Source organism: Setaria viridis, chromosome 4 (assembly GCF_005286985.2).
Source record: "Setaria viridis chromosome 4, Setaria_viridis_v4.0, whole genome shotgun sequence".
Classification (NCBI taxonomy): domain Eukaryota; kingdom Viridiplantae; phylum Streptophyta; class Magnoliopsida; order Poales; family Poaceae; genus Setaria; species Setaria viridis.
This window is the reverse complement of record NC_048266.2, coordinates 35,502,515-35,572,722: the sequence shown is the minus strand read 5'-3', so window position 1 is coordinate 35,572,722 and position 70,208 is coordinate 35,502,515. Positions and strand designations below refer to the sequence as shown.

Sequence of the window (70,208 nt, the reverse complement as noted above, 5' to 3'; positions counted from 1 at the left end):
TTGTCACACTAAGCATTGCAATGACACACAATTCAAAAATAAAATAGCAACAACACATTTCACTACCATATCAGAGGCAACATTTCATACAAGAGAAATGGAAACCATGCATATCAGAGAGAGTGTTTCAGAGAGGGGAAGCAATTTACCTGAGAGAGAGTTTCAGAAGGCATGCCCTGTTCTTCTTCGCCGGCATCAACATTCACTGGATTTTGATAGCCGTGGCTTGCAGAGAAAGCTTCACCATGTCCTCCTTTCAAACTTCGACCACCACAGCTACCACCTTTCCCTCCAACTGAAAGTTTGCCTCAGCCTCGTCCAAAACCAACTTTACCCCCGAGCAAACCTTTGCCGTGACCACGCCCTCTGCTGGTGGCTGCTTGCACACTCACTCCAGGGGCCCGACGAGGGTCTGCCTGCTCAAAACCAGCCTCATCACCCTGAAGGAACTCTTGGTGGGACTGAATATCGGAGTAGAAGTCCACTTGTGAGTTGAGATCCAAATGCTCCATGTGCTGCCGGGGAGCGGACAGAGAGGGGGCCGCCGGTGGAAATAACGAGGCGAGGTCATCTTCGTCCGCATCAGGCGGGGATCTGCGGAAGGTGGTGGCACCGGAGGAGGAGCCTTGAGATAGAAAGTCCCTGTAATTGTACCTGTCCATCAGGCGCGGCCGAATCGGGGGAGGGGACGGCGCAATCCACCTGCGCACGAAATTAAATCAACAATAGGAAGGAAGAATCGTAGATCGAGAATAGGAGAGGGAAGAAACTCACTCCGCAGTCCCAGGAGTTCGTCACAGACTGGATGACGGCGGACGCTGCGAGTAGGAGGACGAGGACGAGCCGACGAGGATCCGGCGGGTGGCGGCGGAGATCCGTCGGGGGAGCGCCCGGACGGTGATTTGTGGGGGCGTAAGGCAGTGTCGATGGCGGACCTAGCGGCAGGCGAGTTGGGGGAGCGCAGGGAACGGTGACAAGGATTGCGGGGTCTGCAGCCTGGGGAGGTTGGACTAGGGGCGGCGGACCGGAGGGGGAGGTCGCGGATGGAGTTTCTTGACCACGGGCGCCGGCGAGGTAGGCGGATCTAGCGACGGGGGGACGGGGGAGGTAGGTTTGGGAGGCGGCGGGGACGAGGGAGGCAGGTTTGGGAGGCGGCGGGGTTGAGGGAAGGCGGGTCTGGCGTGCGGGGGGAGGCGAGGTCTGGCGTGCGGTAGGGGTAGGTGCGGGGTAGGAGCGGTCCAGAACCGATTTTAGTCGGTTTTAGGAAGGGGGTGAGGGTCTAAAAGATTTGGACCTCCTAAAAGATTTTAGTCACTTTTTAGGAGAAGCGTTTGGCACTTTAGGCAGTTTTTAGTCACTTTTTAAGAGCTAAGGTTTTAGAAGAGTGGAAACAAACAAGCCCTAATTCCTATCACATCAAATATTTACTAGGAGTACTAATTATAAAGGCTAATTTACAAATCTATTAAGCCTAATTAGTTCATGATTTGACAATGTGATGCTACAGTAAACATATGCTAAGGATGGATTAATTAGACTTAATAGATAGCTTCATATGTGTAATTAGTTTTATAATTAGCTCATGTTTAGTTTTTCTAATTAGCATCCGAATATTTGATGTGATTTGAATTTTAGTCTGGAATAAAGATAAAAACATGCATAAGGCTTCAGCCTTCTTTTTTCATCATCCTGACAAGTGGGTCCCTCTTGTGAGAGGGATGGGTCCCTCAAGGACACACCGGAGAACGACGCATGGATGCGCCGCGACCCGCAAAATTGCAGCACGGCCGCGCCGCCCTTCATGGCATCGATGGTTGCCTGCAGGTCGCCGAGGCGTCGATGCAGGGTTGAGGGGCCGCCGCCGCCGCAACGCCCGTGGTAGTCGTGGTACCGTCATGCCTCTGGCTGTGCAGGAATCAGCATATCAACACAGCGGCTTGAATCTCAACGGATAGAGTACATCCAGCAGCACCTGTGCCTGAATCCCTCCCGGCAAGGAAATCCAATACCATCCGCATAAACATCAACACAAAAATTGACTCTTTACACTCGATTCGGGAAGGGGCCACACAGATCGGACTAATCTGGACCTCGGTGAGGAAGGGGGCCATTGCCGCCCATGGCTGCAGTCCTGTATGTCGGGAGCGGAGTGCGGGGGGGGGCGCCAATGAGTCGTCGCTTGCTGCCGCACCGCCGCTTGGGGCGTCGATGAGGGGAAGACGACGAGGGGTGACGCCGTGCTGTGGTCGACGCCCGAGATCTGCTCCGCGTAGGGGCTGCGCGGTGCGGGAGGGATCCATTCGGGCGCCGGAGTGCTAGGGGCCAGGCCCGTCCGCGCCGCCATGGAGAGAACGGGAGGAGAGGTTCCAAAAAATTCTCCCCCGAAATAATGTATCGGGGCTGTGTTAAAAAAAATTCCCTTAAAAATATAATGTATCGGTCGGAGGTTGAGTTGCTTCCCCAGCGCCGTCTTCTGTTTCTGCACGCCGCTGCCAGCGAGCGACAAAGTTCATCAACGCCATGAATGAATCGAATGAGGTGGCAATACTAGTTTACCGTGATCAGAAACGTTAAGAGGATTCTTACGGGGTTGAGCGTGCTGTGCTTCTTGAAGCTCTCCTCCAGAAACACGGACTGCTCCTTGGAGAGCCGTAGCTTCTTGCGCGCAGACACCCCCTCATCCTCGTCGCTAGCACAGGATGACGACCGCTCCCCGCCCGCCCGCGCCACGGCGCCGTCGGCGCCACGACGGCCTAGGTCTAGCGGGGAGGATCCCCCGCTGTCGTTTAGCGATGACGACAGGGCCCCATGGTCAGGTCCTCATCGTCATCCTCCGACGCCGCGAGCGCGCTCGCTGCCACCACCGCCACCATCGAAAGCCCCCACCGCTACCGTTGCCAAAAGGCCCCACCGCCCATCGCGGAAAGCCGCCGCCACTGCCGCTGAAAGCCGAAGATTTGCGCGTCGCGAAGTGGAGGGAATCTGGAAGGAATGGTGAACCGCGCGCGGGAACGGTGAATCGTGCACGGGAAAGCAGGCTCGAGGGCGGATTGGGGGCGGAGGAAAGCCCCGCATATTTGCGCGGCGCGGGGAAAGATTTTTGCATCGTGAAAAGATTAGAGGAGGTTTGGGGGAACGGTTGGAGTTCCTTTTTTCATTTCCCCCCTAAAGAATGTATTAGGGGTGAGACAGAGGTGCTCTTGAAGTTGCTCTAAGTGGACGGTCAACATCGAGTACACACTAACAACGGATGGTTTTTATTGAACGACTTTTTACGGTTTCGATCCCAGCATTTGCAGCTGCACGATTTTCTGATCGACTCGCTGGACGTGGGCGGCGCTCTGCTGGGACGTTGAATAATATTCAACACCTTGGGAGCTGAATATACACTACCCCTCTCTCTCTCTATATATATATATATAGACACACACACACACACATACACACACACCTCATATTAAAGCAAGTAAGGCTTTTTTCTCCATTTTTCCGTCTGTCCTGACAAGTGGTGGGCCAGTTTGGGCTGCATTAGGCGGTTAGGCTGGTACACGTGAATGTCATTTTGTATGTCCGTATATTGCCCGAGAGTTACTTACCAGTTATGACGACCTTCGTTGTGCAATGCTCGGTGATTTAACATTTTCACATTATAGCTTTATTTAGTTACCTTTGTATTTATATCTAAACTTCAAACATCATGAGGTCTTTTATTTTAATATCTCTCTTGGGTGCTCTAAATCTTCCTAGGAAAATAGAAACTCTAAGAAAATCATGAAATTCTAGTAGTTGGTGGATGGCATCCAGTAGCGGAACTCCACCTTCTCATGCGGCTCCTCACCATCATACATACCGCTATCCATATAAGCTTTGGCTAAAGTATGAGTGGTTGCGTGGGGGTGACAACATCAATATAGAAGCTAAGCGAGCATACAAGAGAATAATAATCTGAGAGCGTGTAAAGATCCGTAGCAGTGCATGGGTATTTTTGCTTAGTTATAAAAAAGGGGCAGGGGGTACGACGCGGTGCGGGCGAGCAAGAGACGTAGCCGCGGGCACCGCTAATTTACCGTCGCCCGCGAGTTTGGTTCCATCCAGTCCATGTCCCACCGACCGACGGTTACTTTCCTCTTCGGCGAACGTTCCCTTTCCCCTTCAGGTTCCATGCGTGACCCCGCTACTGGTGCCCCACTCCTGCCATGCACAGTGCTGATGACCCATTGATCCTTGCGTGCGCACGCCCTTGAAAATTTACCAGTACTAAAGGTAACAAATATTTTGATAAAATTTAGTACAGAAATAAAAAGTAGCAAAAAATAGAAGTAAACTTTTTCAAAAAAAATATGTGAAAAAATTTTTGGAAAGAAAACTTTTGCCAACTTTTGAAGCAAAATTTAGTATGAATTATTAAAAAAATGAAGCAAAAGTTTTAAAAACAAAACGTTTTGAGAGAGAAAATGAAAACAAAAGTTAAAAAAAAACTTTGAGAAAAGAAAAAATTGAAAGCAAAATTTGGATGAAAAAATAGAAAACAAAAGTTTGAGGAAAAACTGTGGAAAAGAAAAAAAATGGAGAACAAAAGTTATAGAAAAAACTACAAGGAAAAAAAGAAAAAAAATGCCACACCCAGCGGTGGCTCGGCTGGGTCGCCTGCCAATGCTCCCGCTGGGGAGCTCACTATCGTTGGCGCTTGTGCAGGGCATGTGCTGCGCCCGCTGCCACTATCGGCCATACATCTATTGGCCCATCAGGAGGTTTGGACAGTCCTACAATACGGGGATGTACACCTAGACGTGACAGACATGGAGACTACGGTGCAGGATGGCGTGGTCTATGTGGTGGACAAGGACTAGTCGAGGATTAGGAAACTACTCGTAGCAATTATAGTAGGACTCTCTGGTCGAATTCGGCTAGTACTCTTGTGCAACAACTGACCTGTAACCCTGCCTCCGGCAATATAAGGCGAGGCAGGGACCCTCTCCAAACAATGATCAATCAATACAATCTAACCATCACACAAGACGTAGGGTATTACGTGACATAAGCGGCCCAAACATGTCTAAATCATGTGCTCGAGCTCACCTTCGAGTTCTTGGTCTTCGGCGAGCCCCACGCACAAAACACTACCTCGGGTACCCCCTCGGTAGGTTGCAGGGCATAAACACTGACAGCCACCACCGCGGGAGAGTCCGCCACCCCTCCTGTGAGGTCGCGGTCCCGTCGGCGCCCCCTGCGAGGGAGCGTGCCGCTGCTCCACCAGGCCGCGCTCCCACCACCGTACCCTGCGGGGGAGCTTGCCGCCGCCACCGTCCCCTGCGTCCGCGGTGGAGCTCACCTCGCGGTCCCTGCTCGGTCGCCAACGTAAGCTGTCTCTTATCCCAAATGACGACAACAACGAAGGCACGAGCTGGCGAGTGAGCAACCCTGTCGGAGAGGCGCGCAGGCTTCCCTACGGGAGCAGAGCTAGGGAAGGAGAGAGAAGGAAAGAAAATGGATGGAGCCCTGAGCCGTTGAGTTAGGGGTGTTTGGCAACACTCCACTTCATAAAAAACAACTCCACTACACCAACTACATCTTTTGCAGCTCCACTCCACCAACTCCAGGAAAATATGGAGTTGTTGTACGTGTTTGGCTAATTGTAAGGCTCCAGCTGCAGAAACATGAGAATATATTGTGAATGGTCTCTTTTACCCTTTGTGAATGGATCCACATGTCAGTCTCTTTTCTTTTCTCTCCCCCTCCTCTTCCTCTCTCTCCTCTTTTCTCCCCATTCCTTCCTCTGTTCTTGTTCTTTCCACCTGATCCCAAGCCATGGCCGGCGCCTTGGTAACGCCGCACCACGTCGGGGCCGTCCCAAGCGTAGGACGCGTACCTTACTGCTATCTTGTCTGAGCATCGGAGGATGCGGATCGAGGCATTACCATAGCGGTAGCCACGTTGAACTGCGTTGATTCTGTTCTTGGCATGGCTCTTATCCTCATCCATGGCAAGGAGCAATTTTTGGTATTGACAGTGCAATCCCCTCCCCAGTTCCTGTAATTTTTGGTATTGACGGTGCTCATGGATATGAAGACGTGAGCGGCGGCAAAGGGGCCGGCGTAGCCATTCTTGCCATTGCGGTGGGAGAGCATGGGGACCAGTGGTGGTATGCGACGCCCATCGACTGGGCGGCAGCCGGCGGCCACTACGACCTCATCCGCGAGCTCCTCCGCCTCGATGCCAACCTCCTCGTCAAGCTCACCTCCCTCCGCTGCATCCGCCGCCTCGAGTCCATCTAGGATGACGACGCGCGCCTCGTGGATGCCACTAGGAACCGCGCCGCCGTCGCCTGCCGTCTCCTCCTCCTCCTCCTCGACTACGACCCTAGCAGCGAGGGTGGCCCCACCATTCACCTTGTCCGGGGCGGCGGCTGGCTCCTTTACACGGCCGCCGCGGCCGGGGATGCTGGGTTCGTCTGGGAGCTGCCGTCCCCTACGTCACCGTCCACGGCGCAGCGCAGCCTGGACTCCATCACTAGCAGGGCCCCACGGAGACCAAGAACATGTGCTTGAGTTGCTACAGGGACTTCCTCAAGAACCAGGCGCTCGAGCACCCCCGCCTCCGCCTGCAGGTGACGCAGTTGTTAGGTTACGAGGTAGGCTACACTAGCGCAAATCAAAATTTCTACCACGTAAAACCAGGAAGAACTGTCGTATAAGGATCACGGGATTACCACTCGACGCACTACTGGTGCGGAAGATGTAGATTTGCGTCGATGCAGCGAAGACGATCAACGTAGTCGTACGTAGTCGATCACGTCAACGTCCAGCAGCTCCTCAGCAGCTCGTCCACGTGCAGCAAGATCGCCCTCGTGCCGCGGCTCGTTGTCGGCTCGTCGTGGCTCGTCGTGGCTCGTCGGCGGCTCGTCCGAGTGCTGCAGGCGCAACACCTCCAAGGTATCCACACGTGCAGGGAGGAAGCGTCGCAAGCCGGACTGCTAGATCCGCGAGTTGCAACAGGCGAGGGCGTGGGAGGTGCGGCAGATGTGTTTCGCCAAAAGGTGTAAACCCTAGGGCGCCCCCACCCCTCTATTTATAGAGGTTCCTGACGGGCCTCTGGGTCCGAGGCCTATTAGTACTTCTAAACCTAATCCAACTCGGATCAGATCCGAATTGGGCTTCCAGCCCCTTAAGTGTGTGACCCTATGGGTTCGGATACATATAGACATGGCCCGAGTACTCCTACTCGGCCCAATAGTCGGTAGCGGCCTCTAGCAAGACGTGCCAACTCCTATACGCACACGAAGATCATATCAGACGAACTATCACAACATAATATACATGTTAATCCCTTTGCCTCACGATATTTGGTCTAGCTTCAAGCCGACCGCTCTTTCTCGATCCTGTGATTCGGAATCAGTTTGTAGGTTAACTCTTAACTGTACGTAGCATGGCCATGCATTTTCGGATCCGATCACTCGAGGGGCCCAGAGATATCACTCTCAATCAGAGAGGGGCAAATCCCATCTTGATTGACCATGTCTCATAGCATGATTCTAGACAAACCCGAAAGCTACCTTTATAACTACCTTGTTACGGCGTAGCGTTTGATAGCCCCTAAGTAGGTCGATCCACATCTTGAATACATGCGACAATCTCAGGTCTAAGGACAAAGCGTATATGTTGTTTAAAGAGAGAACTACTTCTCGTGTTGGGTCAGTCCTAGCACATGTCTCCACATGTGTCCACATTATTAGTTCAACATCTCCATGTCCATGACTTGTGAAACATAGTCATCAACTAATACATGTGCTAGTCTAATATTCATGTGTGTCCTCACATGAACTCCGACTAGGGACAACTTTAGAATAACCATACAAGTAAAGAGTTTCACATACAATTCACATAATTGCAAATCAATTCAAGTAGCCTTTAATGGATATTCAATGAACACAATATACAAATCATGGATACAAATGGAATATCATCATCTCTATGATTGCCTCTAGGGCATACCTCCAACAGTCTCCCACTTGCACTAGAGTCAATCTAGAAGGTACCTAATACCCATAGCTCTTACATGCGCATCATGCTTAGCCTGCGGGAGTGGTTTTGTCAACGGATCAGAAATGTTCAGATCCGTGTGTATTTTGCATATCTTGATCTCACCCCGGTTAACGAAGCCTCGAATGAGATGAAATCGCTGCATTACGTGTTTGATCTTCTGGAGGTTCCTTGGCTCCTTTGCTTGCGCAATTGCCCCATTATTATCACAGTAGAGATTCAATGGGCTGGACGCATTCGGGAACACACCAAGCTCAATGAGGAAATTCCTTATCCAAACACCTTCCTTCGCGGCTTCCGAAGCCGCGATGTACTCGGCTTCTGTCGTAGAATCGGCCACCGTCTCCTATTTGGAACTCTTCCAACTAACAGCACCACCATTTAGCGTGAACACAAATCATGATTGTGACTTTGAATCATGTCTGTCGGTTTGGAAACTAGCATCGGTGTAACCTGTTACAACAAGCTCCCCCTCACCTCCATAGACGAGGAACATATCTTTAGTCCTTCTCAAGTTCTTAAGAATGTTTTTCACCGCTGTCCAGTGACTCTCACCTGGATCAGATTGGTGTCTGCTTGTCATACTTAGCGCATATGAAACATCTGGGCGAGTACTTATCATTGCATACATGATAGATCCAATAGCCGAGGCATATGGCACTCTACTCATGCGATCCCGCTCATCAGCAGTCGAAGGACACTGAGTCTTGCTGAGATGTATGCCATGTGACATAGGCAAGAACCCTTTCTTTGCCTCTTCCATGCTGAACCACTTCAACACTTTGTCAATGTAAGTATCTTGGCTTAAACCTATAAGCCTTCTCGATCTATCTCTATAGATCTTAATGCCCAGAATATATGCCGCTTCCCCTAAGTCCTTCATCGAAAAACTATTTTTCAGTGAAGTCTTTACGGACTCAAGCATAGGAATGTTATTTCCAATCAGTAATATGTCATCCACATATAAGATTAGAAATACTACAGAGCTCCCACTAACCTTCTTGTAAACACAAGACTCTTCTTCGTTCTTGGTGAAGTCAAACCCTTTGACCACTTCATCAAAACGAATGTTCCAACTCCTAGATGCTTGCTTTAATCCATAAATGGATCTCTGAAGCTTGCATACCTTTCCAGTATTTTTCGGATCGACAAAACCCTTGGGCTGTATCATATACACGTCCTCAGCTAGGTTTCCATTCAGGAAAGCTGTCTTGACATCCATCTGCTATATCTCATAATCGAAATATGCAGCTATAGCTAGAATAATCCGAATGGACTTAAGCATCACTACGGGCGAGAAGGTCTTGTCGTAGTCAACTCCTTGAACTTGTCGAAAACCTTTTGCGACAAGTCGTGCTTTATAGATGTGAACATTTCCATCCATGTCCTTTTTCTTCTTATAGATCCACTTGCACTCTATGGCTTTAACACCATCAGGCGGGTCAACCAAGTTCCAAACTTGATTGTCTCCCATGGACTCTATTTCGGATTGCATGGCACTCCGCCATTTTTTGGAGTCTGGGTCCATCATTGCTTCTGCATGTGTCGCAGACTCATCATTGTCCAACAATAATATTTCCTGCATTTCGCGGGGCCTTGCCGACCTTCGTGGTTGTGGCGGTGCTTCTCTTGCCATGGGTATCTCAACTTGTTCTGCTACGTTAGCATCACTCATTGATTCTTGCCCGATCGGCTCATCTTCAACTTCTTCAAGATGCACTATCTTTCCACTCTTTTCTCCTTTGAGAAACTCTTTCTTTAGGAAAACCCCGTTCCGAGCGACAAACACTTTGCCTTCTGATCGGTTGTAGAAATAATATCCCAAAGTTTCCTTTGGATATCCCACGAAAATGCACTTATCCGACTTGGGTGTGATCTTGTCCGACTGAAGTCGCTTGACAAACACTTCACATCCCCAAATATTTAGAAAAGACAAACTAGGAACCTTTCCAGTCCATATCTCATATGGTGTCTTAACTACGGATTTAGATGGTACCCTATTAAGTGTGAAAGTTGCTGTTTCTAGAGCGTATCCCCAAAATGACAACGGTAGGTCCGACTGGCTCATCATTGATCGAACCATGTCTAACAAAGTTCGATTACGTCGCTTGGATACACCGTTTCTCTGAGGTGTTCCAAGCGGCGTAAGTTGTGGAACAATTCCGCAACTCTTTAGATGATTGCTAAACTCGTGGCTCAAATACTCGCCTCCACGATCAGATCATAAGGCCTAAATTTTCTTGCCACGCTGATTTTCAACTTCATTCTGAAATTCCTTGAACTTTTCAAAGGTTTCAGACTTGTGCCTCATCAAGTAGACATAGCCATATCTACTAAAATCATCGGTGAAAGTTATGAAGTATTGGAATTCTCCTCTAGCCGTCGTGCTCATTGGTCCGCATACATCACTATGTACGAGTTCCAACAAGTCTACTGCTCTCTCAGGAAATCCTGTGAAAGGCGTCTTGGTCATCTTGCCTAGCAAGCAAGCCTCACATGTCTCGTATGATTCAAAATCAAACGAAGTTAGAAGTCCATCAGAATGGAGCTTCTTCATGCGCTTTTCACTTATATGACCCAAATGACAATGCCATAAGTAGGTAGGACTCAAATCATTAGGCCGAGGCCTTTTAGCACTTACGTTAGAGACAGGTGAACCATCAAGATTTAAAACAAATAATCCATTCACAATGGGTGCAAAAGCCATAAACATATCATTCTTAGAGGTCACACAACCATTATTTTCACTCGCAAATGAATAACCATCCTTCATCAAGCATGAAGGAGACAAAATGTTTCGACTTAAACTAGGAACGAAATAACAATTATTCAACTCCATAATAAATCCTGACGGGAGGTGGAGTTGCATCCTCCCGACGGTCAACGCAGCAACTCTTGCATTATTGCCCACGCGAAAATCAACTTCTCCTCTTTCCACGCTTCTACTTCTTATCATAACCTGCATCGAATTGCAAATATGAGCAACTGATTCGGTATCAAATACCCAAGAATTAATAATTGTATCAGCGAGAAAAATGTTGTCTATAACATTAACAACAAGCGTACCTGAGGTAGAAGTACTCTTACTTCCGCCATTCTTCAACGAAGCTAGGTACTGCTTGTAGTTTCTCTTCCAGTGACCAAGTTCATGACAGTAAAAGCACTCTTTGTCTGGAGCAGGTCCAGGTCCAGCTTTAACCTTGGGCGCTGGGTTTGGCTTGGACGTTCCAGCCTTGCCCTTCTTCTTCCAAGAATTGCCCTTCTTCTTAAAGCTAGTCTTGTTCTGTATAGCCATCACATGGCTGGTACTAGCGCTTTTCTTGATGTTAGCCTGTGCTGTTTTAAGCATGCCACACAGCTCATTCATACCCTTCTCCGTCCCATGCATATGGTAGTTCGAGATGAAGTTCCTATAGCTAAGCGGAAGAGACGAAAGAATAAAATCAGTGGCCAACTCTAGGCCCAGTGGGAAGCCTAGCTTCTCCAACCGTTGAGTGTAACCAACCATCTTGATTACGTGTGGTCCTACTGCTGCGCCTTCTGCTAGCTTGCTCTCCACAAAGGCCTTAGACACATTAAACCTTTCAGTCCTGACCTGTGTTTGGAACATGTCTCTAAGCGCCACGATCATATCGTGCGCCTCATGGTTTGTTTCGAACTGCATCTGTAGCTCGGGTTCCATGCAAGCAAGCATAAGGCAGCTTACTTCGAGGTTAGCATCACATGCTTTCTTGTAAGCATTCTTAGCAGCAGCGGGTGCATCATTAGCAGGTTCTTCTGGTAGTGGGCTGTCTAGAACATCTTCCTTTTTCTCAGCCCTGAGAACAATTCTCAGGTTACGGATCCAATCCGAGTAATTTGTTCCATTCAACTTGTCCTTCTCAAGGACCGAACGCAAAGCAAACGGTGTAGTGCTGCTAGGTGCCATTTAATCTACAACAAAAGTAATGCAAAATACACTAAGACAAACGTATCCATGATAGAGCAAATCACATTAAACTATTTTAACAGAATCTACTCCCACTAAAATCAATATCCCTCTATTGAAACTTAGTGATTCAGGATCCACAACTAACAAGTCTACTAGTGAGCTTTAGCATCACCGCTAGCAAACAAGGTAGATCAGTAAGCAACTCTTGCTAATCATATCACATATGACTCCTGTTGTTGGGTGACATCTCTATGTCTCGGCGCCCAACCTTTATGCCCCAAGGTCCTTAACCGTTAAGATAACCTTGTTAAGCAAACCAACCCTTATGCGTGTAAGTGTCCGACACAAACCCGTCTAGTCAAGGAAAACTAGTGGCACCCTAATTTCATAGACCCACCACTAATTGTACAAGACATGGGACGGTGCAAGTTTTAGTTGGGAGGGCATACTAACTTAAACTTTGTGAGGGATTGTTCTACTTCTAACATCACAGCATGCAGAAAGTAAAACATAAACAGAATAGCATTCACACAGTTGTGACACAGTATGGCCCGTTTTCATATGGTGATCTCCATCTCCATAGAACCTATTCACCGTGGTGATCTCCATCTCCATGTTCCATGTGTGCCATCCTCCTGGTGATGAGTCCTCCAAGAACTAGAACATGCTATTACGCCTAACAGCTAGTAAAGAAGCTAGTAATGAAGATTACATAGTTGTTTGGATCATCACAGATTGGTACGCAGACCATTAAATACAATAAAGTGACAACACATATGGCTCCTGTCGTGTTGCCGTACGCGCGACACGCAAGTCACGAATGAGTTACACATATGCATCATATACACAAAGGGCCATACTGATCACAAGATACATACATCCTGCAAAACAGAGTTAAGCGTCCTAACGTTCCAAACTTCGGATGCCCGAAACTCTATCTTCTAAGCCGAATTTGGGAAATCTAATTTCGTCGAAAACGACAAAGCGTTGAATTTCATGTGTAACTTTTTCTGTAGATCAATTTTCATATAAAATTCGCCCCGATCCGAGATCGTACCGAAAAGTTACGGCTGATTTACCGAAGCATACGCATACGGCAAAAATCCCGACCCCGGCAGTAGATCTCATCTACTATTGCACATCTAATGCGCCTGGCGTATGACCCTAGATTTCGATTCGACCAATCATATTGATCTTCGCTCACTGCAACTGGAATTACGTGTATCACTTAACTCCGATGGCGGAAACCGACCGGTAGGAGTATGTCATTACACTACCATTGCAGCAAGAACACGAAACCAGGACATAGATCAAACTGAAAACTCGCATATCTCCATATGCACACATCCCGAATCCAAAACTAAACAGCTACGGCTCTGATACCACTGTTAGGTTACGAGGTAGGCTACACTAGCGCAAATCAAAATTTCTACCGCGTAAAACCAGGAAGAACTGCCGTATAAGGATCACGGGATTACCACTCGACGCACTACTGGTGTGGAAGATGTAGATTTGCGTCGATGCAACAAAGACGATCAACGTAGTCGTACGTAGTCGATCACGTCAACGTCCAGCAGCTCCTCAGCAGCTCGTCCACGTGCAGCAAGATCGCCCTCGTGCCGCGGCTCGTCGTTGGCTTGTCGTGGCTCGTCGGTGGCTCGTCGTGGCTTGTCGGCGGCTCGTCCGAGTGCTACAGGCGCAACACCTCCAAGGTATCCACACGTGCAGGGAGGAAGTGTCGCAAGCCGGACTGCTAGATCCGCGAGTTGCAACAGGCGAGGGCGTGGGAGGCGCGGCAGATGTGTTTCGCCAAAAGGTGTAAACCCTAGGGCGCCCCCACCCCTCTATTTATAGAGGTTCCTGACGGGCCTCTGGGTCCGAGGCCCATTAGTACTTCTAAACCTAATCCAACTCGGATCAGATCCGAATTGGGCTTCCAGCCCCTTAAGTGTGTGACCCTATGGGTTCGGATACGTATAGACATGGCCCGAGTACTCCTACTCGGTCCAATAGTCGGTAGCGGCCTCTAGCAAAGCGTGCCAACTCCTATACGTACACGAAGATCATATCAGACGAACCATCACAACATAATATACATGCTATTCCCTTTGCCTCACGATATTTGGTCTAGCTTCAAGCTGACCGATTCTCGATCCTGTGATTCGGAATCCCTTTGTAGGTTAACTCTTAATCGTACGTAGCATGGCCATGCATTTTCGAATCCGATCACTCGAGAGGCCCAGAGATATCACTCTCAATTAGAGAGGGGCAAATCCCATCTTGATTGACCATGTCTCATAGCATGATTCTTGACAAACCCGAAAGCTACCTTTATAACTACCTTGTTACGGCGTAGAGTTTGATAGCCCCTAAGTAGGTCGATCCACATCTTGAATACATGCGACAATCTCAGGTCTAAGGACAAAGCGTATATGTTGTTTAAAGAGAGAACTACTTCTCGTGTTGGGTCAGTCCTAGCACATGTCTCCACATGTGTCCACATTATTAGTTCAACATCTCCATGTCCATGACTTGTGAAACATAGTCATCAACTAATACATGTGCTAGTCTAATATTCATGTGTGTCCTCACATGAACTCCGACTAGGGACAACTTTAGAATAACCATACAAGTAAAGAGTTTCACATACAATTCACATAATTGCAAATCAATTCAAGTAGCCTTTAATGGATATTCAATGAACACAATATACAAATCATGGATACAAATGGAATATCATCATCTCTATGATTGCCTCTAGGGCATACCTCCAACAGCAGTGCTACCCGTAGCCGCTGCTCCTCGTTGTCACCGCCGCTAGATCCGGCGGCGGCGTCTATAGGTGGTAGATGGCGTGGTGGCCTGGCTCGCGGGAGAGAGCTGAGAGCAGCTTGCTGCTTGGTGCAGGTCCCCCAGCGGCGACGGCAGGAATGACTGCGGCCGGGCAGTGGACGGGCGATGGGGAAGAATGCGGGAGGGACGGCGGACGGGGTGGGTTGCGCGAGTGAACATGAAAGAAATAAACAAACTATTTTTTCGTGTAATCAATGGCATGGTGGGTAATTACCCCACAACTTCACGAGGAGGTATGAAATTAGTGTTTTTGAGCACCCCTTGAGGTGCTCCACAAAAAATGTGGATCTGACCCCTAACTCCACCTTTTTTCTGGAGCCGGAGTCGGTGGAGCTAGACGTGTTTGGCTGGGAATTTTGTGAAGTTGGTGGAGTGGAGCTATTTTTTCTAGAGTGAAGTGCTGCCAAACACCCACTTACTGCGGTGATATTTTATTGCAGTGGGGCCTGCCATGTGGACAAGGTAGTGGGATTGATCGGTAGGGAGGAAAGTTCCGAGCGACGGTAGAATTAGGTTTGCGTGTGGCCGCACGTGGGAAGGAAGGGAAAAATGTTTAGCGAGGAGACGCGATCGTTGCGACAACCGGATCGGACTTGTGATTGCAGGGCCGGGACCTCCAAGAACTGGCTACATGGCTGGCTCACTACATCACTCCTTGCCGTTTCACCATAAAAACATAACCATGCAGCAAACGGTAATGTCTTTTGGCATATGTGGTAGTATGTTGCATAAAGATAAAGCTACAATTTTTAATGTATTATTAGGAGACTACAACTATTTTAATGAACAAAACTATATTCGACGGACACATAGCCTGATTCGTGGACCTACAGTGTCGGTGATAGCTTTGACGAGAAAGTTTCTTATCATTCTCGTTCTACTTTTGCGCAAAAATAGCAGTAGGGTGGTCTAGGACTCCTAAATCTTCGACTACAGAATGTAGCATCTGCACAAGTTTTACACTAAAGTGGACAACCCTATGGTAAATTAAAATTTATTTGGAATAATTACTACGTGAACAAGGTACCACGGGATCATTTTGGTGGAAAGATATTGTGACATCCGGTCAAAATTTGAATGGCCCAGTAGTGGTCCATAAGTGCATGCTAGTTGAGTAAGGGTGGAGCTAACTTATAAGCTTTTGTCCACCAGCCATAGCACCTTCGGGTTAACCCTTTTACACGAAGCGAGGATGAAAGTGTAAGCAGGGTGCTATGTGTATGCGTGCCCGCCCCTTGGAAGGGCTGGGCGATGCGGCTTTGGAGGACGGGGTGTGACAGAAATGATATTAGAGCCGATTCTCGCGGTTCCGCCTACGGGTCAGTGTGCGGGCATATGGCGCATGACGCGTGTGGGCCTGGAGGGGACACATGGCATGGCATATGGCGCCGGCACTGGACGTACTAGACGTACAGTTGTGCGTTAAAAGGAAATGTTCCTGGACATTTGCCTAAGTGTGGGTGAGTTGGACCGACGAGGATGTCGGGTCCTTTGAGGGGGGTGTATGTGACATCCGGCCCAAATTTGGATGGCCTAGTAGTAGCCTATGAGCGCAGGTGCGCATGTTTAGTACCACCTTTTTAGTTGAGTAAGGGTGGAGCCCACTTATAAGCCTTTGTCCACCAGTCATAGCACATTTGCGTTAACCCTTTTACACAAAGTGAGGATGAAAGTGTAAGTAGGGTGCTGTGACATCTCAAATAATTAAGAGCCAAATCAAGAGAAATTGAGAATAAATCAAAGAAAAATGAAAATGGTTAAGTGTTAAACACCCTTATACTGATGCACTTGGGAAGCAAATAAAAACAAATTTTACATAACAACTCAATTTTTGGCCAATGTAAAAGTGATAGATCTTTTCAAATAGAACTTTCATAATTTGCACTTTTCTTGATTTTGAGTGGAGGCTATTCAAAAATTGAGTAGAATTTTGGCCAAAAATCAAATCATTTTCAAAACCAATTTTGGCCGGCATTCCACCAAACTTCTCCCAAATTTATCTCCAAATTCATAGAGTTTTTCATATGTTGGCTTTTACAAAAGTTGTAACCTATATTTTGAACTCTAACTTTTATATTTGGAGATTCAAACACGCAGTTCAAAATTTGTGAGAAAACTCGTGTTGAAGAAAGCCCCTTCGCACACCACTCGCACACGCGATGCACTCTGGGCGCAGTCACCGCGCTCGCGACGCGCTCGCTGTCACCACGCGGCGCGAGATTCCTACCGCCACGCCGTGCCAAGCCAATGGCCGGTGGCGAGGTGACTGCCCATGCGCGTGTAGCCGCCCGCCCACTACCCCCGCGTGCAATCTCACTCCCCGTCTGTGTCGGCCAACCGCCGTTAGCGCCACGCCGCGAGCCCTGGCACATGCCACAGCCTCCCGGCCACCGCCCCGCCGCGCTAGTGAGCTACAAGCTTCACCCCGACATCTCGCCCCTCCTCTTCCTCTTTGCCGCCTATTTAAAGACCCTGTGCCCATATCTCGTCGGCCACATGCACCCCCGCCGCTTCGCCATTGCCTCCGCACAAAAAGCACCCCCTTCCAGTCATCCCCGTCGCCACCCAAGCGCATGCGCGCCTTCCCCTACCACCACTCCACCTCCATAGCCCCACAAACCTCCACCGCCGCCGCCACCAACACCGGAGGCAAAGCCGAAGCGGTCGCACCGCCACTGCTCCGCCACGAGCCGTCACCAGCCCTCCTCCGACCCCGAGGCCTACACCAAACTGGTCGCCGGTGAGTCCCTCGTCACCCTCATGCCCCTAGCCCATGACCTAGCGGCCCTATATCACCGGAATCACGCTCCTCGAGCCGCCGGCCGGTCAAGGACCCAATTGCAATCTAGGTTTTGGTTTCATGGTCCTTAGTGCAAAACTCAGGGGCATAGTTGTAAACCTTGAAAGGTTCTAAGGGTCGTTCTGTAAAAGAAAAAGTTCAAGTTTGAATAAAATGCATAGAAATGGCTGAAACATTGGAAATCCATAGAAAATCATAGAATAAAATGATAAAAATGCGAAATAAATTTTGTTGGCTTCTTGATGCTCATATCTAACTAGTAAAAATACTTGTTCTTGTGAAATATGTGTTTTTGTTGCTGTTGTTTAATCTCCCTAACTAGTAAAAATACTTGTTCTTGTGAAATATGTGTTTTTGTTGCTTAACAAAATACATGTTGTTTAATCTCCTTATTTTGGAATAAATAGTTTTTATACTCATAAAATCTTGATAAATTCATAGTAGTATATGATAGTGTTGAAAACCATTCTGTGAAATTTGTAGAACAAAACTGATAACAGAACTCTAGTTATAAATCATTCTTCGTATCTACAATATAACCTTGTTTGATTTTTAGTAAATTTTGTAGTTATCAAATCCATCTTAAATTTTTACAGTAGATTTGTTGTGTAGGGGGAAAGGTCCTGTAAATCATTCATGTTCATATACTAGCAGATGCTACCTGAACATTTATTCATGTTGAAAGCTAGTTTATTTAGTAAAGATAATTGCTACTAGGATTTGTAGGCTCACAAATGATTGTTGATGCTCTTCATCAGTAGCATGATCGTCCCTAGAAAGTTTGCTAAATAGTACCAAAATAGCACAACATGTTGCCTTTTGAATAATAAATTTCTAAAAATTTTATATGTGTACACAATCACCATCAAAATAAAACTTATGTTTTCTTTGCAACCAAGCGTGTTTTGTGAAGAAAAGAAATGTTTATAAACTTGTCTAGGTGAATGTGGCCAAAATACACCCCATGTTTTTGTAATCGTTAATGAAATAAAACCTACATCACGAAAGATTATAAAAGAAATCTTATGCATATGCATCTCGTGTAGAAGCTAACCTCGCCAACGGAATGTACGAGCTCATCCCAAAACGCGAAGAAGGACAGCAGGAGGGTGAGCTGAACGTGATTAAGACAAACCAAGCCTTGAAGTAAAGTTCGGAAGAGCCCAAGGCTGATCAGGGCAAGAAGGCAAGCCCCGGAGCATAACCCTGGTTTCCAAATTTATACAATATTCTTGTTACTTATGTGTGTGCATTAAGTCCATAGGAGTTGTATTGAAACTCTAGTTGCATGCTCCTAGTACCCTTGTTTTGAATAACTAGCATGTTAGGTCGCTTAGTTGCTATGCTAAACAGGGACACGATAAAAGTCGAGTGATATCCTGTCACTTGCGAGATATAGGAGTTGCCTATTTACTTATGTTTATGGTAAAGGTCGACAGGCGGGGCTCTGTGCGATGTTCCTGAATTTGTTGATGCCCCATCTGTACAGTGGAAATTGCTAAGGTCAAAATGTGTCGGTGTTCGTGGTCAAGTTTTTGAACGTACTAAACAAATGATGAGAATATGGTAATCGGTAAGCCTAGTACCTGATTGAACCGGGGTGTGGACTTTTTCCCCGCTCTCTCTGGAAACGTTTTCCTTGGTGCATCATGTGGATACATGTGCGGCCATGGCACGGTGTCATTTCAGGGACCGGTGGGACCTTTTATCCAAGGGAAGTGAGCCCTGGACACGCACCGGGGATCGATGGAAATCGTTGATAATGTGCGGACCCGTCATGGTACGCGCATTTTGTGTATTTAGGTCCACCTTGCAAGGTTTAGAAATTCGATTCAAATCGTCTGTTCCTCACAGTAATTGAGACTGCTTGATTACTATACTGCATTGAGTAAAAAGATGAACAAGGATGATGCTTAATATTGAGGTTTGATTACATTGCTTGTTCTAATTTGATGCTAAAACTTGAGAGCAAGGACCCATTTTAGAAGTTTTTGACAAAAACAACCCCTCAGCCAAAAAGCCTTGCTTGTCTAGGAGTCGGTGGACTAGATACCACCTGTCGGGTAAGGGTAAGCCTTGCGGAGTATTAGTATACTCAGCATTGCTTGTGGCTTTGTTTTTAGGTAATGAAATTGATGATATCGTTGCTAGTGTGACTTGGCCGTACCAGCTCCCTCCGGGATGGACGGTTGAGTGGGACACGTCCCCGGCGAGTGAGGATCATGGTGAGTGATGTCATGGACGGCTTCACCATGATGTCATGTATCATCGTTAGATTATTGTTTCTTTCCGCTACACTTGAACTCTGAACCACTTTATGAATTGAACTCGGTTTGTAATAAATAAATATGGATCTCTATGATGTTTCACCTGGATTGTTGTAATCTCTGGGCTCGTCTTCGTATGAGTATTTGTATGCTTGTTTCGATCTCAAATACGTGGTTGTATCGGGTGAAACCCGACAGACTGCCATCTTGATCTGATTTAAGTGTCTAATCACATTTAAAGTAATATTTAGCACACTTAAGCCGGGTTAATTTGGATAGTTTTGGTACAGTTACTATGTGTATGCGTGCCCACCCCTCGAAGGGCTGGACGGTGCGGTTTTGGAGCACGGGGTGTTACAGACATCCTTAGACTCAGGGTACCTGCAGCTTTTGGAGCTTTTTTGAAAAGCCGCGGCTCGCTTTTTGGTTCTGAAAATCCAATAATAATTTTAGAAGATGTTTTTAAGATTTCTTGGCTCAGAAAGTCAGCAAAAGGTCAGAAAACTAAGCTTTTTAGCTTCTATATAAACACATTTTGACTTTTTGGAAGTCGCGTGAGAAATTCATTGATTGTTTGAGTTTCTGACTTTTTAATGTTAAGAAACTGCTTAGAAGCTCAAACAAATAAGACCTCAATGTGTTATTCAATAGACAGCAAAGTGCACCATAGGTGATGACTCTACAGCAAGGACGGGGCTAGGAGGAGGGCTGACACGGACAATGGCGGACCTACGACCTGGGCAGCCCGAGTCCAAGGCCCAAATCCTAATGATGGTTTAGGAAAAATAAGTCAAATATTATTTTTTCTACTATAGATATTTAGATTAAGAAAAATTAACTAGATTTTGTAGTGTTTGGTTCATGAGTAACTTCATTGGCCCCTTTAATCTTCCAATTCTAGCTCCGTCCCTGATCTACAGTACTCCTCTGGGATGATTTGTGGTCCTCAAAATGTGTTATCTAGGCAATGCCCAAGATTGTTCGCTTTTGTGATCAACCCCAATTGCTCGGTTAAGGACGTGATGGAGGTAGATGATTTAGCCATCCTGCTCCATCCCCCTTTATCTGAACAAGCTCTGACAGAACTTGAGGAGCTGGAAGGCCACTTGCAAAAGCATAGATTATAATACCTTGCAATGTGACCAATGGAATTTCATTTGGGGATCTCAAACATATGTTTCCAGAAAATTTTACAATTTGGCTTTCAGTCACATGCTGGCCTCTCCGATTTTCAGATGGTATGGAAATCAAAGTTACACCGAGGCTGGAATTCTTTGCATGGCTGGTGTTAGTGGATCACTTGAATACAAAGACCATGCTACGCAGACGAAATTTTAACACCAAGATATGTTTTGCGTGCTCTGTAACGGGCAGATTGAGGACATTCCGCACCTGTTTTTCTCGTGTCCTTTCTCTGTACAGTGCTGGCAAAGCATTGGAATCAACCGGATCAATCGCCCAAATATTGATCAGACGATTATAGCAACTAAACAGGCTATGCTAGTTTGCACATCTTTATTAAACTTTGTAAGATTCTCTTTGCACCATCAATATTCAGGAATCATTCTGATCACTCGGCACAAAGAATAAATGGCACGGCTTGGATGCCTCTAATCATAACGTTTTGCACTCCCTCTGTCCCAAATTGTAGATCGTTTTGACTTTTCTAAATACATATCTTTTGTTATGAATTGACATATAGATTACGTTTAGATGCATGGCAAAATCTATGTATTTAGAAAAGTTAAAATGACTTACAATTTGAAGCAAAGGGAGTACTATAGTATAATTTTCGCGCAAAACTTATGTTTAAATATTTCTATGATAGTACAGTTTTGCAAAATAATTAAGTCAAAACGAATAAATTTAACTCAAAATTTTTCCTAAACCAGACCAGCCGGCACTGAGGCGCATAATACAAATCAAGAGTAACTTGTTAGATTGATAAAATATGGCAGGTGCTCCGATCCATGCATATAGTTGCTCATGCATGCAATATTAAGAAATGGGTAAAGATTGAACAACTGAGAGTTTATCCGGGAAAAAAAATAACTCAGAGTTGGTATACACATGTCATCATTCGGTTCACGACAAGCATGGGGGACGTCTACCTTGGACCAAGAAGATACTCCATGACCACTGCAAGCTGCGGAATATGCCGATCGACAAGGTAGTCTCATTGTGGTTTATTGTTAACTTAATTGAGCGGTTGAGACAGTGAGTGTGCTTCATTCGCAGGGGATGTACGCACCGGTACACGTGTGCAAGATGCCAAGAGGCCGGCCGTCAGGAGGGATTATTGGTACATTGTTCTCTTTTGTCAGCTACAGGCTTGGTAAGCACCGCGCGCACATCGGCTTTTGCGTCGCTCCGTGACAAATGGCCTCGGAACTGAGATACCGGTTAGGCGTCCGCGCCAGATTCGTACGCACGGGCTTACGAACTTGATGGTAAGGTCGTTACTTATTTTATATATATATACGCATGTGGCTAACCGGAGAGCATGATTTTTGTGAGCACATTTGGTTGGGATCTTCGTTATTCCTTCTCTAATCACTCAGGTCATAGTCTCTTGTTAGTAGTGTAATTTGCCATTTCATTATTCGATGTAGTATATATGGCAAACTTTTATTGGAGACCATATCGAAACGACGAAATTGCATAGTGTTGCAAACAGAGAACTTGTTATTCATAGTGGGCCCATATGGTTTATCTTGGTAGGTATTTTGTGACCATTTTGATGGGTATTTTTAAAATCCAAAGGATATTGCCCCATTCAATAGGCATTGTGTAGGGAGACTGTGGTATGGATCTAACAGGAGAGGCACTTAAAAATTAGACATACGGCTTCCTCTAGAATTTGCCCAAGACAAATCTAAATAAAATTTTTGATGCTTTTAATATATTTGTCTAGTATGTTTGCACCTGTCCTCAACTATTTAGTAAACCATTTTTAATTAAGAAGAATAGCATGGATGTTTTTGGTAGGGCTGATTCGGTACTTAACCAGGCTTGCTCATGCTATCCTTAGGCCCACTGATGGACTACAACGTTGGGCCTCCCAAATGTCTCGGCCTAGTACCGTATCAGGATCAAATGATTAGGGTCACTAATAGAGCATACTGTATTATGTATGCATGATGTTCTAAAAGAAAAACTGTTCGTATACCTGATATCACCAATGGTGTCACTAAACTTTTACGGCGCCGTATGTTTGAGAAATAAACTTGGTGGCCCTGGTGTCTCTCAATTTTTTTTGTGTCTCTTAAGGATCTTAACCGAAATATGCCCAATGAATTCTTAGGATTAAGGATATGTGGATAGAGAGGATAAATTGTCGAAATAGTCAGTAGGTAGGCTTTATATTTAAATATAACGCAAATTCTCAAAAGATCCAACCATTTTTACGTTGCGGACCCATTCAACGATAAAGTGGTCGTAGGCCTACAAGAACTTGTGGGTACGGGGAGGGGCAGAGACGAGAGCTATGTGGGGTAAGGTGGAGGACCAGCAGCAGGGGTAGCTAAGAGAGAGATGGAGGCCGCGTTGTTGGGGCTCCGATGAGGTTAGGTAAGCAAGGTGAATAGAGCAGACCATGTGAGCACAAAAGACGGACAAGTATTGGCCGTCATTTATTCCTCATTTTTAATTGATTTTTCTTTCATTTTCTGGTTGTTTTCTGTACATTTTCTCGGTCCAATTTTGGTAGAGGCCTTTGCTAATATGTCAAAGCCTCATTATTAAAAATAAGCCCATTTAACAACCCCCCAATGTATAAATAAAGTAAAAATTCATTCACACTTCTGAGACATTATAAAAAAAGTCGAGAACACTTAAAATAAAAAAAAAGTAAGCTTTGTTCCAAATTGTTGAAACTTGAAAGCCCAGGAAAAGAAAAGGATTTAGCTTCAAACAAACCAGTATAAACGCACGCCTTGTAATCTTCAAGCCTTTCTTATAAAGCTAAAATGAAACACTTGGTCACTTGCAGAAGTTCGGGGAAGAATCTGAACATATGAATGCATCCTGATGTTCACGACTTGAATTTTCTAAGGAGCAGCGTTTCCCAGTATGGAATACGACGTCTGTCTCTGTTAGATTATTGGCAGCCTAGATTATTCGCCTGCTAAATGACCTTCATGTCACTAGAAAGCAGATACTACTACCAGCCATCAACTGCAAAAAGATATTGCTACATTCTTCAAAATGTCTACGAATGATCCACGTTCAGACTATAGGAGTTACTGCATTGGGCAACGGGAAAGTACACAAACTTAGAATATCTTTAAACTTTTCTATGGACACCGTGTCAACTCATTTTACCTATTCGCAACTTTCAAACTAGTCAAATATATATCCATTACTCAAGGTTATTTATATTTACTCAACCATGCAAAGCCACATCATTTTCCTCTGATGGAAAGTGAAATGATCGACAAAGGGAATTTAGGAATAATTAATCTGCTACGAACATTCTTACCTGGTTCATAGGAGGCATGCTGGGGAATTGACAGTTGAAGGCTCGTAGTGTAAACAAGACTAAATTCTGACTTCTTGCCAACTTTCAATGAAAGAGACACAGAGGATAATTGACATTTTTCGCAGTTTCAGACTAGACTGAATGAATAATAGAGAGAGAAAAAGAAGGAATTAAGAAGAGAGAAATATGGGATTGGTTCTATACACTAGAATCTAGATCACAACTAGTCCAAGTGAAGACTGAAACAAAGTCCAAAAGGACTTCAACAATGGAAATTCTAAAAAAAAATTATTGACGTGTGTCATTGCATGCATGGAATGAACCTGAGTCCCTGATATTGTTTATGCTCTTCTGCATTTCACTCGACAGAATTTTGGGTTATTGGGTGGATTATTTCTTCAATTTCAGGTTACCACTATAGAGTGACTCACGTTGTCCAATAGTGCATTATTCACTTGTGAATAAGTGTAGCCTTAGTTCTAGATGATGTTCAATTTAACAGTCTCCACAAAAATACTAGTATATCAAAAAATAATAGTGGAAGTGGAATTGAGAGCATTTTCTCAAGTTCCTTAAATTCGGTGGGGATTGTTGGAATTAATTAGGAATTGACCTATTTATTTTCAATTAATTCAATAAATTCCAAAGGAATTACTAATTGGTTAATTTTGCATGGGAAGTTGTGGAGAGGTGATTATTGTGGTCAATTAATATAGTCAATAAAATTCTGAGAGTTATTAGTGCTTGATGGACTTTATTCCCGTCAGTTAAAAATTATGAGAGTTACTAGTGCTTGATGGACATTAGTCATGTCAGTTATTAGTAACTTCCATCGCATTATGACATCTAGGTTTGATAAACCTCACCTCCTAAAGCATAAACAAGAGAGGTGCCTCCTCTTGTTCTCACACGTGCAAACACACAAGACACAACTCCCTCCTCCTTCCTATCACTACTACTGCTACTCTTGCATCTCCATTGCAAGCCTAGGCATGCACAAGCTTTGCGAGAGCAGGCTTCTGGAACCACACCTATTTGAGATTCTGCTCAGGAAAGATGGACAATCAGTTTTTTGGGGAGCACACTTGCGCGACTAGCTACTTGCCTGTGAACCAATACTTCATCTACTACTTGGTGGCCTTCAATATTTGACCCTGACAACCAGGTTTTTGGGGAGCACACTTGTGCGACTATTTGCTCAGTTCGTAAACCCATCTGCAACTTTGTGGAGACAAATTGAATGTCCAACAACTTTTGACCAACTCTTTCTCGAACAAAATGATAATCAACTTCTATATATTTTATCCTTGTGTGAAACACATGATTGGCTGATAAATATGTGACTCCTAAGTTGTCACACCAAAGTTTGGCTGCAGGAGGACTGTACAACTTCAGTTCCTTGAGTAGTGTTTGTATCCAGATTATTTCAGCAGTGGCATTGGCCATTGCCTTGTATTATGCTTTGGTACTTGACCTTGAGACCATAGCTTGCTTTCTTGCACTCCATGAGATCAGATTTGAACCCAAAAATACATAGAAGGCACTTGTAGATCGTCGGTCCACTACTAGAGAACTGACCTTCCATCCAGGAGTTTTTGTCCCGGTTGACTTTGGACCCAGGACTAAAGTGTGCCTTTAGTCCCAGGTCAAAAACGGGAGGGGCTTTAGTCTCGGTTGGATGAGGGGGTATTTTGTCCTGGTTGGAAACACCAACCGGGACTAAAGACCCTCCCCCCTTTAATCCCGGTTGGAATTAGCAACTGGGACTCAATCTTTAATCCCGGTTGGTAATTCCAACTGGAACTAGGGGGGCTTTAGTCTCAGTTGGTGTTTCCAACCAGGACAAAATGCACCCCATCCCACACAGCCCCCCCTCTCTCCACCTTATCTTCTCCTCAGCCTTCCTCCCTCCCTTATCCTCGCGCAACACCTCCTTTCTCCATCCACCGGCGCCTCCTCTCCTTCCTCTCCTCCTCTCTCCTCTCTGCGCCGCTGCCATCCCCTCCCCTCCCTCTCTTCTCTGCATTCCTCTCCCACCCCATCCCCCTTGCTGCCCCTTCCCTTCCACATCTGCTCACCTCTCACTGGCAGTGAGGAGCGGCAGCAGGGCGAGGGTAGGGCAAGCATCGGGTGTGGGCGACTAGGCAGGCAGTCGGCCGAGTGGCGGCGGGTGCGGCGCGGGCGGGCGGGCAAGCGGCGGCCGGCGAGGGCGGAGCGGAGGTGGGCGGAGGTGGAGCTGAGGTGGGCGAGGGCTGGCAGAGGTGGGTGGCTATGGGTGGAGGTCGGTGGTAGCGGAGCAGAGGCAGGCAGCGGCGGGCGGAGGCTGCCGGCTCACTTTTTATTTTATTTTTTAACCTTATTAGTCCCAGCTGGTAATACCAACCGGGACTAAAGGACCCCCCTGTCTCGAAAACGTAGTTCCGGTTGGATTTTTGGGATCTATGGCCCTACCTAACCGGGACTAAATGTGGGTTTTCCAGTAGTGGTCATCAATTGAGTTAGCCCAATCCGCATCACAAAATGCTCCAACACACATAGAAGAAGATTTACATATTCTTAAACCATAACTCAGTGTGCCTTTAACATACCTCAATATTCTTTTGACAGTCGTCCAATGCTCAGTTGTAGGTGCATGAACGAATTGACAAACCTTATTAACTAGAAAGGATAGATCATGTCGTGTCAGGGTCAAATATTGAAGGGCTCCAACAATGCTCCGAAATTTTGTTGAGTCCTGTGCACCTAGCTTATCCTTGTTTCAATTGACAGCTTCTCTAAAATAGACATTGGAGTGGAAAGAGGTTTACAGTGCTCTGTGCCTACCCTTTTAATAATATATGATGCATATTTTTGTTGTGACAACACAATACCATCTCTAGCTCTCTTTACCTCATGCCAAGAAAGTAATTTAACTCATCGAGATTCTTAAAAGCAAAGTCTGTCCTCAGATCTCTAAGTAATGCTTCAACTGCTTGAGAAGTGGAGCTAATAACTATGATATCATCAACATAAACAAGTATAAATATGGTAGTGTCACCCTTTCTATAATAAAATAGAGATGTGTTGGCCTTTGAGAAGCTGAAACCTAGCTGATGTAACTTGAAGGTTAATCTAGAATATCAGGCTTTGGGAGCCTATTTTAAACCACATAGAGCTTTATCTAGTTTGCAAATATACTACGCTGGAGACAGTGTTTCATACCTAGGAGGTTGCCTCATATATACTTCTTCCTCCAGAACACCATGAAGAAACACGTTCTGCACATCCAACTGTCGAAGACACCATCCCTTTGACACTGCAACTGACAATACTGTTCTAATAGTAGCAGCTTTTACAACAGGACTAAATGTGTCTTCATAATCAATCCCATACCTCTATTTGAAGCCTTTGGCAACTAGTCAGGCCTTGTACCTGTCTATGTCGCCATTCACTTTTCTTTTAACCTTATACACCCATTTACAATCAATGATGTGTCTACCTTCTCCAATGGAACCAAGTGCCAAGTTTGTTTTTCATCAAGGCATTGAACTCTTCATCCATGGCATGCTTCCAGTTAGGATCTTTGAGTGCAGCATCAAGATCATTGGGTTCACCACTTTCTGCTAGAAACCCGTATTTCACTATTCCAATGGTGTAAGTCTTGGGCTTACGAATACCATGCTGCAATTTGGTTTCTGGTCACTGTGTTGGTGGAGACTCAACAACAGTTTCTGGTGAGAGCTCCAAAGCTTCCGCAGAAGACCCTGGAAGCAAATCAGGTACAGCTGCAGAAGATTCAGGCAGCATCCCAGGTTCACACATGTCACCTGAAGACTCGCCCGAGTTGTTGGTGGAGTGTGCGGGCAGATTCTGTCGCCACATGTCATCTTCAAGTTGGCGCGGATTCATTGAGCTCCGCCCGCAGGTGGGATGGGGCATGGAAAACGGTGATGCATGAACCAAGGCTGATCCGGCTGCTGAATGTGCTAGCGGATCATCCTCGTGCTGCGTGCCTATCCCTTGGTTTGTCATCGGGTTAGATTCCCCTAAGAGTTTTCACCATTAGTCTCCAAATCATGAGTATTAGTTAGCTGATATAGTGAATGCCCCCCTTGATCTATGCTCGATGGATTTTGGAGATGATTAGGAAGTAAAAGAACTTGGGATCTAAGAAGGGCATCGGCATTTGGATGAAGTTTCGAAAAGGGAAAAATTTGCTTATCAAACACTACATCCCTTAAGATGTAGACATGGCTTGTACTGATGTCAAGGCACTTGAACCCCTTATGGAGATTACTATAATCGTGACAAGCACACTATTTTGAGCGGAATTGAAGCTTCTATCATTGTATGTGCGAAAATTTGGCCAATGGGCACATCCAAACATGTGGAGGGACAAATAATCAGGTGTTAGATTGTAGAGGGCGCTCTAAGGGGGTAGAGAAATTCAACAACCTGCTAGGATAAGATAAACTGCAGGAATGAAAGCTTCATCCCAAAATTCTAAAAGCATGGATGCATGAGCAAGAATAGAGAAGTCAACTTCAACAATGTGACGATGCTTGCGTTCTACAGACCCATTCTATTGATGGGTGTGCGGACAGGAAACATGATAAGCAATTCCAACCTTAGTAAAAAAAATTGATTGAGTTTTTCATATTCACAACCCCAATCAGTTTGCATAGCAATAATTTTTCCATTGAAGGATCATTCAATAAGACACTGAAACTCCTTAAAACTTCATACTTCCGCTTGATCAAGTAGAGCCAAGTGATTTTGCTAAAATCATCAATAAAACTGACACAATAGTTCTTTCTACCCACAGAATCAGGTGCTAGCCCCCATACACCAGAGAACACTAGTTCTAGAGGAGCAAAAGATTTACTAAGAGACCTGGTATAAGGTAACTGATGAATTTTTGCATGTTGACAAGCATCACAGACCGACTCATGACTAGAAGAACATGACAATTTATTTTTGCTAACAACCTGATAAACGATAGGACTCGATGGGTGACCAAGACGACTATGCCATGTTTGAATAGACGCTTTGTGGCGCCCCAAGCATGTCTTCCTGATTCACTCAAAGATGAAGTCAAAAGAGGATATAGGCCGCCCTTACATGCCCCTCTAAGGATTGTTTTCTTCGTTGCCTGATCCTTGACAAGAAAGTATATAGGATGAAATTCAAGATAAGCATTATTGTCAGCAGTAAATCGGTGTACAGAAACTAAGTTCTTCTTAGCTTTACGAACATGAAGTACATTATTTAGAAATAGATCTTGATGTGGGGTATGCAAAACACTATGACCAACATGATCAATGCTCATACCTACTCCACTGGCAGTATCGATCTGATCAACACCATTGTACTTCTCCCTCATGGACAACTTGTTCAGCTTGCTAGTGATATGGTCGATCGAGCCTGTGTTGGTGTACCACGTGTTGTCGACGGTGTAGGCAGTGTAGGAGGCATTCACGTGCCTCTCCTCAGGCACGTAATCTTCATCGAAGCGATGCCAACATTGGTCGGCAGTGTGCCCTTCTTTGAAGCACACTTGGTAGCAAGTACATTGTTGCACTTGATTGCTGGAACCAGGGTTGTTGTTGTAGTTGGACCAAGGTTTGTTGCTGGTGTAGCCCCCTCGGTTCCAGCCTCCACCACCGCGTCCATGCCCTGGGCGCGTCCATGGAAGTTGTCGCGACCACCTTGCCACAACCACGACTTGCAAAATTCACCGAGGATCGCGATCCCGTGGTGAAGAGATTCATCCTTTGTTCAAAGCTGAGAGCTGGGAGTAGAGCTTGGAGAAAGACGTTCCTTCAGGGTGCGCCAGGATAGAAGACATGATGGGGTTGTATTGCATGTCCAACCCTTGCATGATGTACTTGCTCAACTCCTCATCTTCCATAGGCTTCCCGGCGCAGGCCATCTCATCTGCCAGAGCTTTCATTTTTCCAACATACTCAGTAATAGATTGATTACCTTTCTCTGTTGTAGCCAATGATATGCGCGTACACGCGCAAGCCTTCCAGACTTGCGACGTCATCTTTAGAGTCGCTACTCAACTCAGCACATCGCGAGATAGCGATGATAGCAGGTAGCTGAGAACCTGTTGATCCAAGTGCCGGTGTTTAGACCCGGCAACCTACCGAGGGGGTGCCCGAGGTAGTGTTTAGTGTGTGGGGCTCGCCGAGATTAGGAAGTCAAAGGTGAACTCGAACACACGATTTAGACAGGTTCGGACTGCTAGATTGTGTAATACCCTATGTCTTGTGTGTTGGTTATATTTAATTGCTTTGGAGGGGGTCCCTACCTCGCCTTATATTGCTGGGGGCAGGGTTACAGGTTGGTTATTTACAAGAATACTAGTCGGATTTGACTAGTGAGTCCTACTCTAATTGATACGAGTAGTTTCCTAATCCTCAACTAGTTCTTGTCTTGCTACGTAGACCACGCCAGCCTGCACTGTAGTCTTCATGTCTGACACGTCTCAGTGTCCAGCATTGTATCTAGGACTGTCCAAACCTTCTGGTGGGCCCATAGATGTATGTATGACAAGATCCCAAGTACTTTTTAGTCAAATGCAGCAGTTCTGAGTACTTTTGTAGGCTTCTCCGACTAGTTTTTGGTGCTCTTCAAGTACTCCATCGGGTTCAGTCTTCAAATGTACTCGAACACTGCATGCGGCTAGAATGTGCTCAAGCCTTATTTAACTTGGTCTTGAATCTTCAATCTTGAATTTTATTTGGAAGAATCAGGCTGAGAGTCAATATGTAATTTTCTTCTCTTTTTCCTTAAAACCTAAAGAAAAAACTTTTTAGCCGATGGCCACGTGGCACATAGGCCTCGAGTCGTTACATGACTAGTTTGGGTATAAGGGTCAACCACTGGTTAATGTGACCGTTCGCCAACAGGAACCTTATCTGTTCTGAAATATTGGAAACTGTCAGCCAAGTGTGAAATCTTCGAGTGTTTTAAAAATAGAATATTCTCAGTAATCTTGCTACTATTTTAACTATGCTATGGTTATAAATAATAGAGGAAAGCTTCCCTTCTGTTTCATCTGTGCCACCTGCTCTTTCAGCTTCCATAGTGTATCCCTAGCGCCGCCGCTGCCCGATCCACGAGCTCGAGCGCCACCGTGCCCCACCGCTTAGCCCCCAAGCGCATGCGCAAGAAGACCCTTGAGGCAGCACAGATGGGGAAGAAGGCGACTTCAAGCAAGGCAGCGGTTGTTCCGATGTAGTGCTCCCGAAGACCTGGAACTGCAGACTTGTTATTACAAGCCGTGACTACAAAGACTTGTCTAGATAAGAGCTCGGGTAGTTTAAATAACTCCCAAATTACTGACGACTTCTTTTCTGGAGGCCATCGATGGATAGACTTGTCCAAGGATCTGACTAGCTCACGAATTTGTGCGCGGGCTTATCTTTACAAGTCGCTTTTGGACAATTTTGTCCAGCGAGTTGAATAACTCGAAAAATATCATTTGCAAGCTTGTGATTACAAGCCGCAAGTTGGGTGATAGTACCAGGGGAGCTGAATAGCTCTGCGAACTTGCTTTCGCAAGTTGTAATCAGGCAGAAGTAGTCGTTTTATGATGAAAAATAACTCAGCTTTGTTAAATTGTAATTATACAACTGGGGTCGATGGTCGATTTACATGAATATGTAAACTATGGGTAGAATTGACAAAGTTGCTCGATGTTCCACGAGTTGTCGACGTCTTCACCGGAGAGGTATTGGAGCCTATACGACTCAGGTCCAGTGACCTTGGAGACGATGAAAGGACCCTCCCATGGCAAATTCTTCTTGTGTAGTCCATTGGTATCTTGGATACCCTTGAGGACCATATCACCTGCGTTGAACGAATGCTCTTTGACATTGCGATCATGATAGCGGTGGATTCCTTCAAGGTACCTTGCCGACTAGATGAGTGCTGCACAGCGAGCTTCTTTGAGGCTGTCCAAGTCTAGACGCCTTGTTTCTTCTGCTGTGCCCACCTCGTACTGCTCAACTACTAGAGATTCCCACTTGACATCGGCGGGGTGGACAGCCTCTGATCCGTAGACAAATAGTGTGAGTGCCCTGTAGGCTTGCATGGCTAGGTGCAAAGCCCCCAGAGGACATTGGGTAGCTCCTTGAGCCACTTGCCCCTTCGGTGTTTCCAATGTCATGTAATCTTTTCTCGAGAGCCTCAAGTAACATCCCATTGGCACACTCAACCTGGCCATTGGCCCATGGATGAGCAACGGAGACATACCGGATGTCAATCCCGCTGTTCTTGCAATACTCCCAGAACTTGTGGTTGTTGAAATTGGAGCCCAGGTCTGTGATAATGCGGTTGGGGAAGCTGTAGCGATGGACAATTTCGTTGAGGAAGTCAAGTACCCTATCTGCCTTGAGGGCAGGTTACTGGCTTCAGCTCGATCCACTTGGTCAACTTGTCGATCGCCACGAGTACTCGGTTGAACCCTCCAGGCGCCGTAGGCAGCGGGCCAATCATGTCTAGCCCCCAGCATGCAAAGGGCCAAGATGGTGGTATGGTGATCAGCTTGTAGGCAGGGACATGTTGTTGCTTGGCAAAGAATTGACACCCTTGGTACCGGTGGACTAATTATTCGGCATCAGCGAGAGCTGTAGGCCAATAGGACCCTACTCTGAAAGCTTTGCCCATGATCCTTCATGAGGATGCATGATTGTCGTAGATGCCTTTGTGGATCTCCTTCAGTATGTCATTGCCATCTTGTCGCGAGACGCACTTCATGAGTACTCCTAAAGATGCGCCTCTTTTATAGAGCTTGTCCCCGACTAGAACGTAATTCTTGCCGCGTCGTGAGACCTGTTCTGCTTCTATTTTGTCTGGAGGTAACTTGTGCTCCTTGATGTAGTCGCTAAAGGGGGTTGTCTAGTCTACATCGACCATCATAACCTCCCGGTCTGGTGCATCATGACCTCGATCAGTGGTTTTTGAAGGTGACGGCTCCGCTATAGATGGCTTGTGTAGTTCATGGATGAAGGCCCCAGCTGGAACTTCAGCACGAGTAGATCCAAGCTTGGATAGGACGTCTATGCCTATGTTGTTGTCACGAGCCACGTGGTGGCACTCAAGACTAGAGAACTAGTTCTCTAACTTGTGTACTTCCAGGCAGTACACATCCATGTTGTCTTTGTGGCGATCCCACTTGTTGTTGACTTGATTGATTACCACCAGTCAGTCATCGTAGACCAACAGTCACTTGATTCCCAGTGAGACTGCCAGGTGGAGCCCGTGTAGAAGCTCCTCGTATTCAGCTTCATTGTTGGATACCTCCTAAAAGATTTGCAAGATATATTTGAGTTGTTCACCTTCGGGAAAGATTAGGAGTACTCCTACGCTGGCGCCCTCGAGCTTGAGAGATCCATCAAAGTACATGACCCAATGCTCTGCGCGCTTTGTCGGCGTTGGTACTTGATTTTTCCACCACTCTGCCATGAAATCAACTAGTGCCTGTGACTTGATGGCAGTCCTCGACTTGAATTCCAAGAACAATGCTCCAAGTTCTATCGCCCACTTAGATATTCTTCCTGTTGCATCTCGATTGTGGAGAATTTCTCCCAAGGGGAAGTATGTGACAACGAAGATGTTGTGTTCCTGGAAATAATTTCATAGCTTCCACGAGGTGAGTAGTATTGCGTATAGAAATTTTTGAACTGGCGGGTACCTAGCTTTGGAATCTGACAACACCTCACTGATGAAGTAGACGGGCCTATGTACTTTGTATACATGGCATGGTTCTAGTCTTTCAACCACAATCGTTGTGCTGACGATATTAGTAGTCGCAGCAATGTAAAGTAGCAAGTCTTCATTGGGATTTGGTCCGTGAGGACCAGTGGCTTTAATAAGAAGTCGTTCAACTCTTGCAGGGCTTGATCGGCCTCCTCGATCCACTAAAATTTGTCTTGCTTCTTGAGTAGTTTGAAGAAGGGTAGTCCCCATTCTCCAAGCCTTGAGATGAATCTGTTCAGGGCTGCCATGCATCCAGCCAGCTTCTAGACATCCTTGATGCACGATGTGGCATGCAAATTGGTGATGGCGGAGATCTTCTCAGGGTTAGCTTCAATCCCTCGGTGACTGATGATGAACCCGAGTAGTTTTTTGAAAGGTACGCCGAACACACACTTTGTTGGGTTTAGCTTCCTCTGAAATTCTCACAAGCTTGCGAAGGTTTCTTCCAGATCCGCAATCAAGTCGTCAGGATTTTTGATCTTTACGACCACTTCATCCACGTACGCCTCTACATTGCGGTGTAGTTGTTTCTTGAAGCACTCCTGGATTACCCGGTGATATGTGGTGCCTGCGTTCTTCAACCCAAAGGACATTGTAGTGTAGCAGAATGCTCCATATGGAGTGATGAACGCAGTTTTGATTTGGTCTTCTTCCTTGAAATCTGGTGATACCCCGAGTAGCAATCGAGGAAGCAGAGTAGGGCGCATCCAGCCGTCGAGTCGATGACCTGATCAATCCTAGGGAGCCCGAAGGGATCCTTTGGACAGTGCTTGTTGAGGTCCGTGTAGTCGACACATATCCTCCATTTGTTGTTGTTTTTCTTTTGCACTAAGACGGGATTGGCCAGCCACTCTAGTTGAGAGACGGAATTTGGAAATAAATCCACTTTGATTTGTGGATAGAAACAAATAAACTCAAATCTGCGATGGTGACACGAATGTGACTAGAACAAGAAACTCTAAACGACTAGACGTAAGACCAGTAACTTGACATGATCCAGGTGTCAGTGTTTAGACCCGGCAACCTACCAAGGGGGGGTGCCCGAGGTAGTGTTTAGTGCACGGGGCTCGTTGAGATTAGGAACTCGAAGGTGAACTCGAACACATGATTTAGACAGGTTCGGGCTGCTAGATTGCGTAATACCCTACGTCCTGTGTGTTGGTTGTATCTAATTGCTTTGGAGGGGGGGTCCTTGCCTCGCCTTATATTGCCGGGGGCAGGGTTACTTGTCGGTTATTAACAAGAATACTATTCGGTAGTGAGTCCTACTCGAATTGCTATGAGTAGTTTCCTAATCCTCGACTAGTTCCTATCTTGCCACATAGATCATGCTGTATTGCACTGTAGTCTTTATATCTGACACGTATCGGTGTCCAGCCCTGTATCTAGGATTGTCAAAACTTTCTAGTGAGCCTATAGATATATGCACGGCACCAGAGCCAGCCACCGTGAATGCTTCGGATTGGGCTTCTGGACGATCTTTCCTTGAGCATCCTTCTCTAGGACTTTCTGAGGCGATGCTACTTCAGATCCATCTAGGAACCCCTCTAACTGAGCTCCACGCACAGCTGGGAGAACCTGAACTTGCCATAGGACATAGTTGGCTTTGTTGAGCTTTTCGGCAATTGTTTGAGCAAAGGAAGGCGGTGCCAGGATGCTTGCCGAGGAGGATGACATGGGAAGGATGGATATGCTTTGTGGATCGGAGGTTAGGCTCTGATTACCATGTGTGACAAAGACAATCTATTGGGAAGCGTTGAACCCTGGTTAGGGACCGCACCTTTGTTTATATAGGCAGCGAAACAAAACACCCCCTGCGTGGTTTACGTGGATGGAGATCTCATCTAGATTTAGTTCAACAAACTACCCCTGACAGAGATTACAACAGACTTGACTTGAACAACAAGATGTAAACTAACTTATCTATACCGAACCAAACCTAGATGAGATCATCGCATACACAAGAGAGAGATTGTAACAAACTAATAGCTATCTTAACAGCTATCTTAACAGGCACCACAACTTGTTGCGAGAGCTGCAAGATCCGTCGATAGCGGCAATATGGTGGAGCTAGGATCAATGCTTAGCGGGGGCCAATTTGCCTTTGTGAAAACTAACATGTGCACATATGCTTGAGGTCAGTTGTTCTCATTTATTCCTCCCCAATTGTCAATTTGACCAAGACCAATGCATATCAATTTTTATCCAAGTGCCCTAGTTCATATTTGCATTGGAAAATATAATGGCATCAAGTTTAGATGTTTCAAATTTGCAACCATAATACAGAAACAACCTGCCCTCTGGAAAAAATCCGTCCACCTAGGATTCACTACCTTGGCAGTTTGGCGCACTAGCAAAACCAAACAACACGAAAATAGGATGCATAAAAATCTCATGCAGCCAATTGATCAGCCTCCAATTGCTTGCGACATCCTTGCGGCAAGGGGGGGCCGTGGCCCACGTTGGCCAAGCCTTAGCTCCACAGTGGATGGCGGCGGTCTCCTGCTAGAGGGCATGGCAGAGCCTTCCTAGCAAGAAAAGTCGGTTTAGAGCGCCGTGGGAGCGCTGCCATCGAGAGGACCAGTGGGACGAGGTCTGCCACCACCGCCATCACTCATGGGGAAGGTGAGGTTTGGAAATGGACGGAGAATCTAGAGTTCCAGCTCTGTTCTAAGCTCTTTGTGCAGCCTCCTGCGCTATGCAAAATTTGGAATAATATGCGGAACATTTCGAAAGCAATGGAGGGGAAAATTCACCTCCCGCATGCGAGACAAAACTTCGCCTCTGGTGCTCAAGCACCGGGCACAATTGAGACCAAGCGGGTCCCACATGAACATAAAATCCAAATTCCAAACAATCCGTATGCATTGTGGGCCAAACTACGTGACCCGAGGCGAGATCAGCGATGGAGATAAGCTCCGCGGTCCGATGTGCATCTAGCGCTGCATTTCTGCAGGTTCCACCTCGTGCTGCTATCGTTCTAAATTAGTTACCACCATCCACGCTGTCCTTGAAGCCACTACCGCTACCAGTTGAGGCATTCGGCGGGATCAAGTTGATCATGGTGCTTTGATCAGCATCACTGCATCACCCTCCTTCATGGTGAAGCAACACCTTGCTCCCAGCTACCTCAGGTAACAAAAGGGCTATAAGTATGCTTATTGGTGGAAGCCAACATGCTGCACGAGGAGCATCGTAATGAACAATATATTGGGCATTCCTAACTTTACCTATCAGAGATTACATTATACAAACCATCCACAAAGACCTTGTCATTGTTTGTACCCGATTGATCTTGCTTTTTTGACTTGTTAAACAATATATAAGGTGAACGAAAGATTCCATATCATCCTAGTACCATTTGAACTGAGGGAATTAAGAGACATTGTCGTAGACCAAATCCCATTTTAACAACGGATTATACTACCAATTGTCGTCAGTATCATCGATCTCCTTGGATCTCCCTAGACCGACAGAAAACGTTTGGCAAAGTTACAGGTGCTTTATGCTCTTGGAGCCTTAGGGTTGCCCATTATCTAACAACACTGCTGAATTATCTACTTATACTAACACTGGTTTATCTTGCACACGCATGTAGATGCAGCTTCCACGAACGTCAAGGCAAATGCAAACCCAGCAGAGAACCAAAAATGGACGCCGGCGATTGGCGGAGGCAGGAGGCACTACTTGTCCGGTCTCGCCATTTTCGAGCCATTGACCTGGGCAAGCAGATGCATGGTGCATGGCGCGACGGAAAAACTGCGGAAGAACCAATCAATCGTTTGAATGCCACACAACACGACCGGTTCTGTACTTTTCAACGAGTTCGACCATTCCTGGGTCACAGCGCAATCTAGCTGCTCCACGAAAGTGACATCATCAACAACCTTTGCCACTACTCTCTTCTATTTTCTAAGTTTATTGGAAGTTGCAGGTATATGTGAGTTGTTATATCCATGAGCAGAGCTAGAAACTTTTTGTGGTGTGCGTGTGCGTGTGTGTTTCCTTGAGCACTTCACTCATTTCTTTGTGTGTGGTTATGAAGTTTTCTAAAATTTAGTAGAAAACTGAATCTTTTAAATGGAGATTATTGAAGATGGAGGGGGTGCCTCCGCCACTGTTTATGTTTGTACTGTGTTTCATAAAAAAGACAGGTATGATATTATTTTGAGACAATTTCATCGTGCATAGCCTAAAATTTTTGCAGAAAATGGATACATGTCCATTTTTCACCATGAAATCTTTAGTTTGTCTTGTATTACAGAATTCTTAGAAGTTCATGGATGAACCATGAAGTCGTTCCCAAGAAAGTATTATAAAGCAAGTTTAATCAATTCGTCGCAGAACTCTCACGTGATTTCACATTGCAAAGATTACATATATGTACTTTGCGCTACTATTTTCGGGAAAGGTGCAAGAACCACCAGACCTTGAAAAGGACACTTGAAGCAAGTCTCCGCTGCGACTCATGTTCTCAGCAAGTTCATGCCGTCACTCTAGTTATGGTTAGAAAGATCCCTCACCGATCGCACCGTCACTCGACAGCACAAAAATTGACGGGCTATTATTTGCGGACCGAGATGATTAACTGAACTGAGCCTAGATCATAAGATCGATAGTGTGGGATGAGTAAATGCCAATAGGGTCCTGGTTGGCACTTGGGATATGATACTGACACGCAGCTAGTTTTTCAATTTCTATAAATCATAGACCCAAAGTGCAAGCGTTATTTTTTTTTTACATATCTCACCTTATTTATTGATGCATAATCTTTCTGCGCAAAAAAAGAATACAGTTCTAAAAAAATTTCAAACAAATTACCAGTAATTAAGCCGTGCGCAGGCACCTTGGAAAGGGAAACACACCTTCAAAAATGAAAAAAAAACATGCAATTAAATGCACATGTAGCTTGGGCAGGGAAAAATATGCAACTAAATGTGCATGCACCTTGAAAAAAAAAAAGAAAAATACAATTAAGTGTCGCATGCACATTAGTAAGGCCAATCTCATTAGACAATTTCATGCAACTTTATTAAAACTGTCATATCAGATTTATAATGAAATGAAACACAGTACATAGCACTGTTTGAAAGACATGCCGCAACATTTAATTCCTGTATGGTGTTATGATCAAATATGTCTTTTGATTAATTCTTGCATGGTGTTGCGATTAAATTATCTTTCGATGAAATGATAACAACCTCAATGCAAATTTCATTATGACCTATGGGGCTTGGTAATTAAGCCCACTGGATTTCAAGGGGATCAAACCCTCCCTTCTCTCTTCATCATGATAAGCTTGCCAAATCACCAAAATTATTGATGTGTCATAATTAAATATCTGAAACTCTCATGATACTTCATTGGGACCGGCCTAAAGAAAGAAACGGGCAACTAAATATACATGTACCTTGAAAAAACTTGTCCACTGGCTTGGCTACGATCTTTTTGGGAAAATATAAATGCTAGGATTGCATTCATTTTGAAATGGAGAAAATAGGCCCATAGTTAACATATTGGCTTCTCTTAAAAATATGTGCAGTTTTATTTTAAATCATATTATTTCAGTAAAATTGTAAGTGGTGAAATGGATTATCCATTGCTCCTTCTCTCCTACCCCCTTCGTTCCAAAATGTAGGTCGTTTTGAATTTTCTAGATACATAGATTTTGCTAGGCACCTAAGTATAGGGTTATATCTAGATACATAATAAAGTATACTTCCTCCGTCCCATAAAAAGTGCAATCTCAGTATTTGAAAAAAAATCCCACAAAAGGGTGCCATCCTAGAAAATAGATCTAACTATCTGCCTAATAAAGTGGTCAGATTTGATTTGCATGCCAAAATTTACTACATGTGGCCAACAAATGAGGGTATTAGAGTCTTTTCACACCACCACTAATCTGTCATAGAAAAAACTAGAATTGCACTCTTCAGGGACGGAGGGAGTGTGTATCTAGAAAAATCAAAACGACCTACATTTTGGAACGGATGGAGTAGAACATATCAGTATTTAAGTTTATTATAAATCAAAAAAATTTAATTTAACTATAAATAGTAAAAAGTCATAACGATTGACAACATAAAAAATTATGTTAGCAGAAAACCAACTGTACATGTACTTTTTATTTAAAAATAGAGATATTATTAATTAAAAATAAAAATATTTTGAGTTCGGACAAATATAAGTATACTATTGGATGGAGGGAGCATTGCAAATGGGCACTTACCATGCCATACCCAAGATTTTGAAGCAAGAGTGAATTGCCATTTCGGGTTAAACTAATCAGTGCATGAAACCCGATATGGTCTATGGGCTGAGCCGCTGAGGTCTCAAGTTTCAATCTAGTGGAAAAAAAATGATTACTGCAGACTCCTATTTACATGTTTGAGTTGTGAGGGAGCTTACACATGAGGGAAAATGTTGAAATATAAGTGCAATTACCTGTTTTACATCGTCAATTAGCTGGTGCATGCAACTTTATCATAGCTGCATTTCAGGTTGTACTTGCGCAGTGACAATAAGCTAAAAAAATGAGCTACCGAGGATAAACTCAAAGCTCGAGTGACTTCAATTTTTCACATTTATTTTCTTTTTCTTCCCGAGCAAATTATCTCCTTTTCTTGTCTTTTTTTTTGGCGTCTTTTTTGTACTTTTCAAACGAACCCTCCCCGTCACCCACCTCCCTCTCCTTCCTCCTCAGTTCTCCCGCCATGGCTCCCCGCACGCTGAGCTCAGGTACATATACAGAGGCTTCGCCCATGCCCCCGTAGCCTCCAAAGATGAGAGGGACACCCGCGTCGCTCTGTTCATGGACGCCATCTTCGCGCTCGCCGCGGGTCCCCGGGCGCGCGTCCTGGAGCGCGCGGCGACCCGAATCCCAGGCTGCCTCTACATCTTCCTCTGGGCGCCGGTGATCGCCGGCCACCTCCCTCCCAGGTACGTGCACGTCTCCGACCATCCACCGTGCCATCACATCCCTTGAGTTCTCTGGTCCGATCGGCGGTGTGCGTGTTTGAATCAGCAGCCTTTTCCGCTGCGTGGACGCGTGGATCAGCAACACCGCCGCCCCCGCCGGCGGCGATCGCGCACGGGAGGTGTTCGAGGCATACCGGCGATCGTTCTGCGCCATCGTAAGCGGGTAAGGGTGCATTGCGACTTCATTTCAGTCCTTCTTCAGTTCGGATTGTTTCTGACGGAGGCCGAGTTCGATGGCGTGCAGCTGCGTGCCGGGGTGGGCGTACAAGGACGGCCGCCCGTACATGGAGCTGCCGGAGCCGGACCTCACGGCGTCGGCGTCGCTGCAGGTGCAGCAGCAGTTCTACCATGTCAGTAGACGCGCCACCTCATCCTCGCAAACATGTTTGATAATTTAGCTTCGCTTTGAATACTGCTTGACGCTCATCGCTGACATTTCTGCACTGCTGTTCTGCTTTTGTTGCAACAGGAAGCCGGCACGAAGGTACGTTTCTCCATTGTTCTTGCCCTGCATCGCATTGCATAAATGCTGATCGATCGGCTCGGCGTGGCGGTGCAGACGGCGGTGTTCATGAGCTGCGACCACGGCGAGATCGAGGTCGGGCTGTCGAGCGCCCCGGCGCCGCCGGCGGTGGCGAACCACGTGCAGGAATCGCTCCTGGAGGAGTTCATGCAGCTAACGCCGGCGGTGCCGTCGTCGTCGTCGTCCTCCCTGCCGTCCCTCTCCATCGGGAGCCCCGAGTACTCGTCGCTCATCCGCTCAATGGCCACGACGGCCGCCGCCGAGCCATCCTCGCAGGAACGGCAGCCGCTGCCGCTGCACCCGGCGGTGCAGCTGCCCGGCTTGCTCCTGCCGGTATACGGCCACGCGCCGTTCCTGGCCCCCGAGGACGAGGACGCCGCCATAGCGGAGGCAATGCTCGCGGTCATCTCCAGCTCCGCGCCGCAGCCGCCGGCGCCCACCGACGTGCCGCCGTCTCCTCCGTGGCTCGCCCGCCACCGCGCGCAGAGGTGGTCGCCCCGGCGCCGGGCGCCGGGGGCGTTCAGGGCGTACTGCTCCGCGCTCTCGCCGAGGGCGCGGCCGCGGCCGGGCGCGCCGGGGCAGAGGATGGCCAAGACGGCCATCGCGCTCATGCTGAGCGTGCACATGGCAATGCGCGACCGGGAGCTCGCCGCCGCGCGCCGGCAGGAGGACGCCGCCGCCGGGCAGCCCCCGGCGCCGCAGCAACAACAACACACCAGCAGCCAGCTGCACCACATGATCTCGGAGCGGCGCCGGCGCGAGCGGCTCAACGAGAGCTTCCAGACGCTCCGAGCACTGCTCCCTCCCGGATCAAAGGTAGTAAGTACAAACCGAATCAAAGATCAACATTTCTCATTACAAAACATGCATTTCGCAACAATGGAAATTTAATTTCAACGCGTGCGATCGTGATCGATCCGCAGAAGGACAAGGCCACGGTTCTCGCCAACACGACGGAGTACATGCACAAGCTGATCGCCGACGTGGCAGACCTCGAGAAGAAGAACCGGCACCTCGAAGCACAGATCGGCCTGCCCCTTGAGACCCAGCAAGCCGGGAGCGATGACTCGTCAGAGAGAGTGCAAGTGGATGTGACCACCGGCGCATCAACCTCGACGTCGACGTCCGCCGCCGGACAAGCTCAGGAAGTGAGCATTAGGGTGACGGTGCGGGCCGAATGCGACCTGCCGGAAGTAGTGATCGCCATTCTCGCCAGGATCAAGAAGATGGGGCGCTTCGCCGTGGTGACCGTCGATGCGCGGCAGCGGAGCAGCAGACATGCGCAAGTCAGCATTACACTGCGACTCACGGTATGGACTATGCTACGCAATATTTTCCCCTTTACAACTATAAGCTATATTTAAGGACAAATTGGTCATTGAATACGTCTTGTCAGAGTCTCAATTCCACAACCTATTTTATGATCTGGATTGATTAGACCAATTTATGGTTTGTAGTCAATAGTATAATTTATGATTTTGCATTTTATTATGATGCTACGATTTGCGATTTTATCAAAGACTTCCAATCTGATTCAACGACTCTAATGACTTCGATTTAACATTGGATATATGCAACAAGGACCACACAACATGACACGACACAGCGTCGACACGATCCTATTTGGACAAGCCATACATGTACAATAGTAAGGTCAAAATTCTATTTTGATGGTTGACCTGCATGGGTCTACCATTGATATCGCCCTCCAATGGAAGGGAAGGAAATTTGATGCCCTAGACCTGGCGTGGAAAAATCTTTGAAATGTCCATGAAAAAAACTGGCACAAATCTTTAAAGTACAGTTTCGTGGAAGAAGAAAAACAAAAGACCTTTAAAGAATCTTGACTAGTCCTTGCATGTCATGGAGTAGTAAAAGCCGTGGACCGTATAGGTCAAATTGGTAGTTATCTAACTTTGGTCTCTTTGAATTGGTTCTAGAAGACATGACTCCACACTTGACCAATTAAGCACACAAGCATAGTTGAATATACCACTTTGTTCCTTTGAAACATTTTTATACTTGAACTTGCGCACATGATAGTTCCAACTAATAAAGTTTCAATGGGGATTAGAGCGACTCTGACAACTAAACTAGGTGGAGTAATTTTCTTCGTGCATTCTCTGATCCTCTCAACACGGAAATCCATCAGTGACGTTCTCCTAAATGAAGTAAAGAAATGGCATGATGTCATATTTTCAATTTCTTATAAGCAGCTGTTTCTGACGCTGTCAGACAGCTGATAACGACCACTAATTACTCGTGATTAACAAGGGCTTTTCTTTGTTAGACCCGATCAAGCAGAGCTTTGAAAAGTCTATGTAGTAGCTAGAGATGAACATGGTCAGAGTACTTGCTGATGAAGCCTAATTAACCAACCATGGGTACCACTTGTCAAATCCCCGCTGCAGGCTGGTAGCGACGAGGCCGACGAGACGTCCCTCAAGGAAGCTGTGGCGAAGGCTGTCGAGGATGCGGTGGCAAGACCGCCGTCGCCGCCGTAGCCTGTCGCCCGCCGCGCCGGAGCTCTATTTTCTAGATGTGCGAGCACATCAGTTTTGACCGGATCAGGGCAAGGGGAAAGCACAATTCGGTGGCTGTGGTCTGTCTGTTTAATTTTCTTGGGTCATTTTCTTCACATGTCGTGTGCTCCTTCTTTAGGCTAGAAGATTGATTAGGCTCTTTTGTTTTGGCATTGTTACTTGTTAGGTCAGGGGTCAGGGAAGAGGTACATAGCGGGGACTGATTAGCTATCTTAGTCCTTAGGATAATGTGAAATTGGTTGTCTGTTGTGAAGTAAATTTTCCCTTTGGGCATGCGCCCTCATGTGGTCACTTTTAAATTAACATGCTCTAAGACTCGTGTACTATCATCAGAAAATCTCAAAGCAGGTACAAGTACAACAGTGAATCAACTGAGAGGATATATACGACCCTTACTGGCAAAGGTTTTTCTTCCATGCAAATGCCAAATGTTATAATGTTTTTGATTTACTTATGCGCTAAAACCAATTTTGCACTTATTTTATGCAAAGCTGCGACCCTATATGCCTCCTTTGACAAAGTAAAAGCTAATGAATTTAAAAAAATGAATTATGAAGTAAGTTTTCTCATAAAAGTTCTTAGAACAAAGGATCGTGCTCTTGCAAATCGCATGGGATTCCTATTGAATGACTTCTTTTACATGAATTTTAAAGGAGTCATGGCAAGAAGTTCAACCTCATGGAAATTTCAATGTGTCTATCATGGGGAACAATTGCATTCTCTCTCACATTCCAAAGAAGAGCCGTGGGACATAACCTGTGTTATTCTTCAAAGTTCAAAACTAATGACTCAGATGCATCCATGTCAAAAATTAGTTTTGAAATTGGTCATTTCAGTGTAAAAATAAAATATTTTTACAACTAAAAATAGGTATGCCTATTGTTTAAAAAATGTTCTGTATAGCACCCCTTGTGATGGGCTATGTAGCATAGCAAAATAATAATATTTAAAGCATGGTTAAGCTACAATAACTCCAGTTGTAGTAAATAAATGTGATGATCATACTCAGGAAATATGTGGTTCCTAACCTTTGGGGTCCAATAGTGATTCCTTTTCTATTTTGTGAAAGATAGCGGTTTTTGTCACGGCTAATTACCTATGGCAGAAAAATTGCATCTTCTCCAACTTGTTCACACTAGTACATCAACCCGTGCTCCCGCACGGGCTAATATTTTTAAAAACTATTATATTTGAAAATTATTTAGAAATTAGGCTCCTAGCTAATAATCAAAATTGTTTACCTACTACTCTCTTTTTTAATACTTCAACTATAGATGTGTACTTATCTTTGTCTATAGTTGCAATTCATTTTTAATTAGTAATCACTATATGCACTCTTTCATCCACATTCAATAATATAAATAGATAATTTAGAATATATTAGTTAGCTTTTGGATATTTCTATATGATGAATATGAAGATAATTAGATTCAGATTTAGGTGTTTACTTTAGTTTATTTTTAATAATAACATATGTGGGTAACTTAGATACAAATTTAGAATGGTATTTTAAATTATGCTTTACAATGATATGCATGGGTAAATTGGATGAACCTTATTTTTTATAATGGCAAAGGTCGGTAATTTAGATATAGATTTAGAGGTTTAATTTAGAATATTTTCATAATGCTAGAGGTGGGTATTTTTTTATAAAATAGAATAGACCAATGACTATGATTATTAGAGTTTACATGATTCATGTTTGATGTTTCTATTTTTTTGAGAATTTTAGGATTTTTTTCTAGCTTGTTTCGTGAGAACTAATATGGAGTTTCCAATAAAAAAATTGATGCCACATTGCTACAAATATATTACCTTGAGGTACCGCTCATTTGCTAAATATTCGAACACAATACTTATATAGGTATATACTTATTATCTTCATCCAATTGTGATAGATTTTAGTTAGTAATTACTCTATAACATTTTGATCCACGTTTAAAACCTTTAATTTTCACTTTGCATCACAGGTATGCGCTTGAATTTGTACAATGGACCTTAATTTGAGCTATAATTTTAACATAGAAATCTATATTATCATCACTTTCTCTATATCTTTAAAAATGATGACACACATCATGCATATATACCTTAATTATAATATCATATACCAACAGTGTAAGAAATAGATAATTTAGAATCATATATTGCTGTATCTTGGAGTATACTTTTAATAAAGGTTATTTGGATTCAAATTCAGGTTACCTTATGTTATTTTTAATAATGGCAGACGTAGGTAATATAGATGCAAATTTAAGGGCTTACTTTAAGCTTTTTTTAAGTATTAGTTGTAGGCAATTTAGTTGCAAATTTAGGAATTTATTTTAAATTATTTTTATAATAGCATAAGTGGGTAATTTGGATGAAGATAAACTGATAAAGGGTTACTTTAGTTTATTTTATATAATGGCAGGGGTGGGTAATTTAGATATAGATTTAGGGTTACTTTAGACTATTTTCATAATGACATAGGTGGGTAATTTTTTAGAAAACATAAGGGTGACCACAATGTGTAGAAAAGTAGTCCATAGGCAAATATTATATTCCATTCAGCCACCTAGTACCATTGTGCAAGTGGTCCATATAATGGAGATAACAAAAGTCACCCGCACTATTATGGGCTGCCCATAGAGCACTTAAAAAATATATCTGTATGCTACAAACCAATCAGAATTGGAGTAGATGATTCCTTTCTATTTTGATGGGACTCTTCTTATTTTCTAATATTGTAGCTCTTTTCATAACTAAGGCCTGCTTGATGTGGACCCCACTCATATGGACTAGTTTGCCAAAAATATTGTTGTTGCCCTAATAGATTCAACGATAATTTGAGTCTACTGATTGATGTTTTACTTTTTAAAAAAAATTCTAGTATTTCTCTTCTTAATAGATTCACATGTTTGTCTTTCCTGCTGACAATGTAAACCGTATTGATTCGAGGGGGTTTTGGGTTCAGGAAAGCGCACTTTGGTGTGGGTTGCCAGCGTGTATCACGCCGAATACGGTTTACATTATCTTTTGATTTAAATTGTCTTTTTTTCGAATTAATACGGTTTATATTGTCAGCAGGAAAGACATGTGAACATGTCATGCGGATTATTAGATTAATCTGGTGAACATGTCAGCTTGGAAGGACGCGGCTGCTTCCGGAATGTGGTGTCAGCAATAGCCACCAGAAGCGGTGTCAGGGATCTGAACACTATGAAGGTGTCGACATTGGGAACTGAAAAAACCTGATATTTCTTTTTTTAAGCATCCCCCTAGGATCGTAGTTGCTTTAAAAGGAGCAGATAGTAGTACAGTACTCACTAAATGCTAAATAGTCAACTACCTATAGTTTAGCCAATTATCGTAAAACAGCCATTCTTTAAACGATCGATTCACAATTCACATGTATCAGTGAATAACCCCAATTTTCCGTTTCATTGTTTGATTGCATTATCCCAGCGGCGCTGCATACACGAGGAGGTGGAGGTGGACGGCGAGGGGAGCGCCCGAGATCGGGGTTGTTGGGCGACTCCTTTGCCGCAAGCGGCGCCGCGACGGCGAGCTCCGCCGACCTGATGCCCGCGGAGTGGAAGGCGAAGGGGAGGTCGGTGCGCGTGGAGTGGAGGGCGAGGGTCTCGGATCCGCTGGCGACGAATACGCTGCTGGCCGTCGCCTCGACAGCTGCGACAGCCCATCTCATCGTGCGAGCAGCAGCCGCCGGTCTGCCTTGTTCTCCGTCGGCGGATGAGGACGCGGAGAAGGGCCGCGATGGCGCGGGAGGAGAGGGCAAGGAGACGACGGCGCCGGAGGTGAAGGCGGCGAGCGCAAGGCAAACCAGGTGGAGGCGATTTCGTCGGCGGGGAAGGATGACGTGTAAGCATACTGCGTGGTGAGCCCTCGTAGGTACAGTAACTGGAGGCCCACGGTAATTCCTTTTTTATTCCAGCATCGGTAAAAATTTTTTAACACTCAGGAACGCAGTGCGCTCAGAGGGCAGCAATCCTTCACGCGATGTATCTCTACTTATGACGTCCATCTATCTTCGCTCGTGACACACGCTGGGAAATGTACTCGTGGTGGAAGTTGCCACTGGCATCCACATCCGAAGTCTCCGTGGAAGTCTTTGTTCCCAGCCACTTCGTAGTTACTTTCACCGGGAAAACCAAGAAGCGCAGTCTGTGAAAATAAAGCCTCTGTTCGCGAGACGTGAAAGTGACGGTCAGCATCGACCGTGGTGACCAGTGGCACTAGGGCGTCGCCCTGTCCCCTCCGAAGCAGCAGTTCCAGGCACTAACCAGGTGTCTTCGACGAAGATTACAAGCTGGCAGCGTACGTGATCCAGCGCCGTCCATGTCCGACCAGGCAGCGCCGTCGGCGACGTCGTCCGCCACCTCCGTCGTCGCCGGCGACGACCTTGACGCTGCCAGTGCAATTGGCCAGTGTAAAAATTTGTCGACGGTGACCGGCGACCGCTGATGCATTCACTCGCTCCACAGTTTCATTCGACGCAGACAGCACAGCGGTACAAAGCAAAAAAACAGGACGTCATAAGATGCAGACTACGCACGGCATCAGTCACATCACCAGAAGAGGCTGCGGTAACAATCAGCACCTACTATTACTGCAGAAAGGGACTGGTATTTGGGAGAGGACAATCTTCTCTCCTTGTCAGCTTCAGTTAACCTTCAAGACTCTGCCTTTCTGCAGTGCTCATGCAGTCATGTACATTGGCATTGTGGCATTGTTCAGAATCAGAATAAACCATGTGCCATGCTGTCATACAAATGTTACCCCCCATCACCACAGAAGTTGCAGAACACATATACGGAGTACATTCTAGCATCGACAAACAAAGAATGTATCAGGCACTAGCTCCTGGCTGTCCAACAAAATAAAGCTTCAAACTATGCCATCAGGAACACGAGCATTTTGAGTTTCAAGCGCATTCCTGAAAAGGCTGAAACTACTAACCTCATTGTCAAAATGAAAATCAATTGAAGCACCCTGATTCATTCAGTAAAAAGGGTCCAATAAATCTACAGCTCTGGGGGGCTGGGGGGCTGTAGCAATCATTTATTGAAATTTGAACATGGTATGGTATCTAAGTACTACATACAGTTCTGGGGGCTCTAGCATACTAGCAGTTAGCACTAACGGCATCCTGGACTCTTTTCTTTATGTGACTTCACTTGAATTGTAACTGCACTGTAGGAGCTCTTGAACGGTAAGACAGCCCGGTAGAGCTCACTGTCAGTAACCTTCGGCACCGCCCTGACTTGAGGGAAATGGTGAAGTGGTGAAGGTCTCATCGCTTGTGCCCATAAAGATAATGTCGATTCCCTCAGCAAAACTAACTACATAATCTTCATTATACAGCATGGTTTTGTTGGCCAATGGGGAACAATGTCTCGAGCTCGATGATCCTGTGTGGCACCTTCTGCAACCCCTCTGGATCCACCTTCATCAACCACAGGTGGAGACAGGAACCCCTGAGCCCAACCTTTATATTGATGTCCAGAGCAGTGGTGGAGAATCGACAATGGGCTAGATCAAGGTGGGGGTGATTCATGGACTGAGTTGCCGACTTGGTGCCACCAAGTTAACAAAGGTAAGAGTGACTCAAGATGCAGAAAAAAAGGTAACCATCTCTGATCTGTGCCAAACTGATAGTAGTCTTCTTTTTCTGAAATTCTTTATATGCATTGAGTATCTGAATTCACATAGTCAAGATTTAAGAAGGCCCCGTGCTATGTACAAAACTTTTCTGTGGCTTATATGTTTTCCACAAAAATAAAAGTACTATACACTTCTATTCAGAGGTCATATACATACAGGAGATGTGTGCTTTAGGATAAACACTAGTAACATATTCTTTCTCAACCCAACTGGCTGCCTAGTTCTATCAAGTTTTTATTGGCGAGATTGATGATCGAATCGGCGATTACTCGAGCACTTGACTTCATGTAGCCTCCTGATAACACGGCATAGATGGGTATCATGCACAGGTATATGGCATTAGCAGATTTGTTTGACTAGCAGTACAGGCTACAAAATTGTGTCAGAAATAGTTCACCTGACGTCAGCATGAGCAGTGGAATGTTTTGATCTTTCGCAAATCTAAACACCTTCTCATCTCTGGTAATTACACCCTCAGGACTTATCTACAAAAGATGTCGAATTCAGCAGCATTACACCAATTTATTCAGGCAAAGATGGAAAATAAGATCATTTCTGTTGCAGCATTTCCAGTACTTCTGCTTGTGAGAATGATAATACCTAGGTCGCCAGGAATAACTAGCACAAAGTCTAGCTTACTAGGTAACTAAAGACATGATTTCAGCATATTGCAGAATTGCATTGGAGGTTGCTTAGGTGGCTTATGCTTGTGACGGTAGAGTTTAGGAGAAAAGGTACCTTCAATCTGCCCAATGGATCACCATCAAGGATGTCTGTTCCAGCATTGTAAACAATCAACTGGGGTTGAAACCTACTTTTGCAGACCTGCAAACAATATGTTCTAAGAGGAACTGTGAATAACAAGTTTGTTAAAAATGCACATATATAAACAACAATAATGAATTATTCTAGGTTCAAAAAGTCTAGAAAAATATGGAGAAAGCAAAATGTAGTCCCAATATCATTAAACTGGCATTACAGATAAGTGCATTTGAAGTGTGCATGATCATTTCCTTAGAAGGTAAGTGCGATATCATGTTCATGCAGCCTATGTAGAAGGAACCAGATTTTTCACAGTTTCAAACCTCTTGCTTAGTTGAATATATACATATATATAAAGAACATATAGCATCATCGATAGATGCACTTAATCAAATCAGAAGTCAAAATGATAATCATTCTGTGCTCACTTGTCGAAATTTGGGATGTATATCATGCAAAAGTTGACACTTCAAAACATTAATCTAGTACCCTGTATAAATATTTCTTGTTACAGCCAATTTTGCAGGTATGTAAATGTACCTCGAGAGCCTTATCAAGTAGCTCCAAGTATTCATCTGTTTTTGTCCCGCTCTATAATGCACAATCACATAATGAGAAATTTAACTCAAAAGTTGAAGCACGTGCATAATTAGCAGTTTGCAAAATGAAACTTACAGCTAATTCAACTTTTTGATCGATGTATTGCTTAGCAGTGAAATCCTGAAATGGACCAATTTAAGTTTACAAAGAAACAAACAATCAGGAATATATCTGGTATCAAACAAAATGGAATGATAAATACAAAACTTTTCTTTTCTTTTGGTGTCTATATCACATTAATGTGGAATGTTACCAAAATCGTAGTATGAGACCATTGAGACAGTCAGAATTCATTGCAGTATAATAGGTGGATGGAACTGGTCTTTTCTAACTAGTGAACAATTACATCATCTATGGATGAAAAATAAGGTTTGTTCCAAATATGATCATGCATTTAGAGTTTCACAACAAAACTTGTGTTTAAGAAGTGACAAGAAAGTTACATAAGTAATCTCTAAATCATGTGTAATTCATAATGATAATACTATATAAGAGCACCACCAATAAGAAAAGAAAATAATAGCTTGATATACTGCAGGTGTCTAAGGAGTGCCAAAGATGTAGACCCTTACAAAGGGATAAATTCCAGCATTGTACATGTCCAAAATGTAAACCCTTCCTGTGAGTGATAAACTGGTGTCATACTGACAAATATAATGAACCGAAAATCCACAGAAAATTAGAAGTTTGTACCATCATTAGCAAAATCTTTTTCATGTCCATTTCCTTGGTGAGCATCCAGATCTATGATCAATAAACTGCAAATGTTTGAAAGGGAAGTTCAGTTAGTTCTGTATAGCTAAGTTTACACCCTTGCATTTGACTACAAGCACATGAAACTGACTGCCTGGGAGGTTGCCTTCAAGCATTACACTATTCCAGGAAGAAAGATGGATTAACATCGCAGAACATGCTTCACAATACTCTCCAGTCACAAAAGAGTGATAGTTTACTATTTTCAACATCTACATGGTCCCCAAAAACACAATTTGACTACTAATTTCTACTACAAGATATTGGCAAACATTACAAAAAAATAGTATGATTATGAAACTTTTGGACAAATCTAGTTATACAATTTGTAGATATCCAATATCAATGTACACGAATAATTGATAATCAAAGTTCTAATATGTTGACCGCAAGTAACCCAAAGTATCACTATTTGTGTAACTGGAGGGAGTATATGCACAAGTGCAGTCAAGCATATAATAAGCAATTAACGGAGTCTGAGAAACTAAGGAAAACATAGTTGTTATAGCTACAGTTATACTATAAAAGGTTTATTACCGTGAAATATTTAGACGGACAAAAGCAAACTGGATGCACAGAGAGATGTCAGCGTACGCACAAAATCCACCTCCTTCCTCTGCCGAACAATGGTGAAATCCTCCACCAACATTAATAGCCCATCCTCTCTCGAGTGCAAGTTTCGCTGACAAAATGGACCCACCAACCTTTGGAAAGAGAGGGAAACAGTTTATCATGCTTCCCTGGTACTCAAATTATGGATCTGGGTTTTGCACATAATACAGAAGAAAGCACAAATTCACAACACATCACCTGCTTCCGGAATGGGTATAGTAGCTTTTTCTGCACGATCCAATTAGGGACAAGCGACACAGGAGGGACCTAATAAGATATCAAACATCTGTCAGACACTAGCTGGCTGCAACACATAATTCGCTGCCAATCATTGCCAATTCCGCTTCTTCTAAAAAAATCACTACCTCCACAATGGAGGCGACTCTGAAGCTGCATTTGAGGCTGTTAAGATACGCCTCCGTGTGAACCTGGTTAAGCAAGCAGTGCAAGGGATCCAGAAAAATCAGAACAAATTCGCTATGAAGTCTGAACCAGGTGACAAAAAAAAAACATATTCTTGATTAATCACCACTAGCAAATCCTCCTTGCAGGCTTCCAATGGCTCCACGACCTGTTTCTTCTCCAGGTGCCCTTCCCTGGTGAGGTACCTGCAGATGCGCCCCCATTTGGCGGAATCAAACGGGTGCCTGCACAAAGGGGTCGCCCGGACGCTGCGTCAGACACAAAACATGTGAATGCCGATGCGTGTTTTGGCATAGGTGGTGGCCTGGTGGGCGGGCGGGGAGGCATCTCACAGCTTCTCGAGGCCGAGGAAGGAGATGTCGTAGGCCGGCGAGTAGACCACCGGCACCTGCAAGAAAAGGGAACAATGCGATTAAAACACGGGAAGGCAGCTCGCCCGATTTCTCGAAACTAGAAATGAGGCAGGGCACCCGCTACCGACCTTGGACGAGGGGACTTCGAGGTAGAGCTTGCTGGAGAGGATGCGTTTCTGCCGTAGGGACTCCCCGGCCGGCGCCGGCGCCGGCGAGGCGGAGGAGGAGGCCATCCGCCGCCAGCGGGGGAGGGGGAGGGGGAGGGAGAGGGAGAGGGCGGAGGCCCGTGTGGCGTTGGGGAGGAACCGAATGGTCGAGGCGCGCGGCCTGCGCCTTCGGCCGGGGAATCCTGCCGCGGCTCTGGTGCGCGCGTGACGTGGAACCGGCGGAAGAGAGAGGAACAGGCGAACAGCGGTTGCGGTGCCGGGAGTCCGTCGGGAGGATTCGGTGCTGACGTGCAATTTGCGCGGCGGTCGGTGCTTCCACGTTTCATTTTGCAATATTTTGCATTGAAGCCTCCCAAATTTGTCTATTAATATTGTGTTTGGTTCTGGGGTCGAAGTGGGTTGGGTTGGAGCCGACCCGGATGGGGAATATTCCCAGTTGATCCGGGTTCATCCCATCCTAAAAAAAACGATGGAATCATCCCAACCCATTTCTTCTCCGTTTCTTCTCCGCTCGCCCGCCGCTCGCCCGCCGCCGCTGTCCGCCCAACCCCGCCGCTGCCTGCCCACCATCATCCTGCCCTTCGCCCGCCCCGTGCCCTCCCGCAGCTGCCTCCCCTACGGCTCCAACTCCGGCGGCGCAGCTCCCCCGCAGCTCCAACGGGGCGACGGCGCAGGGATCTGGGGAGGCAGGGGCGGCGGCGCAGGTCGCCCTCCTCGCGTCCGCCGCCGTTGCTCGCCCGACCCCGCCACCACCCTCCGCCGGCCAGCCATCCGTCGCTGCCTGCCCGCCCCCTCCCACCGGCCTGGCGCCCTCCCGCCGCCGCCTGCCCGGCGGCGCAGCTTCGCCTCGCGGCGCCCCATGGCCCCGCACCTGCTGCAGAGACCGAGCGGCCGGGAGGTAGCGGCGGGGGCCGGCGCAGGAGTGCTAGCCGACGGTGGGGGCCGGCGCGGAGGCGGTGGGGGAGGAGCCGCCGGCGGGGGCTGGCGCGCTGGCGGCCGGGGAGTAGCGGGGGGCACCAGGAGTGCTTGCGGGGAGGAGAGAAGGAAGAAGAGTGAAGGGAGGAAAAAAAAGAAATAGAAAGAAGAGGATGACATGTGGGGCCCACAATTAACGGTGTTACAAGGATCCCGACCCTCACAACTTCTCCAACCAAATAAAAAACTTGGTCCAACCTATCCCTCTTCAACCCTCTCATCCAAACAAGAGAGGGGTCGACTCCAACCCAGAAAAGTGGGTTGGCTCCAACCCAACCCACATGGTCCCAAAACCAAACGCACCCTAAATGTCCTCTTCCTCAATTTTTAAAACATGGACATACACACTCACGTACGCTCATGCAATTTTACCTTATAAATACCTCTGAGAGAATGATTCGATAAATTTAGAAAAATATGAGTACCTAGGTTCGAATCCGTACCTAATATGGCAAATTAGAAAAACTGCAAGCATCTATGCCGAGTCGAGGATTTGAACCTAGGTAAACAAGTTCCACCGTAAAAAAAACCTTGCTAGAGTTATGCTCACTTAGGTCACAAATTCCATTCCGGACAAATTACCTTATATGCAGTATTCTACTTTTTCTCTAATAAATATGTTCTATTTTTCTCTCTAATAAATATGTCTGCATCTCTCTTTCGTCCATTTAGATTGCCAAACTAGAGTCAGCAAGGATGTACCGGTGTAAAAGTGCTTGGCAATGGTGATCATAATTAACAACTTTTAAAGATTATGTGTGGTTTCGACATTGTTGATTGACATATTAATCCAGTGCAGAATGCGTAATATGGTTAGAAAAGGAGTGGCTAAACTGACAAAAACATTTGATCATGGACAATAGTTGTTTAGATGATAATATAAGACTTCGGCAGCTCTCGAGCCGCCCCTACTTAAGCTGTGCCAAGCGGCAGGGAAACAAACAACTCCACCGGAGAAGCCTCCAAACCATGCTTGGAGGAGCCATTCGATGAAGGGGGCGAGGGCGTCCAAAAACGTGACTCCCTACAGTTTCTTCTCATTTTTGCTATCCCTGTCCTCGTGAGGGACCCGTAGGTGATCGATAACAAGAGGCTGGGATGGAGGCACCCAACAGCGAGAGGCGGAGGTGGAGGAGAGTGTAGAGGCAGCCGGCAATAGGGTGTGGGGCACCGAAGGACAACAACGAGCATGCAGTAGAGCTGCGGCGGGAGGGGTACCGAAGGACAACAGCGAGCATGTAGTAGAGATACAGCGGGGCAACAACAGTGCAGTCGGGGGACATGAGATGGGCCAGAGCAAGAAAGCCGGAGGAAGGGGCGGAGATGTGTGCAAACGGGGGTGAGCTAGAGCAAGGTAGCGGTGGGCTAGAGTGACGTGGTGGAGCAGCAGTGGTGTGCATGCGGCGGGCTGGAGTGACGCAACGGAGCAGTGGCGGTGTAGCACGCGCGGTGCAGGGTGAAGCAAGTAGGCATCGAAGAAGAAAGAGGGTGGTTGCGGAAAGAGGATAACGGGTCAATTGGATAAGGAAGGAAGAGAAGTGGAAGAAAAGAGGAGAAATGGGAAAAAAAGAGAAGATATAAGGAATGAGTAAGAAAGTGAAAAAATGCATTAAAAAAGACATGGGTAGGCTAAAGTTTCCATTCATAAATTTATTTTTCAAATGAAATCCACTTTATAATTGAAAGAATGTAAAAACAACAAATCAATTAGATAAGTGTACACTAGACAGTTATCACCTTCATCCATTCATGAAAACTGTTAACACCAAAATTTGGAAATATGCTCTGAAAGGAAGTAATCGGGCGATGATGCAGAAAATGACGAAATCTCCTAAATAAGGCTGAAGAAAAAGAAAGCAAGAAAGGAAATCAACGCACACAGCAAGAGTTGAATAAAATATTCTGTAGATAGAGTTGGTTAGGGATAAGCTTGATTAGAGATAGAGTATTAGTTAGAGATAGAGTTTTGATTAGAAAAGATTGTGTACGTGACTTGCCTTGTACGTGATTGGAGCCTTGCCATGTAACGTCGCCATCCGCCCTATAAATATAAAGGGTTGTGGCCATTATAAAGAGAATCACACGATCAATAAACAAACATATTTACCTTTACCTTTCGGCTTCACGTCATTGCATTAGGAGTAGGAGTAATGTAGCTTCTCGATGAGTTCCTTCTAGCAATCTGGGCTTTATCGACCTCGATCTTCAGCAAGCTGCAAGTCCCCGTCATCAGGTGTACTAGACTTCAACTTCCGGGCGCATCGCTGTCGTTGGGTCTAGTTTCATCTACCGGTTATCAAGTATCTTGGATCTTTGACTTACGGCATATTGCTTCTGTCTCGATCTACGGTATTCACTAGTTATCCTGCCTTGATTAAGCTTGCATCGGCTGATATTTATCTGTTCTATCATCTTGTCGTTCCGTTTGCTTTAATTAGCTTTAGATCGGCTCATCATAGATGATAGATCGCTTGATAGCCTGTTACATCTTAATCCTGGCTACCCTTCGAGTGCTGTTGGAATTAAGTTCCATTGTGATTAGATTCATCGGTTGGCGGGGTCTGCATTGATGTCCTGCTGAGTGTTTCTAGGTTGCAACTACCGAGCGCATCGCTGTGGTTTCACCTAGGAATATTGGTGGTGACATTAGTTTAGATCTCATCGGTTTGTGGCTCTAGCTATGGTGGAGCGAGAACTCGACGACGCTCTGTCTCCTATCGGCTGTCTAGCCGATGGTTATTGTGAAATTATGTTGAATCGGCTTGAATAGCCAATGAGCCATTTGCATTCATCAGGATGTTGGAATCGGACTCATGGCTGATATTTTGTTTATCATGATTTATTTTGCTACACCATTATCGCTACTAGTGCTCGGATCACATCGGCCTGATCGTCCATTTGCCTCGAACTTCGAAAGGATCATCTTCCCCTTGTCAGTTGAATGGTCAAACTAATTGGCACGTCCGCGCACACCACGCGCGTCGATTTGGATTCTGCACTGGAGTTAAGCAGATCTCCCAGGTCCTCATGTGCTGATGCAGGGTCCACCACCGTCAGGATTTTGCGTCAACACATTTTGGCATACTCGGTGGGACACAGTTATAAGACTCACATGTTTATTCAGATAAAAAGAGTATCTTCGGCAGCTGTATCAAGTTCATCATCCGATTGAAGAGAAGCATCGGCGGATTGGTTAAAAAAATACAGCGACCAATTGTAGAGAAAGGCATTGGCGGATTAGCATCAGTCAGTTGGAATTATAAAAAAGAGAAAGGTATTAGCTGATTAGCATCAGCCAGTTGGAATTAAAAAAAAGAGAAAGGCATCGACCGATTAGCATCAGCCAGTTGGAAATTAAAAAAAGAAGGGAGCAGCCAGCCGATGGAAGTCCCGGCCGATGGGCAAATGAATAAATAAAAGAAGAAAAAAGAAGAAGAAAGGAGCAGCTAGCGATGGGAGGTTCCAACCGATGGGCAAGAGACAAATATAAAAGAAAGAGGGATAAGAAGAGCAGTCAGCCGATGGGGATCCAGCCGATAGTGCTACTGGCTATATTTCGGCCGATGGGGTTAAAATTGCATCGGCTGATTGAAACAAAAATAGTATCGGTTGATCCTTGTGCATGATGAAATAAAAATATCTCTTCATCTCGGTTGACGCAAAGGTATGGCCGATGGCAAGTCCGATGGAGTTAAAATTGCATCGATTGATTGAAATAAAAAGTAAGCATCGGCTGATTGATTGCTTGGCCAATTAGCATCGGCTGACTGCTTGGCAAATAAAGAAAATTGCATAAATTGCATCGGCTGATTGGTTCAGGCAAAATAGTATCGGCTGCTTATAAAATATATTGGATATTAATTTCGAAGCATGAAATATTCATACTCCGAAATTAGAGGGTCTGCGTTGACAACAAAAGCTTGCTGGTTACTGCACCAAGTTTTGGTGTCAACAGACTGATCTGTTATTTCTACTGCCGGCGAATTTATCAGCCCAAAGTGGGATCAAGGCATCAAGCTGATGGGGTTCTTTATATTTCAAGAGGAGTCGATGAATATTGCAATTAGACGTCATTGGCTCTAAAGGCAAGCATCAAACTTTTATAATTAGTTTCAGAACATGAAACCTTCATACTCCGAAACTGGGTGGCCTGTGTTGACACCAAATTATCAACCTTCTATAGTTAGTTTCAGAACATGAAGCCTTCATACTTCGAAACTGGGGGCCTGTGTTAACACCAAAATTTGGAAATATGCTCTGAAAGGAAGTAATCGGGCGATGATGCAAAAAATGATGAAATCTCCTAAATAAGGCTGAAGAAAAAGAAAGCAAAAAAAGAAAATCAACGCACACGGCAAGAGTTGAATAAAATATTCTGTAGATAGAGTTGGTTAGGGATAAGCTTGATTAGAGATAGAGTTGGATTAGTTAGAGATAGAGTTTTGATTAGAAAAGATTGTGTACGTGATTGGAGCCTTGCCATGTAACGTCGCCATCCGCCCTATAAATATAAAGGGTCGTGGCTATTGTAAAGAGAATCACACGATCAATAATCAAACATATTTACCTTTACCTTTCAGCCTCACGCCATTGCATTAGGAGTAGGAGTAATGTAGCTTCTCTATGAGTTCCTTCTAGCAAGCTGGGCTGCATCGACCTCGATCTTCAGCAAGTTGCAAGTCCCCGTCATCAGGTGTACTAGACTTCAACTTCTGGGCGCATCGCTGTCGTTGGGTCTAGTTTCATCTACCAGTTATCAAGTATCTTGGATCTTTGAGTTACGGCGCATCGCTTCTGTCTCGATCTACGGTATTCACCAGTTATCCTGCCTTGATTAAGCTTGCATCGGCTGATATTTATCTGTTCTATCGTCTTGCCATTCCGTTTGCTTTAATTAGCTTTAGATCGGCTCATCATAGAAGATAGATCGCTTGATAGCCTGTTACATCTTAATCCTAGCTACCCTTCGAGTGCTGTTGGAATTAAGTTACATTATGATTAGATTCATTGGCTAGCAGGGTCTGGATTGACGTCCTGCTGAGTGTTTCTAGGTTGCAACCACCGGGCGCATCGCTGTGGTTTCACCTAGAAATATTGGTGGTGACGTTAGTTTAGATCTCATCGGTTTGTGGCTCTAGCTATGTGGAGCAAGAACTCAACGATGCTCTGTCTCCTATCAGCTGTCTAGCTGATGGTTATTGTGAAGTTATGTTGAATCGGCTTGAATAGTCGATGAGCTATTTGGATTCATCAGGATGTTTTTCCCAAATGCTTTTCAGAACAGCTTCGGATCTACTAGCTACTCTAGCATAGTAGTCGTAGCCGGAATCGTTTCAGCCACAACTCAAGTCTTGCCAAACTAACCCTAAATGTAAATCTAGGAAATTATCAAGGCAACCAGAGTCTATTAGAGGAAGGGAATGATTAGTAAACAAATGTTATGTTTGGACTAAGAAATCCAATAAAACTAACAAGCTAATTGAGGGATAAGGGTACCCAAGGGTCCCATCGACCAGGATAATGGTCAGTTCTGACAAGTGGGCCTGCCCGACCACGCTGTGCGGGCCAAGGTAAGAAGATTCGTGGAGCACAAGTTCGGAGGTCGGGCAAACGGATTCTGCCCGGATATCACGAGATACTTGTTGTAAACCGACTTAAATTATTTTCCATGTAACAACCGACTTGGATTAGATCTTATCCGATTATAACCATAGGTCATCAGCCTATATAAGGCATCCAGGGGCGCCCTCGAGGGTAAGGCACCTCAACTCATTGCATCGCAAACTAGCAATACAATCCACCAGAACACAGGATGTAGGGTATTACTCTCGAGACCCAAACCTATCTAAACCTTGCGTTCATGTGTTACCATTCGAGTTCTTGGTCTTACGATCTCCCTTGCCTACCAATCTACCACCTAGGTAACCCCCTGGTGGACTGCCAGTCACTAAATCTGACAGTTGGCATGCCAGGTAGGAGTGATCGTGAGATCCTCCCCAGCGAGCTCAATGGCATCCCGTCCCAGCGTCATCTTCCCTGAGAGCATGAAGGACTTTCTCGCCAATTCGATCCAGCTCCACTTCGGGAGCATGCTGATGGACTCCGACTCCACATCCTCCTTCCCCGACTCGACGTCCGCCGCCAGCTCGGCATCCGTCGAATCTGCTTCAATGGAGCAAGGTCTTCACCCGAGGATCATCATGCTGCTTGCCCAGCAGGTCGACAATCTCTCTCTCTCAGAGAGGGTCCCATACATCTTCGTGGCAACCCGCCCACCCACACCCTCCGATCTAATCGTGGGCCTCGATCGCATCAGCAACACCATTGCTGAGTGCATCAACCTCTCTGAGGCAGCACTACGTCCCGGAATATCGGCGTATGGCTCTCCCCGCGCCCCTTTTGGCATCAAGGACTCGGCTGCCGTGTTTTTCGAAAAACTCGTGCAATCTTTCCAGATCCAATCTAACGACCCACCCAGTTTCTAGATTGCGTTGAGTTCCAAATCCCTTGCTTCGTCCTAACCCCAAACCCTTATGGTGAGGGCGACGATGGAAGCTCTCGTCACAAGATCGGGAAGTCTTTGTTGTCTCCGCCGACGAACCTCCATGTGATGTTAAAACTTCCTCCTAGGAGGAAGGGCGCAACAAGAGGAACCGGGATCGCGGCAGGCGCCGCCAACAGGAACGAGCCGAGCATGTTCGTTAGCCGCCCGCCACCCCCGTAGCGGCCGGTTCACTGCCGTCCCGCCGGTACCCAACGACACCATCAATGGTGGCCAGGACAACGCTGGAGGTCAGGCTGGTCATGACGTCTTCGCCACACCCCAGGTCAACCTGGGAGCTGTTTTTGCTGACCTGGAATATCTTCTAGACTCAGAGCAACTGAAGCGGATCCAGACACGCATCCGCGTCGCCAACGCCTAGATCGAGGAAAGGGCCCAGGCCCCAGAATCCTCAAGAAGCCAATCTTCGCACTCCACATCTACCCGGCACTCCCGAAGCCGATCTACCCAGAGTAGATCCGATCGCAGCCGAGCCAATCACGGCCGCTACAAGTGAGGTCTACAAGAACCCATTCAAGAGGAGGAGGTGCACCAATCCCAAAGAAACGACCACTACCCCGACAACAACGATTGCTAATGAGATAACCACCACCGCAACAACTGTCGCTGTGATGGACGAGGAGACGGCGAATGCCGTGGCCGGCCTGGTCAGCAACCTGACCGCGACAACCTCCACGACCGCCGCGACCTCTGTGGTGAGCTCAACAACCTTCACCCGGAGTGGGATGAGGTGGAGCTCCGCCGGCACGCCCAGTACGATCGCGACTTCGGTGCTCCAGGGGTCAGCAACCAGCCAAATCACGACACGGAGCGGGAGGCCCACAACCTCCGGGAGGAAGAGCTACGCCGCCGTGATGAGTATGACTGTCGCTACGGTGCCCCTAGTGAAGCCTACAATCCACCCTAGCACGACAACAGTGCAACCCCTAGGGCCCCACCGGTACAATACCGCCTCATGGAAGACAACGACGTGGACATCGACGGGTTCGCCGCGTTCACCCCTCGCCTTAGGGTTGTCCAGTGTCTGCCCAGCTTCAAGCTAGCCATCAACAAGAAGTATGATGATTGTTTCGACCTGACAATCTGGCTGAAGACGTACTGCACCACAGTCAAGGCTGCAAACGACACCTACGACCAAATGGCCGCCTACTTCCTGGTGGTGATGGGAAGCACAACTCTCCTATGGCTCGAGAACCTCCCACGAGGCTGCATTGACACTTGGGGTGAGCTCACCAAAGCCTTCACCCAAAACTATCAGGCCACTTACACCCGACCCAGGAACACGGAAAACCTCGGCCAAGTCCGCCAGTGAAAGAACGAAACTCTCCGCGAGTACATCAACTGCTTCTTCGACAACCGCAACAGCCTGGCTGGCATTGAAGACCGCAACATCATCTGGTGCTTCCGTACCGTCCTCATGAAGGGCTCGATGTTCCGCAGCATGTTCCAGGCTGCTCCCAAGATGGTCGGACACATGATGCAGATGGTCAACCTTCATGCCAACACAGATGAGGCCGAGAACGTCCAATTCTAGGACAGCAAGCATCACCACAACGACAACTACGAACTGCTAACCCATCAAGACCATCAGCCCCAGCCTTGGCCAGAGCCCTCCTGACCTCGAAAGAGGGCCCCTAAGGCCCTCACCGCTAAAGCCGAACCTGTGAGGCAGACAACCTTCCTCTAGGAGGAGTTTGACGATACGTTTAATGCCCCGTGCCCCTTCCACAAGGATGCATGCCACAATCTTCGGGACTGCATGGTCCTCAAGAAAGAGCTCGGCGCCCCGGTGAAATACAAGCAGCCTCGTTAGAACAACTACCACAGGAAAGACAACCACCGCGACAATCGCCACCACGATGACCGCGACAACCGCCGCCGCGACGACCACAACAACCAACGCAGAGAAGACCATCGTAACCAGCCCAACCCTGACGCCAACCAGGGCGTCGGCAATGACAACTGCGAGTTCCAGCACACCGAGTGGGAGGTGAACACCATCATCGGCGGCCCTAAAGCTTTCTGCAGCAACCGCAAGCATAAGTTACAAAGATGGGAAGTGCACTTCATCTCCGTCACACCAGTCCAGTATCTACGCTGGTCGGAGATGCTCATAACCTTCTCAAGGGAAGATCACTGGGTGCACCTCCCGGACCTTGTGTCTTACCCGTTGGTGGTGTGCCCCACCATAGACAGAGTCCCCACCATTGACGGTGGCAGCGGCCTCAACATCATCTTCACTGAGACCCTAAAGCACATGGACTTCAACTTCGAGTGGCTCCTTCCCTACAAAGACCCGTTCTACAGCATAGTACCCGGCAAAGGTCCTATCCTATCGGGAGAGTCGTCCTGTCGATCACGTTCGGCACACCCGACAACTACCGCACCGAGCACCTCACCTTCGAGGTTGCCAACTTCAAGACCTCCTACCAAGCCATATTTGGCATGCCAATGCTGGCGAGGTTCATGGAGATCCCCAATCATACCTACCTCATCCTCAATATGCCAGCTCCAAATGGTGTCCTCTCCATCTTCGGCAATGTTGAAACATCCTACAAGTGCGACACGTAAGCTGTGCAGGTTGCCGAGACCCTGGAGTACTCGGCCAATGCCACCACAATGCTCGTCGAGTCCAAGAAGGTGGACCAAAGTCAGCAAACAATCCCAGAGGCGAATCTGACGCCCATGGCACTGCAGCCCGACCCACAAGTCAAGAAGATAAGCCTCGGCCTGGAAGACCCCTCCTAGACGGCCCTCATCGGGGCCGGCCTCACCCCCCAAATAGGAAGACGCGCTCACCAGTTTCCTCTGGGATAACTCGGACATATTCACGTGGAAACAATCCGATATGCCCGGTGTCCCGCGGGAGCTAGCTGAGCACTCCTTGGAGCTGAGCAAGATAGCAAGGCTAGTCAAGCAAAAGCTTCACTGTTTCGCTCAAGATCGCAAGGAGGCCATTAGGGTAGAAATACATAAGCTCTTAGCTACCGGTTTCATCCGTAAATGTAAGAACCCCGACTGCTTAGCAAATCTAGTCCTTGTAAAGAAGAAAATTGGTGAATGGAGAATGTCTATCGACTACACCGATCTCAACAGGCACTGCCCTAAAGACCCCTTCCCTCTTCCTCGCATCGATCAGTCGTGGACTCCACAGCCGATTGCACCCTGTTGTGCTTCCTTGATTGTTACTTGGGCTATCACTAGATTGCCCTCAACCCCACTGACCATGATAAGACTGTGTTCATAACATCCTACGGCATATGCTGCTACAACACCATGATGTTTGGGTTAAAAAATGCCGGCACCACCTACCAGAAAGCAGTGCAGAGTTGCCTCGCGAAACAACTCGGCAAAAATGTAGAGGCCTACATCGACGATTTGGTTGTCAAGACCAAAAATGAAGAGAACTTCATCACTAACCTTGTCCAAACTTTCGACAGCCTCCGGGCCTATCGATGGAAACTCAACCCGGGCAAATGTGTCTTCGGTGTCCCGTCTGGAAAGCTCCTGGGCTTCATGGTTAGCCAACACGGCATCAAAGCTAGCCCCATCAAAGTGGACGCCATTAGGAATATGGCATAGCCGGCTGGCAAAAAGGACGTCATGAAGCTCACAGGCATGATGGCGGCCCTTAGCCGTTTCATCAGCAAGCTCGGCGAAAAGGGATTCCCCTTCTTCAAGCTGCTCAAGAAGGCGGACAAGTTCGAGTGGGACGACGAAGTTCGCAAGGCCCTCAAGGAACTCAAAACATTCCTCTCCACCCCTCCCATCCTGATGGCCCCGGTCGACCAGGAAACACTGCAGCTATACATCTCCACGACAACACATGTTGTGAGCACGGCGCTAGTTGTAGAACGCGAAGAACCCGACCACACCCATATGGTGCAAAGGTTGGTATATTACGTCAGCGAGGTCCTGAGCGACTCCAAGGTCCGCTACACGTAGGTCCAGAAATTGCTCTACGCAATCTTGATCACCTCCCGCAAGCTACGTCACTACTTCAAAGCACACAAGATCCAAGTGGTCTCCTCCTACCCAATCGGCGAAATCCTGCACAAAAGGGATGTCCACGGTCAATTGGTCAAATATTCTGTGGATCTCAGCAAATTTGACATCAACTTTTGCCCACATCATGCGATCAAGTCCCAGATCCTGGCTGACTTCATTGCTAAATGGACTAAGATCCAAGAACCATCCTCCCTGGAGAGGTCGGAGCACTGGATGATGTACTTCGATGGCACCCTCAACCTCGAAGGAGCTTGCGTGGGGGTCCTCTTCATATCCTTGAAAGGTGAGTAGCTCAAGTACATTCTCCAGATCCACTACAAGGCTACCAACAATGGTGTCGAGTACAAGGCCCTCATACACGAGCTCTGCATCGCCGCCTTGCTCGGCATTAAGTGTATCCTCACGTTTGGCGACTCCAAGGTTGTCATTAAGCAGGTCAACAAGTCCAGGAGTGCACCAAGGAAACCATAGATGCCTACTACACCGAGGTTCGCAAACTTGAAGCTCACTTCAATAGTCTCGAGTTCCATCACGTCCCTAGGGAACACAATGTCACCGCTGACGTCCTATCCAAGCTCGGCTCGAAATGCGCCCAAGTATTGGTCGGCGTGTTCGTCCAGGACTTGCGAAAACCCCCTATCAAGGTATTGGACCTGGACCAAGCTGACGGCAACGACCAGGCTAAGGTTGACCCAGTGCCCACCGATGTCCTTATGATCGAGGCGGAGGACGACTGCCGCACACCTTTCATCGCATTCATCACCAACAACATGTCCCCAAAGGACAAAGCCGAGCACGAAAATCTCGCACAACGCAACACCAACTATGTTGTGATCAGTAAGGAGCTATACAGAAAGGCCGCATCTACGGGCATTCTAATGAAGTGCATCTTCTGCAACAAAGGCCTTGAACTGCTCCACGAAATCCACTCGAGTTCATGTAGGAACCATGCCGCCTCAAGCAACTTGGTCGGGAAAGCATTCTGCTCTAGCTTTTACTAGCCAACTACTATTGTCGACGCAAAAGATCTCATCCAGAGGTGTAAAGGGTGCCAATTTTTCTCCAAGCAGTAGCTACTCCCAGTGCAGGCCCTGCGTATCGTCCCACCATCCTGACCCTTCACCTACTAGCGGCTGGATATGGTCGGCCCTTTCAAGTTGACAAATTCACCAAGTGGATTGAAGTCAAGGTTGTCACTAGCATAGAGTCGTCCAAAGCCACTCAATTCGTCAAAGAGCTCACACACCGCTTTGGGGTCCCCAATAGGATCATCACCGATCTGGGCAAGCAGTTCATTGGATCCAAATTCTAGGATTTTTGCCAAGCCAACCACATCGACATATACTACTCCTCAGTAGCTCACCCACGATGCAATGGCCAGGTCGAACGTGCGAATGGGATGGTCCTCGAATCCCTCAAGACTCGCATCTTTGACGATGCATCCAAGTATGTCACCAAATGGCTCCGCGAGTTACCCCATGTCATTTGGGACCTCCGCACCCAAAAGAGTCGGGCCACCAGCTACACTCCATTCTTCCTCGTCTATAGCTCAGAGGCTGTACTGCCCACAGATGTAGCCTTTGGTGCCCTGTGGATTCAATACTACGAGGAAGGGGAAGCAGAAAAGAGTCGACAGGTCGACATCGACAGCCTGAAAGAGCACCGTGTGGCGGCCCTCATACAGCATGCACGGCACGAGCAGCAGATTCGATGCTACCACGACAGGAACATCCAGAAACGCTCATTCAACGTTGGAGACCTAGTGCTTCATCGCATCCAGTACACCAAGGCCATGCACAAGCTGTCGATCCCATGGGAGGGGCCCTTCATCATTAAAAAAGTCATCCAGCTCGGCACTTACCAGCTCCAGTGGACGGACGGCTCAGGCGTCCCCAACCCATGGAACATCCAACACCTGCGGCACTTCTACCCTTAGGACTTAAAAGCTATGTACTCTTTTTAGATTTCGCATTAAATAAAAAAACCTCAAAGGTTCCTTGTGTACCTATTGCCTTCTCGCTTCCTTATCCGAGCCCTTACTCATGCTCGAGGGTTGTTCGACCTAATCGATAGACCATACCCTCACCATTATGCTCAGGGCTTCCCCCATTATGTGCCGACCTTTAGGTCTTACTCCTTCTCCTTCCCCTCCCATGACAAATACGAGTAACTCGTGTGGACGGCGTCCTAGCTCGCGGAACCCAGACAACTTTGCGGTTGCCCCCTCTACAAGCTCGAGATCCGCTCTCAGCAGAGTACTGGCTAGGCAAGGTTGGGTGCTTAGCGGCTATAGGCCTAATCCACTCAATGTCATGTTGTATACACCAAAGGTGGGTGGATTCTTTCCATTTTCACAAGTCATCTATTTACATAATTATCCATAATCTGGAACAAATTGATATGCTACAAGTTTTATTTTACAGGTCCAGCTCCTTAACAGCGTTCTCTGCCACACCAATAAACTCCTCGGCCAGTTTCGGGAGTTTCCTCACATCGAAGTCCACTGTGACCCCTGCACCAGCATGATCTAAAAGAATCCGCACATAGTGCATCTTTAGTACCGCCAAGACATGCTAGGTGCACTCCACCGCGGTTTCCTTCACCAACTCTTTTAGCCGTCCAGGCACACTCTTAAGGCGATTGAGAAGTGGCGTCAGCACGGTCGGGTCGGCTTCCGGTTGGACCATGTCCATCACATAGATGACCACCCTACGCAGAGCTTCCAGCTCCACCTCCAGCCCTGCAATCACCAATTGGTCACCCTGAAGACTTTGCATTGTGGTGACTAAGCATCAGTTAGTGTCCCTGCGCAAGCTGGCCTCATAAGCTAGTTTCTGCGACACTGCATACTCACGGTGAACTGCCATGCCATGATCTTGCTGGAGAAAGGCATTTGCTACCTCACACTCCTTGAGGTCCCGCCTGAGCCTCTGCTCCCTCGCATCAGCATCTACCCATCAGAATCAACACACATAAGCACTAGGAGTTCAGGATCAGAACCAAGCCAACAGGTCAGAGCAACGTACCTTTTAACAGCGCATCGAGGTCGCCTTGGATCTCCTTGGTTATCCGTTTATGTTCAGCAAGCTCCCGGTCCTTCTGCCTGAGTTGCTCCACGGCGTCCTCCTTAGTCCTCTTAAGGTCGGCCTCAAGTTGCTACACCTTAAGACGGTACTCCTTGGCTCGCCGAACCGCGTCTGCCCTCTTGTACGCACGCGTGGCCAGATTATGCCCGCATACTAAACTCAGCACACTGCAAAGAAATGAAACCCCGGATGCAGATCTCCAATGGTGGTTGGCGTACCTACATATACTAGTGTAGAGACCTTGGAAGACGTCTGCTGCAGCTCGGCAAGGTCCTTGTCTTCCAACACACCCCCAACAAGGCTAGTCCCAGAGAAGTCCAAGGTGTCTAAACTATCTCCTTCTTGCATATCCACGTCGGCATCCTCGGCGGCCCTCTCTGGGAATGGATCATCCCTGGGCAGCTCCTCCAGGTGGGATGTAGCTCTGACTCTTTCACAATCACTTTCGTGGCCCCGGAGCTGGCTGCAGTAGTGTCTGTAGCAACCGCACTCGAAGGCGTAGCATCCCCGACCACGTCATGCTCTGGCACCAGAACTTGTGCCGCTTCTCCTCCCGCGCGGCGATCTTGGTCCTCACTGGCCTTTGGAGGTGAGGAGTGCTGAAGGATGTGGCCACTCGCTCCTTCGGCATGGGATGAACCATCAGTCGACTACATACCGGACTCATCATCCAGCACGACCTTCCCGTATCGTCAATGCAAAAGGCAACTTGAGAAAGACAGGCAACAAAAGAACCTAGAGATGGATAATATAACCAGATTACACTTACTTGGTGCTTTGTTTCACCTAGAACTTGGGACGCAAGGGTTGTAGTGGCGCCAACATGTATTCACTCGGTCTCCTCCCGTGGATCTCCGCCTTCAACTTCTCCTTGATCCGCTCCGCATCGACTGCGGTCGTCTCAAGGAGCTCGGCCTTCTTCTTCTTGGTGGCCGGGCTCAACGAGTCGGACCTCTCATCCACTTCGCTAGTCCATCCATCCGCGGGGGCAGTGCTCGGTGCAGCCTTTTCCTTCCTCCCGGCCACCTTTTTTCTCTTACCGCTCGGCTTTTGAGATTTAGAGGCGGAAAGTTTCTTCACGGCCTACCGTGTCCGACGTCCAACTAGCACAGAATCCTCAGCCCTGCTGCCCTCATTTGGCGCATCCTCATCCGACCCCTCAAAGGAGGAGTCCGACTCCCAATCAAGGGCAGCAGGCAGCTGGTCGGACTTGGTGGTTGGACGGAACTTGGATCGCTGCTGCTCGGTTCTTTCAGGAAGCGGTGCTTGCCAAAAGAACTCAAACTTACGGCTCTTATCAATCAACAAGATCGGTTTGAGAAAATGCAAAAGCAAAGTAGGAAAGCCAAACGATATAATTAAGATCTTACCGGGTCGGATGGCCTCTTGAGGGAGTACGCCTTGGGGCAGTGCTTGTTCTTGATGACACCACCTAAGAACTCGCATACCCGGTCAGCAACTTCTTCCATCATCACCTTTTGCTGCGCCTCTCGGGTCGGATCCAACAGCCCCAAGTACTCATACGCCGGGTGGACCTTGTCCTCGATCGGTTGCACCAGCCTCCAGCAAAAGTTGATGCTCACAACCCGGCTGTGAGCCCACGACCTTTTAGTTCGGCAATCTCCTTCAACAGCTGCTTCACTTGGACCATTTCTGTGGAGGTGGGCTAGTTCGACCACTCCGACATTGTCAAAGGTGCATATCCACGGCAGAGCGGTAGCTCAGGCTTCTAATTGGCGATAAGGAACCATTCCTTGTGTCACCCCTTATTTGAGTCCTTGAGCTTAAGATCAAAGTACTCCAAGACCCTCTTTGGCTGTATCAAAAATCCACAACCACTGATCAATCTCAGCTTCCCCTTGGCCGACACAATTTTTAATTGGTAGAGATATTTCCACAGATTGAAATGGGGAGGAATGCTGAGGAAAGCCTCACAAAGGTAGATAAAACTTAGATGTCCAAAATGAATTTAGGGTTGAGATGCATTAATTCGATCTTGTAGTACTCTAGCAACCCATGGAAGAAATCTCACATCGGGATCCCAAATGCATGCTTAAAGAACACCACAAAGACGACAGC

At 46.4% G+C, this 70,208-nt stretch overlaps 3 protein-coding genes across 4 annotated transcripts; 2 read left to right on the top strand and 1 right to left on the bottom strand.

Moving 5' to 3' along the window:
- The first annotated feature begins 40,798 nt into the window (after positions 1–40,798).
- On the top strand, positions 40,799–44,467 carry LOC117852120 (putative transcription factor bHLH041). Its single transcript, XM_034734084.2, has 7 exons — positions 40,799–41,059; positions 41,148–41,261; positions 41,343–41,448; positions 41,568–41,582; positions 41,658–42,437; positions 42,545–42,931; positions 44,033–44,467. The coding sequence occupies exons 1-7, from the start codon at positions 40,932–40,934 to the stop codon at positions 44,123–44,125; spliced, it is 1,623 nt and encodes a 540-aa protein (XP_034589975.1). The 5' UTR covers positions 40,799–40,931; the 3' UTR covers positions 44,126–44,467.
- A 5,339-nt stretch (positions 44,468–49,806) lies between these two features.
- LOC117852122 (histone deacetylase 2) lies at positions 49,807–53,755 on the bottom strand. Of its 2 annotated transcripts, none has more exons than XM_072293296.1 (13): positions 53,460–53,755; positions 53,311–53,366; positions 53,085–53,226; positions 52,921–52,983; positions 52,754–52,822; positions 52,481–52,647; positions 51,884–51,948; positions 51,763–51,809; positions 51,266–51,310; positions 51,131–51,181; positions 50,567–50,653; positions 50,226–50,313; positions 49,807–50,123 (listed from the first exon to the last, which is right to left on the bottom strand). In XM_072293296.1, exons 1-13 carry the CDS (start codon positions 53,562–53,564, stop codon positions 50,029–50,031), a joined length of 1,080 nt encoding a protein of 359 aa, XP_072149397.1. In that variant the 5' UTR covers positions 53,565–53,755; the 3' UTR covers positions 49,807–50,028. The 2 variants fall into 2 exon arrangements, with proteins under 2 accessions (XP_072149397.1, XP_034589977.1); XM_034734086.2 differs by having other exon boundaries at positions 53,085–53,202; positions 53,460–53,752.
- Positions 53,756–66,442: 12,687 nt separating this feature from the next.
- On the top strand, positions 66,443–66,979 carry LOC117853677 (uncharacterized). Its single transcript, XM_034735974.1, has one exon. It carries the CDS (start codon positions 66,443–66,445, stop codon positions 66,977–66,979), a length of 537 nt encoding a protein of 178 aa, XP_034591865.1.
- The last annotated feature ends 3,229 nt before the right edge of the window (positions 66,980–70,208 follow it).

Bases quoted from the DNA above. Each gene is read 5' to 3' on its own strand.
- LOC117852120 (XM_034734084.2), top strand. From the start codon at position 40,932: ATGGACGCCATCTTCGCGCTCGCCGCGGGTCCCCGGGCGCGCGTCCTG. The intron at 41,262-41,342 runs GTAAGGGTGCAT...GATGGCGTGCAG, and splicing joins TTCTGCGCCATCGTAAGCGG to CTGCGTGCCGGGGTGGGCGT. The intron at 42,438-42,544 runs GTAGTAAGTACA...ATCGATCCGCAG, and splicing joins TGCTCCCTCCCGGATCAAAG to AAGGACAAGGCCACGGTTCT.
- LOC117852122 (XM_072293296.1), bottom strand. From the start codon at position 53,564: ATGGCCTCCTCCTCCGCCTCGCCGGCGCCGGCGCCGGCCGGGGAGTCC. The intron at 52,984-53,084 runs GTGATTAATCAA...TTGCTTAACCAG, and splicing joins GCAAGGAGGATTTGCTAGTG to GTTCACACGGAGGCGTATCT. The intron at 51,311-51,762 runs GTAAGGGTCTAC...GGTCCATTTCAG, and splicing joins ATGCTGGAATTTATCCCTTT to GATTTCACTGCTAAGCAATA.
- LOC117853677 (XM_034735974.1), top strand. From the start codon at position 66,443: ATGGTCCTCGAATCCCTCAAGACTCGCATCTTTGACGATGCATCCAAG.